General features: G+C 42.1%; 2 protein-coding genes across 2 annotated transcripts; one reads left to right on the top strand and one right to left on the bottom strand.

Moving 5' to 3' along the window:
* Nucleotides 1-17306: 17306 nt before the first annotated feature.
* Nucleotides 17307-25618, bottom strand: LOC129821448 (zinc finger protein ZFP2-like). The gene is made up of 2 exons (XM_055879123.1): nucleotides 24987-25618; nucleotides 17307-20637 (listed from the first exon to the last, which is right to left on the bottom strand). The coding sequence occupies exons 1-2, from the start codon at nucleotides 25321-25323 to the stop codon at nucleotides 19256-19258; spliced, it is 1719 nt and encodes a 572-aa protein (XP_055735098.1). The 5' UTR covers nucleotides 25324-25618; the 3' UTR covers nucleotides 17307-19255.
* A 6938-nt stretch (nucleotides 25619-32556) lies between these two features.
* Nucleotides 32557-46570, top strand: LOC129821450 (zinc finger protein 501-like). Its single transcript, XM_055879127.1, has 2 exons — nucleotides 32557-33217; nucleotides 43442-46570. Exons 1-2 carry the CDS (start codon nucleotides 32788-32790, stop codon nucleotides 44557-44559), a joined length of 1548 nt encoding a protein of 515 aa, XP_055735102.1. The 5' UTR covers nucleotides 32557-32787; the 3' UTR covers nucleotides 44560-46570.
* Nucleotides 46571-72089: the final 25519 nt, after the last annotated feature.

The raw sequence follows: 72089 nt of genomic DNA, 5'->3' as shown, positions 1-72089 counted from the left end.
TACTAAACGATATCATAACCGCCATCGATAAAAGACAGTACTGTGCAGCCGTCTTCATCAACCTGGCCAAGGCTGTCGACTCTGTCAATTCATACCAAGGTGGCTTAGCAGTTCAGACGTATTTTTCCGTGTTGTCGTGTCGTGTCCTGTATATATATATATTTACACCTTTTCTTCACATATCTTTTATTTATTTTATTATCCAAGAACTCAACTACAAAAGCTTTCCTGCAAAAGCTTTCCTGCAACCCGCTTCACCAATTACAATAAGTACTATTTACCTCAATCTGAAAATCCATCGTGGAAGATAGCCAGGGGCTAATTCAGAAGCTAGCCTGAAAGCTAACCAGAAGCTACTCCGATAGCTAGCCAGAAGCTAATCTGTAGCTGCCCCGAAATTAGCCGGTTTGCTGGCTAGCGTTGGTGTTTCAGCTGCCCACGTTTTGCGGTCATCAGCTATTCCTCTAGCTCGATAATCTACCGGCACTTTTGTGCAACGCGACTCGGACCGGAGCATTCCGGGACTTTTTTTCTCTCAGTTTCCCCGGATTCCAACCGCAGCCTCTGGACACTTGCACCTTGATTTCGCAGCTAGCTAGCTGCATACCGTGTGACTATTGGCTTACGTCGACCCCGGAGCTAACTCAAATCATGCTGGAGCTAGCCAGCTGAGGAGTTCCATCACCATCCGGACCCGTTTCTTTGTTGCTGCTGCAGATACGGAACCCCACCGGGCCTTCACGACTGACTGCCGACGTTATCTGCCCGAGGGATTTATCCAACCGGCACCTCCGTCCCGGCGTTACCTGAACGCTCATCTGAGGCCCGCTAATCGTTAGCTGTCTTATCGGCTGCTATCTGAACAAAACCCCACTACACGGAACCTACCGACGGAAACGCACGAGGTATCTACAAACAGACCTCCATCCTATGCTGCTACCGATAGCTGGCCGGGTATATGGCTGTCTGGATCGCCACGACCCCAACCAACCTCTACTCACTGGACCCTTATTTATCACTCGATTAAGCTTGCCTCTCCTTAATGTAAATATGCCTTGTCCATTGCTGTTCTGGTTAGTGTTTATTGGCTTATTTCACTGTAGAGATTCTAGCCCTGCTCTCTATACCATATCCAACCCTGCAGTTCCACCACCCACATATGCGATGACATCACCTGGTTTCAATGATGTTTCTAGAGACAAGATCTCTCTCATCATCACTCAATACCTAGGTTTACCTCCACTGTATTCACATCCTACCATACCTTTGTCTGTACATTATTCCTTTAAACTATTTTATCGCCCCCAGAAACTTCCTTTTACTCTCTGCTCTGGTAGCTCTAGGCGACCAATTCTCATAGCTTTTAGCCGTACCATTATCCTACTTCTCCTCTGTTCCTCTGGTGATGTAGAGGTGAATCCAGGCCCTGCAGTACCTGGCTCCACTCCTATTCCCCAGGCGCTCTCTTTTGATGACTTCTGTAACCGTAATAGCCTTGGCTTCATGCATGTTAACATTAGGAGCCTCCTCCCTAAGTTTGTTTTCTACCAACCCTACCCTACTCTACCAACCCGGATGTTTTAGCCGTGTCTGAATCCTGGCTTAGAAAGACCACCAAAAATTCAGACATTTTTATCCCCAATTACAATATTTTCAGACAAGATAGAACGGCCAAAGGGGGCGGTGTTGCAATCTACTGCAAAGACTGCCTGCAGAGTTCTGTTATACTATCCAGGTCTGTTCCCAAACAATTTGAACTTCTACTTTTAAAAATCCACCTCTCTAAAAACAAGTCTCTCACTGTTGCCGCCTGCTATAGACCACCCTCTGCCCCCAGCTGTGCTCTGGACACTATATGTGAACTGATTGCCCCCCATCTATCTTCAGAGCTCGTGCTGCTAGGCGACCTAAATTTGAACATGCTCAACACCCCAGCAACCCTACAATCTAAGCTTGATGCCCTCAATCTCACACAAATTATTAATGAACCTACCAGGTACCACCCCAATTCCGTAAACACGGGTACCCTCATAGATATCATCCTAACAAACTTGCCCTCCAAATACACCTCTGCTGTTTTTAACCAAGATCTCAGCGATCACTGCCTCATTGCCTGCATCCGTAATGGGTCAGCGGTCAAACGACCTCCACTCATCACTGTCAAACGCTCCCTGAAACACTTCAGCGAGCAGGCCTTCCTAATTGACCTGGCCGGGGTATCCTGGAAGGATATTGATCTCATCCCGTCAGTAGAGGATGCCTGGTCATTTTTTTTAAATGCCTTCCTCACCATCTTGAATAAGCATGCCCCATTCAAGAAATTTAGAACCAAGAACAGATATAGCCCTTGGTTCTCTCCTGACCTGACTGCCCTTAACCAACAGAAAAACATCCTATGGCGTTCTGCATTAGCATCGAACAGCCCCCGTGATATGCAACTTTTCAGGGAAGCCAGAAACCAATATACACAGGCAGTTAGAACAGCCAAGGCTAGCTTTTTCAAGCAGAAATTTGCTTCCTGCAACACAAATTCAAAAAAGTTCTGGGACACCGTAAAGTCCATGGAGAATAAGAACACCTCCTCCCAGCTTCCAACCGCTCTGAAGATAGGAAACACTGTCACCACCGACAAATCCACTATAATTGAGAATTTCAATAAGCATTTTTCTACGGCTGGCCATGCTTTCCATCTGGCTGCCCCTACCCCGGACAACAGCACTGCCCTCCCCTCTGCTACTCGCCCAAGCCTTCCCCATTTCTCTTTCTCCCAAATACAGTCAGCTGATGTTCTTAATGAGCTGCAAAATCTGGACCCTTACAAATCAGCCGGGCTAGATAATCTGGACCCTTTCTTTCTAAAACTATCTGCTGAAATTGTTGCCACCCCTATTACTAGCCTCTTCAACCTCTCTTTCGTGTCGTCTGAGATCCCCAAAGATTGGAAAGCAGCTACGGTTATCCCCCTCTTCAAAGGGGGGGACACCCTTGACCCTAACTGCTACAGACCTATATCTATCCTACCCTGCCTTTCTAAGGTCTTCGAAAGCCAAGTCAACAAACAGATTACCGACCATTTCGAATCACACCACACCTTCTCCGCTATGCAATCTGGTTTCAGAGCTGGTCATGGGTGCACCTCAGCCACGCTCAAGGTCATAAACGATATCGTAACCGCCATCGATAGGAAACAATACTGTGCAGCCGTATTCATTGACCTGGCCAAGGCTTTTGACTCTGTCAATCACCACATCCTCATCGGCAGACTCGACAGCCTTGGTTTCTCTAATGATTGCCTCGCCTGGTTCACCAACTACTTCTCTGATAGAGTTCAGTGTGTCAAATCGGAGGGTCTGTTGTCCGGGCCTCTGGCAGTCTCTATGGGGGTGCCACAGGGTTCAATTCTTGGACCGACTCTCTTCTCTGTTTACATCAATGATGTCGCTCTTGCTGCTGGTGATTCTCTGATCCACCTCTACGCAGACGACACTATTCTGTATACTTCTGGCCCTTCTTTTGACACTGTGTTAACAACCCTCCAGGCGAGCTTCAATGCCATACAACTCTCCTTCCGTGGCCTCCAACTGCTCTTAAATACAAGTAAAACCAAATGCATGCTCTTCAACCGATCGCTGCCTGCTCCTGCCCGCCTGTCCAACATCACTACTTTGGACGGCTCTGACTTAGAATATGTGGACAACTACAAATACCTAGGTGTCTGGTTAGACTGTAAACTCTCCTTCCAGACCCACATCAAACATCTCCAATCCAAAGTCAAATCTAGAATTGGCTTCCTATTCCGCAACAAAGCATCCTTTACTCATGCTGCCAAACATACCCTTGTAAAACTGACCATCCTACCAATCCTCGACTTCGGTGATGTCATTTACAAAATAGCCTCCAAAACCCTACTCAATAAATTGGATGCAGTCTATCACAGTGCCATCCGTTTTGTCACCAAAGCCCCATATACTACCCACCACTGCGACCTGTACACTCTCGTTGGCTGGCCCTCGCTTCATACTCGTCGCCAAACCCATTGGTTCCAGGTCATCTACAAGACCCTGCTAGGTAAAGTCCCCCCTTATCTCAGCTCGCTGGTCACCATAGCAGCACCTACTCGTAGCACGCGCTCCAGCAGGTATATCTCTCTAGTCACCCCCAAAACCAATTCTTCCTTTGGACGCCTCTCCTTCCAGTTCTCTGCTGCCAATGACTGGAACGAACTACAAAAATCTCTGAAACTGGAAACACCTATCTCCCTCACTAGCTTTAAGCACCAGCTGTCAGAGCAGCTCATAGATTACTGCACCTGTACATAACCCATCTACAATTTAGCCCAAACAACTACCTCTTTACCTACTGTATTTATTTATTAATTTATTTTGCTCCTTTGCACCCCATTATTTCTGTCTCTACTTTGCACTTTCTTCCAATGCAAACCAACCATTCCAGTGTTTTTTTTTAGTTTTTATTTTACTTGCTGTGTTGTACTCACTTCGCCTCCATGGCCTTTTTATATTTTTATTTATTTATACATATATCTGTTTGCCTTCACCTCCCTTATCTCACCTCACTTGCTCACATTGTATATAGACTTATTTTTTTATTTTTTCACTGTATTATTGACTATATGTTTGTTTTTACTCCATGTGTAACTATGTGTTGTTGTATGTGTCGAACTGCTTTGCTTTATCTTGGCCAGGTCGCAATTGTAAATGAGAACGTGTTCTCAATTTGCCTACCTGGTTAAATAAAGGTTAAATAAATAAATAAATTAAATAAAATCACCGTATTCTTATCGGCAGACTCAACAGGCTTCATTTCTCAAATGACTGACTCGCCTGGTTCACCAACTACTTCTCAGACAGATTTCAGTGTGTCAAATCGGAGTGCCTGTTGTCCGGACCTCTGGCAATCTATGGAGGTGCCACAGGGTTCAATTCTCGGACAGACTCTTTTCTCTGTATAATGATGTTGCTTTTGCTGTGTGTGATTCCTTGATCCAACTCTACGCAGACAACACCATTCTGTATACATCTGGCCCTTCTTTGGACACTGTTAACAAACCTCCAAACGAGCTTCAATGCCATACAACACTCCATCCGTGGCCTCCAATTGTTCTTAAACGCTAGTAAAACTAAATGTATGCTCTTCAACCAATCGCTACCCGCCCGTCCAGCATCACTACTCTGGACGGTTCTGACTTAGATTATGTGGACACCTATAAATACCTAGGTGTCTGGCTAGACTGTAAACTCTCCTTCCAGGCTAATATTAAGCATTTCCAATCCAAAATGTAATCTAGAATCGGCTTCCTATTTCGCAACAAAGCCTCCTTCACTTACGCTGCCAAACATACCCTCGTAAAATTGACTATCCTACCGATCCTTGACTTCGGCGATGTCATTTTCAAAATAGCCTCCAACACTCTACTCAGCAAACTGGATGCAGTCTATCACAGTGCCATCCGTTTTGTCACCAAAGCCCCATATACCACCCACCACTGGGACCTGTATGCTCTCGTCGGCTGGCCCTCGCTACATATTCGTCGCCAAACACACTGGCTCCAGGTCATCTATAAGTCTTTGCTAGGCCACCTTCACTCAGCTCACTGGTCACCACAGCAACACCCACCCATAGCACGCGCTCCAGGAGGTATATCTCACTGGTCATCCCCAACGCCAACACCTACTTTGGCCGCATTTCCTTCCAGTTCTCTGCTGCCAGTGACTGGAACGAATTGCAAAAATCGCTGAAGTTGGAGACATACATCTCCCTCACTAACTTTAAGCATCAGCTATCTGAGCAGCTTACCGATCGCTGCAGCTGTACACGGCCCATATGTAAATAGCCCATCCAACTACCTACCTCATCCCCATGTTTTTATTAACGTTTTTTTTGCTCTTTTGCACACCAGTATTTCTACTTGCACATCATCTGCACATCTAGCACTCCAGTGTTAATTTGTTAAATTGTAATTACTTCGCTACTATGGCATATTTATTGCCTTACCTCCGTTCTCCATTTGCACACACTGTATATAGATTTTTCTATTGTGTTATTGACTGTACGTTTGTTTATCCCACGTGTAACTCTGTTTTTGTTGCACTGCTTTGCTTTATCTTGGTCAGATCGCAGTTGTAAATGAGAACTTGTTCTCAACTAGCCTACCTGGTTAAATAAAGGTTAAATAAAAAAAATCCTACCTTTATTAACAACACCCAAATGGATACTGTCATTAACGCGGTTCTTCAATAATTACACACAATTCTTAATACTGTAGCTGTTTTGTTAGCCACATGTTCAACTATCATCAGCTGATGCAGGAAATCATTTTCTGAATGCCAGTCAAATGACAAACATCACGACATGCAACAACAACCAAAGTGCTTCTTCATTCATTACATAGGTCTATGTTATTGTTAGGTGAAGTTATGGGCCAATTTGGCAAACAGTGTACAAACCCTCATTGTCAGGCTGATGGAAAAGCTAGCCAAAGAGCATTTTACTGGTTGAAGTGTTTAAGTACAAAGCGGTTGATTTGCAATGACACAAACATTATATTAAGCAGGACATTCAAACGAGCCTTACAATTATAATCAAAAGTAGTGTGAAATGCACTCATAAGCAACCTGGAAATGGAGGTTACTCCCCTGAGTTTTCCCCTTTTCACATTCAGAATACATTGTGAAAAACTTAAATCTTTGCTCACCATTTCAGATATACTACATCCATAACTAGCAGTTTCCTCATTAGCGGGGAGGAGTTTCTACAACCAAATTGTTTGTGCATCGCCCTCGTGCCGCAATTTCAGCAAACACAGAAAGGGGCCTATATTGGACACCAAAAGTCGTCTGGCACACTGCTTAGAGTTTCAACAACATAACTTATTTCTAGCCTACAATCATCGATGTTACTACTAATGTGAAAACAAGACAAAATATGACAATGCTCATTTTAAGACAATTGTCAAATATTTTTGTCATTCATTACAGACGTCAATTGTTGTACAACATCATGGCTACGCTGTTGGCATCACCTTTTACAGTGGATTACCGCTGTTGTGGGCCTTTAATCATCTGTCTGACTGTTGTTCACACAGGAGAGATATGGGACTATCGTGGATCCTCTGGGGAGCCTCAACAACCTCATGATGCTGAAGAGGCAAAGAAGAGTCTCTCCAGATCAGAACACGTCAATAAACACCTGCAGAGATCCACAGGGAAGAGAACTCACTGCTGCTCTGACTGTGGGAAGAGATTCACCTCATCAGTCATCAAGATTCATCAGAGAACACACACAGGAGAGAAATCTTATAGCTGTGATCAATGTCGGAAGAGTTTTGGTCGATCTGGAGAGCTGACAGTGCACCAGAGAACATACACAGGAGAGAAAGCTATTAGTACAGCTGTGATCAGTGTGACGAGATACTTTGATAAAAGATCTCTGATCAAACATCAGAAAATACATGTGTTATTTTGTCATATCAATGAAATATGTCACAATGTAGAATGTTTTTAACATTGTAGTAGGAGTATTTTAAGGAATTTCACAATGTAGAACCCTAAACGTTTGCCCCATTCAATTGATTTCAGCATGATATGGATATTAGCCTCGGGAAAAATCCAGGCTCTGAATTGAAAGAGTTCTATTTATGTGATTTAACAAAAAGTGACTAATACAAAAAGAGCTGTGTTACACTTACCATGTTGGTGACCCACTTGAATCAAAATGCAACACTTCAAAATGTAGCTAGCTGTTTTCTACAAATTATCCTCTAACCAGTGATGTACACATTATTCCCAGATTCCGTGTGGTTTTTGAGCTGTTAGTTTTAACAGGACGTGCAACCTCATCTCCCTCCTCTCGGCACAATTGATTTCAACATGATATCGATGAGTGATGGCAAATAAGTGTTGCGTTTCTTTGTTTAGCAACCCCTAAATTTAAATGCATCACTCCAAAATGTAGCTGACTGTCTTCTGCAGGTTATCCTCTAACCAGTGAGGTAAAATATATCTCCCATTTCCATGTGTTGTTTTAGTTGTGTTAGTTTCAACAGCACGAATAACCTGATTTCCCCCTAATTGATATCAGTGATTTATTGCTGCTTGTGCAGTTTAAAAGGTGCTTGTTTAAGTAAAATGATTATTATGGCAGATGTTTGTGTATATAGCACATTTTACGTTTAGGTTTTCAATCTATCACAAACTGTTTCTGCATTTGGACTATTGATTTGGACACGTTTAAACTGTGACATTGGGGATATCCCACCAAATGTCGTTAAAAATAAGACTATGCCCGACGTACAATATAAGTTTGGTTTTAGTTGAAAAGAAAACGATTTAATTTTTAACGTACTCGCAGCTTATACACATGGACGCAGTGTAATGAATCGGTCTATAATCAATTTTATTAACAACCCTAATAAATTGAGTCATCTTTGGTTTTTCCATTTATGTTTTGAGGTTGGACTTTAGCACGTATAGCTCGTTAGCACGTAGGACGCAGTGATTGATGTCACCTCGTTAGTATGTGTTACACCTGTGCTGGCTTGTCCATCTCGTTAGTGGGAAGGTGTTTCACCTGAGCTGGTCCATGTTCTATTTAAGAGTGTCTGGCCCAGTGCTCCAGTTGTCTAGATAGATGTGGAGAGTCAACACTTTTAGTTACTCCACTTCCTGTCTTTTGGTGTGGGTTTTTCTTTTGTTGTCATTTCCTTAGGGTGCCCATTAGTCTTTCAGTTGTTAGTCTTCTGTTTGTTGTGTACTAAATATTTCTGTTTATTTTCATTTTTTATTAGTTTTTTCCTGTGAAGCCATTGTGTTGCATCCATGTCTGAAATGTGCTGTATAAATAAAGCTTGATTTGAGTTCAACAAATGAAGCCAATGACTGACCAATCAACAGACTCTTGGTCCCTTTTAGTATGAAAACAGTATCAATCCCACTTTTCAAGCCTGCTGGAGGGGTAAACGCCACCCCCGGCTCTACCAGGGGCTTGAGGTGGTCTCCCACAGCTCTGCTTATGTCACGTTCTGTGGCCTTGCCGTTCCATTTCTTGACTGCCCCTGTAACACAGAAAGAAACACATTTAGTCATATTATATAAAACACTCAAAGTAATGGATATAGGGCATCTATTGCCTCAGTTACACCTGGCACCTAAATGTGACTTCTGTCATCTGATCACTCGAAGCTGCATTAGGTTCAGATCTACCAGGATTGGCCTTTGACATAGTCTGGACGCAGTCAGGCCACTGAATATAAAGAGATGGGGTGAATAAGTGGGGAAAAGTACATTTTACACAAATGACCTTCATAAATCAAATCAAATGTTATTTGTCACATACATATGTTATTGCAGGTGTAGTGAAATGCTTGTGTTCCTAGCTCCAACAGTACAGTAACATCTAACAATTTCACAACAAATACCTAATACACACAAATCTATGTAAAGGAATAAGAATATGTAAATATATGGACTAGCAATGTCAGAGTGACATAGACAGATACAGTAGAATAGGATAGAATACAGTATATACATAGACTAAGATACAGTAGAATATGATAGAATACAGTATATACATATGAAATGAGTAATACATAGACAGATACAGTAGAATATAATAGAATACAGTATATACATATGAGATAAGTAATGCCAGATATGTAAACATTATTAAACATTATTTAACAGTCTGATGGCCTTGAGATTGAAAAACAGATTATGTCTCTCGGTCCCAGCTTTAATGCACCTGTACTGACCTCGCCTTCTGAATGATAGTGGGGTGAACAGGCAGTGGCTCAGGTAATAACAAAGAACAAATGTGTGTGCCTGAGGGGAAATACACTTTCATACAGCCAGAAGGGGTGAGAAATTAAATAAATATCAGTGGACAATTTGCACTAATGTAAATAAACATAGATGGAACATATTCCCTTTTGCTTATGTGATGAACCGCTAAGGGAACATAAATATTTACCATCTAAACCATGTGTGACCTCTCACCTCTCTGGCTGTAGAAGTGTTCTTCCTAACCAGTCCCTCAACAGCTCCCTGACTGAGCTCCACCCTCACTGGGTCTTCAGAGGAGAGGAAGGCTGAGGAGGGATGGAAGGATAACTGGATCAGTCAGTCAATAAAGTGTAAAGCTGCTGTCTGACAAAATCACAATTTTAGTAGTTCATTAAAGTAAATAAGGCTTTATGACTGCTGAATACCAACTATCAATCACTTAGATCATGTATTTTCAGGTAGAGATACATCCTTGGGACGTCCCTAGCCCGTTGAAGTTGACATGTAAAATGGTTAAGGTTTGGGGTTAAGGTTAGGGTTTAGGGTAGGGATGTCCCAAGGATCCCGGATAGCATTGACCATTGTGCATTATTCTGTCTCTTTTGCATAGCAGGTGATGGGTTCTGACTTCTGAACTTGAAAATATGAAATATCCTTGTTATGTGAAATTGAATGAAACAATAATGTATGTTGATGCTAATATGATGTACAATATTCCATGATGTTTCTATATGATAACAATAGCCTAATATATTTAATATGACATATACTATTTTTTAACAGTTTCACAAATTCATTTTGATTAACTTAATCATTATGATTCAACGTCAGTTCACAGTCTCACCTCATACTGTATTGGAGCAGCAGCAGCTGACTGCCCATTTCAACGTCAGTTCACCGTCTCACCTCATACTGTATTGGAACAGCAGCTGACTGCCCAGTTTAACGTCAGATCACCTCTCACCTCATACTGTATTGGAGCAGCAGCAGCTGACCTGATCGTTGATGCTAATCAGCATGTTTGAATCTGAAAGTAAATAGAGCCGACTACACTCTAAAAATGAAGGGTTCAACTGGAGTTGTTCTCAGATCCCCTAAGAACCGTAGGGTTCTTGGTCAATGAAAAACAGTCCCAAAAGGTTCTTCAAAGAACTTGTTAGAAGGTGGGTTCATCGAGGAACCTCCGTTGATAATGGACTTCTTCCGGGAACTTCGCAATTACAACTGAAAACGATGGTGACAAGTTTGGATGCGCCAACAGTTAAAAAGGTTAAGTTGTGTTGATGTTTGGCTCTGAATGTGTATCGAAATAATTTATATAATAATATAACGTACTAATAATGAATAACGAAGACAATTCTGGTTTTCTGTGAATAGCTTCCATAACGTTACTATAGCTAATTGACGTAAATAATAGAAAGCCGGGTTTGACCGTCGGCGTTGTATGAGCTACAGTGCAGTACCGTTAGCTAGCTAGCTAACGTTATGTCCTAACTAGTGTTAGCTGTTAGCATATTGGTTGCTGATGAATATTGTTTTGTTACACACACACACAAACAATACAGAGGGGTGTGTGTGTGTAGGTGTAAGGACTGACCAACACAGGCCATAAAAGCTGTGGACAGTCTGGAGAGGGGAGAGGTGCATCTCTCTAGACCAACCAGGAGTTTAGAATACTGGACAATACCGGACTACCGACGGAATTGCACGGCGTGGCTAAAAACAGACCTCCATCTTCTGCTAGCTTGCTACCCATGACTAGCTGTCTGAATCACGAAGCTAGCACCAGTTAGCAAACACAATTCTACAACTCACAACCTCTCTTTCGCCACCGCCATCCGGCTTGGATTCTCTGTCGACACGACCACGTCTTGTCTGCAGACAAATACCCCATCCGCTGTGCCCTCAACCGGCCTCCGTCTGAGCAGACCCCCTCCGTCTGAGCAGACTACCCCCCCGGGCTACTAACTTTAAACGCCGCGGGCTAGCTTAGTGGGCTAGCTTAGTGGAGGCCTCACTACTCCATCTACGGCTTCCCCCTGGACACTATGATCACTTGGCTACATAGCTGATGCCTGCTTGACTGTCCATTAATTCACGGTACTCCATTCTGTTTATTTGTGTTTTATCTGTCGGCTCTGTGCCTTAACTCAGGATCTGTGTGTAGTTAATCCGACCCACTCTGCCCAGTCGTCGCCATTTTTACCTTCTTTTGCTGTGTTAGCTGACTAGCTGCTGTTATCTCACCTGCTGTTTTAGCTAGCTCTCCCAATCATGACCTGCAATCACTTTATGCCTTATTGTATGTCTCTCTCAAATATCAATATGCCTTGCATACTGTTGTTCAGGCTAGTTATCATTGTTTTGGTTTGCAATGGACCCCGTAGTTCCACTCTCCGTACCTCTGATACCTCCTTTGTCCCACCCCCCACACATGCGGTGACCTCACCCATTGAGACCAGCATGTCCAGAGATACAACCTCTCTTATCATCACCCAGTGCCTGGGCTTGCCTCCGCTGTACCCGTGCCCCACCATACCCTGGTCTGCACATTATGCCCAGAATCTATTCTACCACGCCCATAAATCTGCTCCTTTTATTCCTTGTCCCCAACGCTCTAGGCGACCAGTTTTGATAGCCTTTAGCCGCACCCTCATCCTACTACTCCTCTGTTCCTCGGGTGATGTGGAGGTAAACCCAGGCCCTGCATGTCCCCAGTCACCCTCATTTGTTGACTTCTGTGATCGAAAAAGCCTTGGCCTCATGCATGTCAACATCAGAAGCCTCCTCCCTAAGTTTGCCTTACTCACCGCTTTAGCACACTCTGCCAACCCTGATGTCCTTGCCGTGTCTGAATCCTGGCTTAGGAAGGCCACCAAAAACTCTGAGATTTCCATACCCAACTATAACACTTTCCGTCAAGATAGAACTGCCAAAGGGGGAGGAGTTGCAATCTACTGCAGAGATAGCCTGCAAAGTTCTGTCATACTTTCCAAGTCTATGCCCAAACAGTTCGAACTTCTAATTAAAAAAATTAATCTCTCCAGAAATAAGTCTCTCACTGTTGCCGCCTGCTACCGACCCCCCTCAGCTCCCAGCTGTGCCCTGGACACCATCTGTGAATTGATCGCTCCCCATCTAGCTTCAGAGTTTGTTCTGTTAGGTGACCTAAACTGGGATATGCTTAACACCCCGGCAGTCCTACAATCTAATCTTGATGCCCTCAATCTCACACAAATCATCAAGGAACCCACCAGGTACAACCCTAAATCCGTAAACATGGGCACCCTAATAGACATTATCCTGACCAACTTGCCCTCCAAATACACCTCTGCTGTCTTCAATCAAAATCTCAGCGATCACTGCCTCATTGCCTGTATCCGCCACGGGTCCACGGTCAAAAGACCACCCCTCATCACTGTCAAACGCTCCCTGAAACACTTCTGCGAGCAGGCCTTTCTAATCGACCTGGCCCGGGTACCCTGGAAGGATATTGACCTCCTCCCGTCAGTTGAGGATGCCTGGTCATTCTTTAAAAGTTACTTCCTCACCATATTAGACAAGCATGCTCCGTTCAAAAAATGCAGAACCAAGAACAGATATAGCCCTTGGTTCACTCCAGACCTGACTGCCCTCGACCAGCACAAAAACATCCTGTGGCGAACTGCAATAGCATCGAAGACCCCCCGTGATATGCAACTGTTCAGGGAAGTCAGGAACCAATACACGCAGTCAGTCAGGAAAGCAAAGGCCAGCTTTTTCAAGCAGAAATTTGCATCCTGTAGCTCTAACTCCAAAAAGTTCTGGGATACTGTAAAGTCCATGGAAAACAAGAGCACCTCCTCCCAGCTGCCCACTGCACTGAGGCTAGATAACACGGTCACCACTGATAAGTCCGTGATAATCGAAAACTTCAACAAACATTTCTCAATGGCTGGCCATGCCTTCCACCTGGCGACTCCAACCTTGGCCAACAGCCCCGCCCCCCCCGCTGCTACTCGCCCAAGCCTCCCCAGCTTCTCCTTTACCCATATCCAGATAGCTGATGTTCTGAAAGAGCTGGAAAACCTGGACCCATACAAATCAGCTGGGCTTGACAATCTGGACCCCCTATTTCTGAAACTGTCCGCCGCCATTGTCGCACCCCCTATTACCAGCCTGTTTAACCTCTCCTTCGTATCATCTGAGATCCCCAAGGATTGGAAAGCTGCCGCTGTCATCCCCCTCTTCAAAGGGGGAGACACCCTGGACCCAAACTGTTACAGACCTATATCCATCCTGCCCTGCCTAGCTAAGGTCTTCGAAAGCCAAGTCAACAAACAGATCACTGACCATCTCGAATCCCACCGTACCTTCTCCGCTGTGCAATCCGGTTTCCGAGCCGGTCACGGGTGCACCTCAGCCACGCTCAAGGTACTAAACGATATCATAACCGCCATCGATAAAAGACATTACTGTGCAGCCGTCTTCATCGACCTGGCCAAGGCTTTCGACTCTGTCAATCACCATATTCTTATCGGCAGACTCAATAGGCTCGGTTTTTCTAATGACTGCCTTGCCTGGTTCACCAACTACTTTGCAGACAGAGTTCAGTGTGTCAAATCGGAGGGCATGTTGTCCAGTCCTCTGGCAGTCTCTATGGGGGTACCACAGGGTTCAATTCTCGGGCCGACTCTTTTCTCTGTATACATCAATGATGTTGCTCTTGCTGCGGGCGATTCCCTGATCCACCTCTATGCAGACGACACCATTCTGTACACTTCCGGCCCTTCCTTGGACACTGTGCTATCTAACCTCCAAACGAGCTTCAATGCCATACAACACTCCTTCCGTGGCCTCCAACTGCTCTTAAATGCTAGTAAAACCAAATGCATGCTTTTCAACCGTTCGCTGCCTGCACCCGCACGCCCGACTAGCATCACCACCCTGGACGGTTCCGACCTAGAATATGTGGACATCTATAAGTACCTAGGTGTCTGGCTAGACTGCAAACTCTCCTTCCAGACTCATATCAAACATCTCCAATCCAAAATCAAATCTAGAGTCGGCTTTCTATTCCGGAACAAAGCCTCCTTCACTCACGCCGCCAAACTTACCCTAGTAAAACTGACTATCCTACCGATCCTCGACTTTGGCGATGTCATCTACAAAATAGCTTCCAATACTCTACTCAGCAAACTGGATGCAGTTTATCACAGTGCCATCCGTTTTGTTACTAAAGCACCTTATACGACCCACCACTGCGACCTGTATGCCCTAGTCGGCTGGCCCTCGCTACATGTTCGTCGTCAGACCCACTGGCTCCAGGTCATCTACAAGGCTATGGTAGGTAAAGTGCCGCCTTTTCTCAGTTCACTGGTCACGATGGCTACACCCACCCGTAGCACGCGCTCCAGCAGGTGTATCTCACTGATCATCCCTAAAGCCAAAACCTCATTTGGACGCCTTTCCTTCCAGTTCTCTGCTGCCTGCGACTGGAACGAATTGCAAAAATCTCTGAAGTTGGAGACTTTTATCTCCCTCAACAACTTTAAAAATCTGCTATCCGAGCAGCTAACCGATCGCTGCAGCTGTACATAGTCCATCTGTAAACTACCCACCCAATTTACCTACCTCACCCCCATACTGCTTTTATTTATTTACTTTTCTGCTCTTTTGCACACCAGTATCTCTTCTTGCACATGATCATCTGATGATTTATCACTCCAGTGTTAATCTGCTAAATTGTAATTATTCGATTTATTGCCTACCTCATGCCTTTTGCACACATTGTATATAGATTCTCTTTTTCCTACCATGTTATTGACTTGTTTATTGTTTACTCCATGTGTAACTCTGTGTTGTTGTCTGTTCACACTGCTATGCTTTATCTTGGCCAGGTCGCAGTTGCAAATGAGAACTTGTTCTCAACTTGCCTACCTGTTAAAAAAGGTGAAATAAAATATTTAAATAAATAAATAAAATGACAGCTTCGCACTCTTGGCATTCTCTCAACCAGCTTCACGAGGAACAGTTTTCCAACAGTCTTGAAGGAGTTCCCACATACGCTGAGTACTTGTTGGCTGCTTTTCCTTCACTCTGCGGTTCAACTCATCCCAAACCATCTCAGTTGGGTTGAGGTCGGATGATTGTGGAGGCCAGGTCATCTGATGCAGCACCATCACTCCCCTTCTTGGTTAAATAGCCTTTACACAGCCTGGAGGTGCGTTGGGTCATTGTCCTGCTGAAAAACAAATGATAGTCCCACTAAGCGCAAACCAGATGGGATGGTGTATCGCTGCAGAATTCTGTGGTAGCTATGCTTGGTTAAGTGTGCCTTGAATTCTAAATAAATCACAGACATTATCACCAGCAAAGCACCCCCACACCTTCTCCTCCATCCAAATGATGAGAGATCATCCGTTCACCTACTCTGCGTTTCACAAAGACAGTGGTTGGAACCAAAAATCTCAAATTTGGACTCATCAGACCAAAGGACAGAGTTCCACCGGTCTAATGTCCATTGCTTGTGTTTTTTGGCCCAAGCAAGTCTCTTCTTATTATTGGTGTCCTTTAGTAGTGGTTCCTTTGCAGCAATTCGACCATGAAGGCCTGATTCACACAGTCTCCTCTGAACAGTTGATGTTGAGATGTGTCTGAACTACTTTTACTTCAATACATTCCAAATTAAAATATTGTACTTTTCACTCCATACATTTTCCTTGACAACCCAAAGTACTCGTTACATTTTGAATGCTTTAGCAGGACAGGAAAATGGTCCAATTCATGCACTTATCAAGAGAACATCCCTGATCATACCTACTGCCTCTGATCTGGCGGACTCACTAAACATAAATGCATTGTTTGTAAATGATGTCGGAGTGTACACCTGGCTATCCGTACATTTTAAAAACAAGAAAATGGTGCCGTCGGGTTTGCTTAATATAAGGAATGTGAAATGATTTGAAGTATATTTTAGAAATTACATTTACTTTTGATACTTAAGTATATTTTAAACCAAATACTTTTACTCAAGTAGTATTTTACTGGCTGACTTTTACTTGAGTAACATTCTATTCAGGTATCTTTACTTTTACTCAAGTATGACAATTGGGTACTTTTTCCACCACTTTTATAACGATCACTTGCGTCATGCCATTCCTCAAGGTAACCCCGCTGTCTGAAACGCTCATCCAGACAATCGGCTTGTTTGTCATAGTCACTCTGTGTACTACAAATCCTGCGTTTGCGACTGCATTGGCTGATGGGGAGACTCTTTTTTAGGGGTGAAGGGTGGAAGCTGTCTCTGTGTAACAGGGAATTCCTGTCCATTCATAATTAGATGCTATATTTTTTATACTAACCTTACATTCCATGCACTACTTTGACATAGTGGAAGATGTATTGAATTTATTCTATTTTTCATACTGAGATGGACAAAGATAAGTTGCTTTTGCACTTATTTGTTGTTTGGTTTTGCAAGATTCTTATGATTGGTCGGTCATTGGGTTCATTTGTTTTGCAGTATGTTCAAATCAAGCTTTATTTATACAGCACATTTCAGACATGCATCATCGTCACAGGAAAAAACAAGTTAAAAAACATTGAAAATAAACAGAAATATTTAGTACACGAACATAAGAGGATAAAAATTAGAAGACTAACAACTGAAAGACTAATGAACATTCTAAGGAAATTACATTGATTAAAATATTAATTGGACGCAATATACAACACAAAATATACGTTTGTTTTTTAAGAGGGGTTCTGAAAGACACTATGGGGTGCCCACTGAAAATTGACTAATAACATCTGGGACCTAAAAGACACCAACCATGAGACCCACTAAATCTGCCCAAGAGGCAAACAAAAGAAAAAACAACACCAAACTTAAAGACAGGAAGTAAACCAAAAAGGTGGAGCAACTAAATGTGTTGACTCTCCACATCTACCAAGACAACTGAAGCACTGGGCCAGACACTCTTAAATAAAACCTGGACCAGCTCAGGTGAAACACCTTCCCACTAACGAGATGGACAAGATAGCACAGGTGTAACACATACTGACTAACGAGGTGACACCAATCAGTGCGTCCTACGTGCTAAACGAGCTATACGTGCTAAACGAGCTATACGTGCTAAACGAGCTATACGAGCTAAACGAGCTATACGTGCTAAACGTGCTAAACGAGCTATACGTGCTAAACGAGCTATACGTGCTAACGAGCTATACGTGCTAACGAGCTATACGTGCTAACGAGCTATACGTGCTAACGAGCTATACGTTCTAACGAGCTATACGTGCTAACGAGCTATACGTGCTAAAGTCCAACCTCAAAACATAAATGGAAATACCAAAGCCTGTAACACCTTCCCCCTTAATTAAGACAACAAATATATCCTATATTTCTGTTGGACAAATTAACTCACGACCAACCGAAAACAACTTAATTTCCCAATATAATCAACTAAATTGATTCCCTTCTACAATATAAACATGGTGTCTACTGGCTGTCAACAATTAAAAACGAGATAAAACACGTATTTCTAAATAATAATATACAACAGTATTATTTTTCTCCATTTTCTTTCTATAGAATCCTAAAACTCACTAGCTTCTAGAACTCTCGTCCCCTTGGAACGAGCCCAAACAAAACTCATCTCCAATACGAAAAACATGCAGTCAAAATAAATTGTGATCCATGGCAACTCACTGGCTAAACGCAAATCACAAATCTTTTTGGCTGCCCACCCTTGAGACAATCAGCAACCAAGTTGTGTCTGATTTCAAGAGGAAACTCCTGCAATATCTGTAGTAACTTTCCACCTCATTGCGGAACTTCTCTCTCTTTTCAGGGTTCACTCAATAGGCATGTTGTTGGATCGGGACCCAGTCCCCAATGTCATGCTCTAGTACATTTGGTTTGGCACATCTGAGAATGAACCCCGATATTCTAAAAGCAGTCCAACAGTGATGCATTTACATTTAGGGGTCGCTTAACAAAGGAACGCAACACTTATTTGTCATCACTCAACGATATCATGTTGAATTTAATTGTGCGAGAGGAGGGAGATGAGGTTGCACGTCCTGTTAAAACTAACAGCTCAAAAACCGGAATCTGGGAATAATGTGTACATCCCTGGTTAGAGGACAATTTGTAGAAAACAGCTAGCTACATTTTGAAGTGTTGCATTTTGATTGAAGTGGGTCACCAACTTGGTAAGTGTAACATAACTCCTTTTTTTGTTAGTCACTTTTTGTTAAATCTCATAAATAGTACTCTTTCAATTCAGAGCAAACGTTTAGGGTTCTACATTCTGACATTCCTTAAAATACTGCTACTACAATGTTAAAACATTCTACACTGTGACATTATTTAATTGATATCATGAAACAACTCCTTCATGTATTTTCTGATGTTTGATCAGAGATCGTTTACCAGTGACTCTCTTCCCACATTGATTACAGCAATGATTCTCTCATGTGTGTGTTCTGTGGTGTGACACCAGGCTGTTAAGCAAAGTAAAACTCTTCCCACATTGAGTACAGCTATAAGGATTCTGTCCTGTGTGTCTTCTCTGGTGCAAAGTCAGCTGGCTAGATGTCGTAAAACCCTTCCCACATTGACTACAGCTATAAGATTTCTCTCCTGTGTGTGTCCGCTTGTGTATATTCAGGCTGTCTGGCCGAGAAAAACTCTTCCCACATTGATCACAGCTATATGGTTTCTCTCCAGTGTGTGTTCTCTGGTGTAAAGTCAGCTGGCTAGATGTAGTAAAACTCTTCCCACATTGACTACAGTTATAAGGCTTCTCTCCTGTGTGTGTTCTCTGGTGTGTCGTCAGACATCCAGATGTACCAAAACTCTTCCCACATTGATGACAGCTATGAGGTTTCTCTCCTGTGTGTGTTCTCTGGTGTGTCCTCAGACAGCCAGATGTACCAAAACTCTTCCCACATTGATCACATTTAAAAGCTTTCTCTCCTGTGTGTGTCCGCTGGTGTACTATCAGGCTATTTAGCTGAGTGAAACTCTTCCCACATTGATCACAGCTATATGGTTTCTCTCCTGTGTGTGTTCTCTGGTGTATCCTTTGATAACTAGATGTAGAAAAACTCTTCCCACATTGATCACAGCTATAAGGTTTCTCTCCTGTGTGTGTCCGCTGGTGTACTATCAGGCTGTTAAGGTGAGTAAAACTCTTCATACATGTATCACAGCCATAAGATTTCTCTCCTGTGTGTATTCTCTGATGTGATTTCAGGGTTTGTAGCCGAATAAAACTCTTCCCACATTGATTACAGCTATATGGTTTCTCTCCTGTGTGTGTTCTCTGGTGTATAGTTAGATAGCTAGATGTAGAAAAACTCTTCCCACATTGATTACAGCTATAAGGTTTCTCTCCTGTATGCCCTCGCTGGTGTACCATCAGGCTGTTAAGCTGAGTAAAACTCTTCCCACATTGATCACAGCCATAAGGTTTCTCTCCAGTGTGTATTCTCTGGTGTGTTTTCAGGGTTTGTAGCCGAATAAAACTCTTCCCACAGTGATCACAGCCAAAAGGTTTCTCTCCACTGTGAATTATTTTATGTATTTTAAGGTCTACTGAAGAATTGAATCTTTTCCCACAGTCAGAGCAGCAGTGAGATTTCACTCCAGTATGAATTCTCAGGTGTACTTTTAGTGAATTTGATCTTTTGAAACATTTCCCACAGTCAGAGCAGCAGTTTGATTTTTTCCCTGTGGATCTCTGCTGGTGTTTCTTGAGAAGTTCTGATCTGGAGAGACTCTTCTCTGCCTCTTCAGCATCATGATGTTGTTGAGGCTCCCCAGAGGATCCACAATAGTCACGTCTCTCTCCTGTGTGAATCACAAAGTCAGACAGATGGTTAAATGCCAACAACAGCAGAAATCCACTGTTTGAGGTAAAAGGTGATGCCCAGTTAGCAACAATACTCATATTCCGTCTTGTTTTCACATTAGTAGTAACTAGAAATAAGTTATTAAAGTTGTTGAAATCCTAACAGGCTGACTACACCCATCGCATCGCGTGCGTTGCAAAATAAATTTAGAAGTCTATATTATTCAATTATTTCACCCACACTACTTGCACGTGCCAACGAGCGTCTGTGTTGCTAAGGGCTAACATAGAAGTCAGTTCTATTTGTGATGCAGATCGCGCTGCAAGTCCTGCCTCTCCCATCTCCTTATTGGTTTATAGAAGCAGGTACCCACGTGCCATCTCCTCATTAGTTATACCCATATGGGTGACTGAAAGACAAACGAGGTCAGTGGCGGTAATGAACCTAATTTATGAAAGTTGCCAATCGCAATATAAAGTCAAGAGAAGAAAAAGCCTGGAAGGAAGAGAGATGACTAGAAACGATTCGGTTGACCGTTTATGTGTGGATTAATTGGTGGAGTAGAGGACCTTGTGCATTTCAGGTAAAATAACAACTCAATGTTTATATCCCAGGACAAATTAGCTAGCAACAGCAAGCTAGCTAAATAGGACAAATTAGCTAGCAAGTGCAAGCCAGCTAGCTAAATTGCCATAAATGTTTAATGCTTTTCGATGTGTCCCCAAATTAATATAATTGGTTCAGTTTGTTTTGATATTTTAACCTGTGTGTTGCGATCGGGTTTGGTGTGGGGGGACAAAATACATTTATGCACGATGGCGCACACGCGCAGCCGGTTTGGGTTCCGTATAAGCAGTGCGCCAGAAAACTTTTGGTTTCCAATATAGGCCCCTTTCTGTGTTGGCTAAAATTGGCGCACGATGGCGATGCACATGCAATTTGGTTGTAGAAACTCCTCCCTGCTAAACCGCTAGTTATGGATGTAGTATACAGTGGGGCAAAAAAGTATTTAGTCAGCCACCAATTGTGCAAGTTCTCCCACTTAAAAAGATGAGAGAGGCCTGTACTTTTCATCATAGGTACACTTCAATTATGACAGACAAAATGAGAAAACAAAATCCAGAAAATCACATTGTAGGATTTTTAATGAATTTATTTGCAAATTATGGTGGAAAATAGGTATTTGGTCACCTACAAACAAGCAAGATTTCTGGCTCTCACAGACCTGTAACTTCTTCTTTAAGAGGCTCCTCTGTCCTCCACTCGTTACCTGTATTAATGGCACCTGTTTGAACTTGTTATCAGTATAAAAGACACCTGTCCACAACCTCAAACAGTCACACTCCAAACTCCACTATGGCCAAGACCAAAGAGCTGTCAAAGGACACCAGAAACAAAATTGTAGACCTGCACCAGGCTGGGAAGACTGAATCTGCAATAGGTAAGCAGCTTGGTTTGAAGAAATCAACTGTGGGAGCAATTATTAGGAAATGGAAGACATACAAGACCACTGATAATCTCCCTCGATCTGGGGCTCCACGCAAGATCTCACCCCGTGGGGTCAAAATGATCACAAGAACGGTGAGAAAAAATCCCAGAACCACACGGGGGGACCTTGTGAATGACCTGCAGAGAGCCGGGACCAAAGTAACAAAACCTACCATCAGTAACACACTACGCCGCCAGGGACTCAAATCCTGCAGTGCCAGACGTGTCCCCCTGCTTAAGCCAGTGCATGTCCAGGCCCGTCTGAAGTTTGCTAGAGAGGTTTGCTAGAGAGATATGGTCAGATGAAACCAAAATATAACTTTTTGGTAAAAACTCAACTCGCAGTGTTTGGAGGACAAAGAATGCTGAGTTGCAGCCAAAGAAAACCATACCTACTGTGAAGCATGGGGGTGGAAACATCATGCTTTGGGGCTGTTTTTCTGCAAAGGGACCAGGAAGACTGATCCGTGTAAAGGAAAGAATGAATGGGGCCATGTATCGTGAGATTTTGAGTGAAAACCTCCTTCCATCAGCAAGGGCATTGAAGATGAAACGTGTCTGGGTCTTTCAGCATGACAATGATCCCAAACACACCGCCCGGGCAACGAAGGAGTGGCTTCGTAAGAAGCATTTTAAAGTCCTGGAATGGCCTAGCCAGTCTCCAGATCTCAACCCCATAGAAAATCTTTGAAGGGAGTTGAAAGTCCGTGTTGCCCAGCAACAGCCCCAAAACATCACTGCTCTAGAGGAGATCTGCATGGAGGAATGGGCCAAAATACCAGCAACAGTGTGTGAAAACCTTGTGAAGACTTACAGAAAACTTTCGACCTCTGTCATTGCCAACAAAGGGTATATAACAAAGTATTGAGAAACTTTTGTTATTGACCAAATACTTATTTTCCACCATAATTTGCAAATAAATTCATTAAAAATCCTACAATGTGATTTTCTAGATTTTTTCCCCTCATTTTGTCTGTCATAGTTGAAGTGTACCTATGATGAAAATTACAGGCCTCTCTCATCTTTTTAAGTGGGAGAACTTGCACATTTGGTGGCTGACTAAATACTTTTTTGCCCCACTGTATCTGCCTGGAGCAAAAATGGTGAACGAAGATTTTAGTTTTCACAATCTATTCTGAATATTTCAGCGCAAGATCAGGAGTGCTACTCAACGAAACTCAAATTAGGCTCCGTGACGCTATTTACTAATTCACCACCGTGAGAGAAACCTCAGGGGAGTTCTCATAGGCTGACAGCAAAAATAGCCTCCATTTTCAGGTGGCTTATGAGTGCATTTCACATTACTTTTGGATTATAATTGTAAGGCTCGCTTGAATCTCCTGCTTAATATGTTTGTGTTGTCACAAAATCAACTGTTTTACACTTAAACACTTCAACCAGTAAAATGCTCTTTGGCTAGCTTTGCCATCTCCCTGACAATGAGTGGTTGTACACTAAGTGTTTAACAAATTAACCCATAACTTCACCTAACAATAACATAGACCTAGAACTTTAAATCATTTAATATTTCAGGTGAAACATGGAATCTAAAATGTATTTGTCATGACATTTCATAACCTGATCACCAGATAATTTTGTGAATAATCCCACTATGCTACTCTGTAATGTGTTGTCATTCTAAATGTCCTGAATGAAGGAAAATAGCTCTGTGTGTTGTACAATAGCCTATCCAGCAAGGAACAGTTCTCTACAAATTATGAGCTAAGTATCTCTGTGTGCAAACAGACTAACGAGACCCTACTGTAAATCAAGCAGACAATAACACATTATAAACATCAATTTGTTTGGGATGTTGGATCCAATGTGGAGCACGGCATAACTGTCTTTACCAGAGTAATGAATGAAGAAGCACTTTGGTTGTTGTTGCATGTCGTGATGTTTGTCATTTGACTAGAATTCAGAAAATTATTTCCTGGATCAGCTGATGATCGTTGAACATGTGACTGTAACTAAATAGCTACAGTATTAAGAATGACGTATAATTATTGAAGAAGCGCGTTAATGACAGTATCCATTTGGGTGTTGTCAATAACGTTAATGTGACTCTCGGTTAGAACCATTGGATTTTGCAAACTCAAATGATTTAGGATTTCTGTGCCAATAAACTGTTTTCCCAGCGTAATATAAATAGACACTAAATGTTACGTAGGTAGAGTGCATTTCAGAGATCTGAATACAAAAAACTGTACTAACAGGACAATAACTTAAACCACAAGGCCAAATCTACACTGGAGGAGCTTACCAAGATGACATTGAATGTTCCTGAGTGGCCTAGTTACAGTTTGGACTTAAATTGTCTTGAAAGTCTATGGCAAGACTTGAAAATGGATTTCTAGATCAACAACCAACTTGACAGAACATGAAGGATTTTAAAAATAATAATGAATATTCAGATGAAGATCTGTCGCCTATTGGATGACATCACGACTTCCCATCAAGCCAACTCCTTGAAGGCCTTACTATGACATCACTCACTCCTAGTTTGCAGTTGTTAAAAAAAAACTATTTTGCTCAAAACATTTATTTGTTTCCCTTTAGTGTGCTTATACTTTGCTGTATTTACATATCACTTTTCAACAGATAAAGTTATTTTAAATATTACTGGAGGACGTCATGAACAATTCATACAGTACAAAAACATATTCAAGTGTAGAATGCCCTTTTAAAAATCACACATTAGTTCAACAACTGCAGAGTTTGTGCCCCTGTTTCATAAGATAGTACTCACTGTATTTACTGGTGTTAATCAGATCAATGTCCCTGTTTTATAAGATAATACTCACTGTATTTACTGGTGTTAATCAGATCAATGTCCCTGTTTTATAAGATAGTACTCACTGTATTTACTGGTGTTAATCAGTTCTCCAGTCTGCTCTTCTTCGTCCTCCTCTAATGTGACAGTGATCTCCCCCTCTTCATCCTTCATTCCAAAAACGTCTTCATCTTCTACTCCAAAAACTGCATCTTCCTCCTTTTCTTTCACAGTAACATCCTCCTCCTCTTTCACCCTGAAGGCGCCTGTCACTGAAACGTCGTTCTCTTCTTCTTTCACGGTAACCGCCTCACTCTCTACTTGTTTTTGTATTGTAACATCCTCCTCTTTCACCAGAGCTTCTTTCTCCGTCCAGCAGATGCCCTCTTCTTTAGCAGGAGGAGAGTAGCTTAGTGAACTCATGGTCGGGGATAATAGCTTGTTAGCATTAGCGACAAGACTAGAGTTAACTTAACCAGCCAGCTAGTTGACTTACAACGTAAATATTAAATTAAATGGGGTAGTTAGTTGTTTACACATAAGTATGTTTAAATCATAGTGGCAAATAAACCAGGAAATTGTCTAAAGAACCTGAATGTCCCGACTTTGTTGGCTAGCGAGCTACCGAGATGGCTGCAGGTGTTGAAGAAGCGTTCTGTCCACTAGAATATTCGTCACACTAGAAACATCGCCTGAAAAACGCATATCGCCATCTGCTGTCTGGAGGGAGTAAACGCAGTTGAGGAGGGAAAACTTTTTTTTCCTTCATTGAATGATAATATTTTAAAGCAGTTTAGGGAAACGTTTTTTTCCTCACCATTAAATATGCATATTATATCAACACGTACAAACAGCAACAAGTGTTGTTTGATTAGTTCAGATTTTTTTAATTAGAATTTATAACAAACTCTACATCTACTCCAAATCTGTTTTTCTGATTCAGTCAAATAACTAGATATCAAAATAAGCACCTAGTTATTGATACCCTTGATAAAGATTAGCAAAATTGACTGTATAAAATAAATAAATAAACTTTACCCACTACCAGGATATTTTAGCCCAAAACCTGGTTACCTCTGCTAGGAGGCTGAAACTTGGCCATAAGTGGATCTTCCAGCAAGACACATCAACATCCACGAAGAAACAGTTAATTGGGCACAAAATCAACATTTTTCAATGGCCATCTCAGTCTTCGGACTTGAACTCCATTGAAAACCTGTGGTTTGAATTGAACAGGGCAGTCGCAAGCGCAGACAAAATAAATCAAGGACCTGGAGAGATTCTGTTTGGAGGAATGGTCAAGATCCCACCCAATGTGTTCTCTAATCTCATAAAACATTTCAGAGTCGTTATCCTCCCAGGGGGAGGGTGCTGGAGTATTGAAAACATGGGTGGCAATAATTCAGACCCCTACCTTTTGAGAATTACATGTTAAACTAAATCTCTTTCTCTGAGCAATTGTATTAGTATAAAATAATATAATTTCCCTTTTTTTTGGTGTAACAATACATCATGTAGATGTATATAGTGAACAGACTAGGTCTGTACTGCTCCTACATGGTGTAACAATACATCATGTAGATGTATATAGTGAACGGACTAGGTCTGTACTGCTCCTACATGGTGTAACAATACATCATGTAGATGTATATAATGAACAGACTAGGTCTATACTGCTCCTACATGGTGTAACAATACATCATGTAGATGTATATAGTGAACAGACTAGGTCTGTACTGCTCCTACATGGTGTAACAATACATCATGTAGATGTATATAGTGAACAGACTAGGTCTGTACTGCTCCTACATGGTGTAACAATACATCATGTAGATGTATATAATGAACAGACTAGGCCTATACTGCTCCTGCATGGTGTAACAATACATCATGTAGATGTATATAACAAACAGACTAGGTCTATACATCATGTAGATGTATATAACGAACAGACTAGGTCTATACTGCTCCTACATGGTGTAACAATACATCAACGAACAGACTAGCTCTATACTTGTCACGTTCTGACCTTAGTTCCTTTATTATGTCTTTATTTTGGTTTGGTCAGGGCATGAGTTGGGGTGTTTTTCTATGTTTGTGTTCTGTGTCTGTGTTTGTCAATACAGAAATGTTTCAGTCTCGGTCATTCTCTTTTTGTGTTGTCATTCAGTGTTCAGTTGTTTTCATTAAAATGGACACTTACCACGCTGCACATTGGTCCGATCTTTCATACTCGTCATCAGACGAGGACGAGTACCGTTACAATACTGCTCCTACATGGTTTAACAATACATCATTTAGATGTATATAATGAACAGACTAGGTCTATACTGCTCCTACATGGTGTAACAATACATCATGTAGATGTATATAGTGAACAGACTAGGTCTGTACTGCTCCTACATGGTGTAACAATACATCATGTAGATGTATATAGTGAACAGACTAGGTCTGTACTGCTCCTACATGGTGTAACAATACATCATGTAGATGTATACAACAAACAGACTAGGTCTATACATCATGTAGATGTATATAACGAACAGACTAGGTCTATACTGCTCCTACATGGTGTAACAATACATCATGTAGATGTATATAATGAACAGACTAGGTCTATACTGCTCCTACATGGTGTAACAATACATCATGTAGATGTATATACAAACAGACTAGGTCTATACATCAGGTAGATGTATATAACGAACAGACTAGGTCTATACTGCTCCTACATGGTGTAACAATACATCATGTAGATGTATATAACAAACAGACTAGGTCTATACATCATGTAGATGTATATAACGAACAGACTAGGTCTATACTGCTCCTACATGGTGTAACAATACATCATGTAGATGTATATAACAAACAGACTAGGTCTATACATCATGTAGATGTATATAACGAACAGACTAGGTCTATACTGCTCCTACATGGTGTAACAATACATCATGTAGATGTACATAACTGACAGACTAGGTCTATACTGCTCCTACATGGTGTAACAATATATCATGTAAATGTATATAATGAACAGACTAGGTCTATATTGCTCCTACATGGTGTAACAATACATCATGTAGATGTATATAATGAACAGACTAGGTCTATTTTGCTACTACATGGTGTAACAATACATCATGTAGCTGTATATAATGAACAGACTAGGTCTATGCTGCTCCTACATGGTGTAACAATACATCATGTAGATGTATACTACCGTACAAAAGTTTGGGGTCACTTAGAAAATGTCCTTGTTTTTGAAAATCACATTTTTTGTCCATTAAAATAACATCAAATTGTTCAGAAATACAGTGTAGACATTGTTAATGATGTAAATGACAATTGTAGCTGGAAACGGCAGATTTTTTCATGGAATATATTCATAGGCGTACAGAAGCCCATTATCAGCAACAATCACTGCTGTGTTCCAATGGCACGTTGTGTTAGCTCATCCAAGTTTATCATTTAAAAGGCTAATTGATCATTAGAAAACCCTTTTGCAATTATGTTAGCACAGCTGAAAACTGTTGCGCTGATTTAACAGAGCTTTTGTAAACAGTGTTGTTGCATAACAATCAGGCAGTAGAACAACAATAATCATCACCCTCTTGACCAATCTTCCCTCCCCTTAACATTGGGTTTGATTCAGACCCTGAGTGTGCCAGGTGGTCATTGGGTTTGACTCAGACCCTGCCAGTGTGTCAGGTGGACATTTGGTTTGATTCAGACCCTGCCAGTGTGTCAGGTGGACATTAGGTTTGATTCAGACCCTGCCAGTGAACCAGGTGGACATTGGGTTTGATTCAGACCCTGAGTGTGCCAGGTGGACATTGGGTTTGATTCAGACCCTGCCAGTGTACCAGGTGGACATTGGGTTTGATTCAGACCCTGTCAGTGTGCCAGGTGGGCATTAGGTTTGATTCAGACCCTGCCAGTGTGTCAGGTGGACATTAGGTTTGATTCAGACCCTGCCAGTGTACCAGGTGGACATTGGGTTTGATTCAGACCCTGCCAGTGTACCAGGTGGACATTGGGTTTGATTCAGACCCTGCCAGTGTGTCAGGTGGACATTGGGTTTGATTCAGACCCTGCCAGTGTGTCAGGTGGACATTGGGTTTGATTCAGACCCTGCCAGTGTGTCAGGTGGACATTAGGTTTGATTCAGACCCTGCCAGCATGGCCAGAAATGTATTCCAAGGTCAGTAACTTATAACCACAGAACCACCCCAGACCTTTCATGCATGACTAAAAACACCTAAGTATTATATTTACTGCCATGGTCTAGTTTGTCACTGCATCAGACACCATTCACAATGCTGGCTGGGGTACGAGTAAAACATGACATATTATTTCCTAACCATTCACAATGCTGGCTGAGGTACGAGTAAAACATGACATATTATTTCCTAACCATTCACAATGCTGGCTGAGGTACGAGTAAAACATGACATATTATTTCCTAACCATTCACAATGCTGGCTGAGGTACGAGTAAAACATGACATATTATTTCCTAACCATTCACAATGCTGGCTGAGGTACGAGTAAAACATGACATATTATTTCCTAACCATTCACAATGCTGGCTGAGGTACGAGTAAAACATGAAATATTATTTCTTAATTGTCAAAAATGGCAAGGCTTTACCTCGGTGGGCTTTTCCATTGTTGAGGAAAGCAGGAAGTGTTGTGAGTAACAGAACTGCCTGAGATGTGGGGGAAGGGAAGCTGCTCACTGATTGGCTGTAGTGACAAGGGTCCCTCTAAAAATCTATCACCATTCCAACTGACATGTCACATTCTCCCCCAAATCTACCACTAATAGGCCAAGCCTCCACAGACCCTGTCTTGTATTGACAAACAGAACAAATCATTTGACATTCAAATATGTCATTTTAAGTAGCTCAATTCAATCCAGCTGGGCCTTTTTAATACAGACTGTTGTTCCTGCTTTAGATGTTATGCCTTTGTACAGATCTAAGATAATTTCTCCTCCACAATGCATATTCATTACCGGTCAATTGTTTGGACACACTGTTGGACACAAATTCAATGTTTTTTCTTTATTGTAGAATATTGTACATTGTAGAATAATAGTGAAGACAACACAACCATGAAATAACTCATATGGAATCATGTAGTAACCAAAAAAAGTGTTAAACAAATCAAAATCTATTCTATATTTTATATTCTCCAAGTTTATCATTTTAAAAGGCTAATTGATCATTAGAAAATCCTTTTGCAATTATGTTAGCACAGCGGGAAACTGTTGTTCTGATTAAAGAAGCAATAAAACCGGCCTTCTTTAAACTATTTGAGTATCTGGAGCATCAGCATTTGTGGGTTCGATTACAGGCTCAAAATGGCCAGAAACAAATAATTTTCTTCTGAAAATCGTTAGTCTATTCTATTTCTGAGAAACTAAGGCTATTCCATGCGAGAAATTGCAAAGAAACTGAAGATCTCGTACAATGCTGTGTCCTACTCCCTCACAGAACAGCGCAAACTGGCCTAACCAGAATAGGAGGCCCCAGTGCACAACTGAGCAAGAGGACAAGTATATTAGTGTCTAATTTGAGAAACAGACGCCTCACAAGTCCTCAACTGGCAGCTTCATTAAATAGTACCCGCAAAACACAAGTCTCAACGTCAACAGTGAAAAGGCGACTCCGGGATGTTGGCCTTCTAGGCAGAGTTGCAAAGACAAAATCCATATCTCAGACCGTTTAAAAAGAAAGAAAAGATTAAGATGGGCAAAATAACACAGACATGGGCAGAGGAAGATTGGAAAAAAGTGTTATGGACAGACGAATCTAAGTTTGAGGGGTTCGGATCACAAACAAGAACATTCGTGAGATCCAGAAAAATGAAAAGATGCTGGAGGAGTGCTTGACGCCTTCTGTCAAGCATGGTGGCTGGCAATGTGATGGTCTGGGGGTGCTTTGGTTGTGGTAAAGTGGGAGATTAATACAGGGTAAAAGGGATCTTGAAGAAGGAAGGCTATCACTCCATTTTGCAACGCCATGCCATACCCTGTGGACGGCTCTTAATTGGAGCCAATTTCCTCCTACAACAGGACAATGACCCAAAGCACAGCTCAAAACTATGCAAGAACTATTTAGGGAAGAAGCCGTCAGCTGGTATTCTGTCTATAACGGAGTGGTCAGCACAGTCACCGGATCTCAACCCTATTGAGCTGTTGTGGGAGCAGCTTGAACGTATGATACGTAAGAAGTGCCCATCCAGCCAATCCAACTTGTGGGAGATGCTTCAGGAAGCATGGGGTGAAATCTCTTCAGATTACCTCAACAAATTGACAACTAGATTACCAAAGGTCTGCAAGGCTGTAATTGCTTTAAATGGAGGATTCTTTGATGAAAGCAAGGTTTGAAGGACACAATTATTATTCCAATTATAAATCATTATTTATAACCTTGTCAACGTCTTGACTATATTTCCTATTCATTATGCAACTCATTTCATGTCTGTTTTCATGGAAAACAAGGACATTTCTAATTGACCCCAAACTTTTGAGCGTCGTAGCGTAGCCTTTATGTTATCTACTAGAGCATCAAATCCATGCTGAATTGTGAGTAAATGGTGACTGGCTGAATGATTTATAAATAATAATGAGTAGTTATTTATGATGTAAGGTGATTTGTAGATCAGTCAGTTGGCAGTCGCCTGTGTAACAGTGTAGCTTCCGTCCCTCTCCTCGCCCCTACCTGGGCTCGAACCACGGACCCTCTGCACACATCAACAACTGACACCCACGAAGCATCGTTACCCCTCGCTCCACAAAAGCTGCAGCCCTTGCAGAGCAAGGGGAACAACTACTTCAAGGTCTCAGAGCGAGTGACGTCACCGATTGAAACGCTATTAGCGGGCACCACCGCTAACTAGCTAGCCATTTCACATCGGTTACCCTTGCAGTGTCGAACAAGCCCAATACCAAACCAATCAGGTGGTTGTTCGATGAAAGGAAGCTTCAGAAGTCGTTAATCACGTGCTGCTGATAAAGTGAAACAGGCATCAGCACACTGCTTTGAAGTTTACAGTTTAGCGATTTCGACGCATGCCTCGTAGCTCCGGTATCAAACGTAACATCCCTACCGAAAAGTTGACAAAACAAAAAGGAGCAAGCAGGTTGATTTTCTCTTTCGTTTTGTGCCCATGGCAAGAAGGCACCAGAGCCTACAGTGCTAACGGCTTCCCTCTAGATAACACAACCACACAGTACATGGAAAGCATGAGGTGTGGCTAACATTTGCAAGCTTGAGCTAGCTACCGAGCTAGCATACAAAATCCGTAGCACAGAGTAGATCCTCCATATGACGTTGAGAAATAGTGCATTGTGGGTAGTTTCGAAGATATCTGGAAATAAGTGAATAAATATGTAGTAACGCAAAAACATAACTGTTTGTATTTATAGGTAACCATATCTTCAATACAACTAAGTTACTAAGTATTTAACCACACTGTGTTGTTACACTGGTGAGTAAAAACTCATGCTTCCTGCCGTTTAACTTTTTGTCTGAAAATGTAAATATACATTTTACTCAATTGCGTTACCCACTCCAGTCAGAAGATGGAGGTATGAGACTTTAAGGCAATATTGCTGGTGTGACGTATAATCTAGTGGACGGAACGCTTCTTTCGACCGCAGCAACAGTTAGTCAGCCACCTCCGTAGCTTGCTAGACAAAATAGCAGAACCAATAAAGCTCTTTAGACGCTTTAGTGTATATTAGCCACTGTGCTTTAAACCCACTTCTGTCGTCTAGTTTGTTATCCGATTTAATTTCATATTTACGATGCTGTTGTTTTTAGTCATCTAGCGGGCTGGTTAAGTTAGCATTAGCCTAGCTAGCTAACATCCCGACCATGAGTTCACTAAGCTACTCTCCTCCTGCTGAAGAAGATGAGGTCTGCTGGACGGAGAAGGAGGCTCTCGTGAAAGAGGAGGAGGAAGAGAAGGATATTACAATACGAAAACAAGTAGAGGGTGAGTCTGTTACAATTAAAGAAGAAGAGAAATACATTTCAGTTAAAGAAGAGGAAGACGCGTTCAGAGTGAAAGAGGAAGTTACAGTAAAGGAAGAGGCGTTCAGAGTGACAGTTAAAGAAGAGCAAGACGTGTTCAGAGTGAAGGAGGAGGAGGATGCAGTTTTTGGAGTGAAAGAGGAAGAGGGAGAGATGACTGTCACATTGAAGAAGGAAGAAGAGGAGGAAACTGGATATCTGGGCCCGGTTTCCCAAACGCATCTTAAGGCATCCAATGGTTCTAATGATGAACTTGCACTGATTAACACTCGTAAGTACTGTCTTAAAAACAGAGGCACAAGCTCTACAATTGTTAACCTGATGTGTGAAAGGGGAAATATACAATTGCCACATCCACATTTTGACTTTAAATTATTTATTTCTAGCCATTGATTCTAGAATAATATAACACATGCCTCATGTGCTTAGTTCAACTGTTGTACCCCATCAGAACCCCAAATAAGCTTTTTTTACTCCAATGTTTAGAAACAATCTAAATGTAAACTAACACTGTATAGCCTCAACATGGTTAAAACTATCATGTTGATATCATGGATGGTCAGTCCTTGCATACATAGGTCTGTCTATGAGTTTGAAACTAGTTACATTTCTCCAGTCTCATCCATCATCTTATTACCAATACAGTAGTGGAATTACAGCTTTGTTATTGTTTGAACTGCAGATTGTTTGATTGATGTGTGGCTTTTTTAAAGGGACATCCTTTAAAACAGAAACGAAATGGCTGCCCAGAGACCTGAGCTGTGTTTGAATACTCATACTAACCATACTATTTGTGAAGTAAATTGAGTATATATGTAACAGTTTAACTTTATGGCGTGCCCCGACCCGGGCGCGAACCAGGGACCCTCTGCACACATCAACAACAGGCACCCACCGCTCCACAAAGGCTGCGGCCCTTGCAGAGCAAGGGGAACCACTACTTCAAGGTCTCAAAGCAAGTGATGTAACCGATTGAAACGCTATTAGCGCGCACCACCGCTAACTAGCTAGCCATTTCACATCCGTTACATATAGTATGCTTATTTGTCATAGTATGATATAGTTAGTATGCCAAAAGTTCCTGGATGTCGTACTACCTTTGCCAAAATACAAAGTATACATGCAGAGGACACTATTTCTGTGCTTTTGGGCCCATAATGCAATTCTTCAGGAAATGGGCGTGGCTTTAACGTTTTCAGATTTGAAGAAAATTGCGGAAAATATGCAGCCAAAGTCCAACGAGAGAGCGGATACAAATGAACTTCTTTAACTAATTATGACAAATGTTGAGCAATGTAATAAAGTAAAGACTTTTCAAATAAGTTATGTTACATGTTATTTTAGCTACATTATCCTTACAAACCGCATAGCATATCTTTACAGCCAAATGTACCAGTATGTCAGCTAGCTACCTAACGTTAGTTGGCTACAAACTTGCCAGTATATTACCTATATTCTAACTAACTACCCAACGTTTATTGACCTGATTATTCACGTCGTTCTTAGTCGTTGTGCTTTTTCATTGGACATTTAATTTGGGTGCATTCATAAATTCGCTCTGGCTATCTACTCCGATTTCAGAGCACTCTCGTCTGAGTACCAGAGAGCAGAATAATGAATTTACTAGTGCTCAACACCCGTTGAATATGTCCAGGTGTCAGTAAACGTCTGCAAAAAAGCTCAAATTACATTGTTGCCAGCAGCACAGTTAGTCACCAACGCTCTGGATAACATGAAAACAGCCTAACCAGCTCTGCTAGTGCAAGTAAAATGGTGAGAGTGAGGTTTTATCTCATTTGTGTCTAGCAAGCTATTCAGCGTTAGCCAGTTAACTTGGGTGCTTTACTGTCGTTGTGAGGTCAGAACGCTTGGATTGACCCTACTCCTCAGCCATACAGTGCTTGTTTACAAACAGTGGCGTTATATGAACTCATGTTTTGGTTTCTGGTGGGTTAATACAGTTGAAACATTTGAGGCATTTATAAGTTATATTTTTCAAGAATCAATGGATATATAGTAGATGGGTCTTTCTATAACTGCCAGTGAAGATTTCCTGTGGGGGTCAAATTGTTAGTGCTGTTGATAAGTCATTGTATAATATTCTGGCAATTGTTTTCTTAGCAAGGTGTTGCTAAAATAATGTTAGCGGGCTAGCTAGCTTGCTAAATGTATTAAGAGTCAGCACAAACGTAATTAGCTAAAACTGCCTGGTACCAGTGCTGGTGTAGGCCTAGATAAACATGATTGTGCAGCGGTATCTTATCAGAGAAGTATGAATATGTTGGCTAGCTAGCCGGCTACATGAAGTAAGAAAACATGTAATGTAACATCTAATTAGGGTCACCTGGAAACACTGCCCAACACTTTGGTTCCTACCATGTCTTCTTCTCCTGGGATCCATCTCCTGCATTGCTTCACTGCAGACTGTGGGACATCCACTACCTTCTCCTCTCTCTTCACTCCTTCAGCTATTTTCACTGCCTCCACATAGGACACCTGCTGGATAGACCAGATCCTAGCTACTGTGACATCCTTCATCCGTACATGGCACTCCGGGAACTTGGGAACGTGATTCCCATCACAATTACAACATGCTTCATCTGACATATTTATTCCTTCAGCAAACACTTGCAACGTGTCCGAACTTTTTACGATTGTAACATTGCAATGGCTTCTGTATATCTCACTTACCCAGGTTTCATAAGTTGGGAGAATCACTTACCAAACTACAGTAAAACCTTCCATCTATTATTTGTTTTAATCAACGTGTGTCTACCTGAAATGTTATCCCTAAACCACAATAAGCTTTCTCCTTTTGTGCTGTTGACACACAATCAGCATCATACCGCTCTTGGTCACTCGAACCGATTCCACTTTACCCAATTCATCCTTCATCATCTTTGAGACTGCAAACAGGTCACCCAAAAAACATCCTTGCTGATAATTCCCACTCCAACCATAAACTGCTGTTCATTACCAACGTTAGCCTATTTCACTCCACTGTTCTTCACCATCGTCCACTCAGTCTCAACAACTGTACAGAGCCACTGTTCTTCACCATCGTCCACTCAGTCTCAACAACTGTACAGAGCCACTGTTCTTCACCATCGTCCACTCAGTCTCAACAACTGTACAGAGCCATTGTTCTTCACCATCGTCCACTCAGTCTCAACAACTGTGCGGGGACACCGGTTAGTTGAGGTAATATGTACATGTAGGTAGAGTTAAAGTGACTATGCATAGATGATAACATCAGAGAGTAGCAGCAGTGTAAAAAGGTGTGGGGGGGAGGGGGGGCAGCAATGCAAATAGTCTGGGTAGCCATTTGATTAGATGTTCAGGAGTCTTATGGCTTGGGGGTAGAAGCTGTTTAGAAGCGGTAGCAGGGAGAACAGACTATGACTAGGGTGGCTGAAGTCTTTGACAATTTTTAGTGCCTTCCTCTGACACAGCCTGGTATAGAGGTCCTGGATGGCAGGAAGCTTGGCCCCAGTGATGTACTGGGCCATTCGCACTACCCTCTGTAGTGCCTCGCGGTCAGAGGCCGAGCAGTTGCCATACCAGGCAGTGATGCAACCAGTCAGGATGCTATTGATGGTGCAGCTGTAGAACCTTTTGAAGATCTGAGGACCCATGCCAAATCTTTTCAGTCTCCTGAGGGGAAATAAGTTTTGTTGTGCCTTTTTCACAACTCTCTTGGTGTGCTTAAACCATGTGAGTTTGTTGGTGATGTGGTGACCTGCTCCACTACAGCCTCGTCGATGAGAATGGGGGCGTGCTCGGTCCTCTTTTTCCTGTAGTCCACAATCATCTCCTTAGTCTTGATCACGTTGAGGGAGAGGTTGTTGTACTTGCACCACACGGCCAGGTCTCTGACCTCCCTATAGGCTGTCTTGTCGTTGATCAGGCCTACCACTGTTGTGTCATCGGCAAATTTAATGATGGTGTTGGAGTCGTGCCTGGCTGTGCAGTCATGAGTGAACAGGGAGTACAAGAGGGGACTGAGCACACATCCCTTAGGAGCCCCTGTGTTGAGGATCAGCGTGGCGGCCCGTCAGGAAGTCCAGGATCCAGTTGCAGTGGGAGGTGTTTAGTCCCAGGTTCCATAGTTTATTGATTAGCTTTGAGGGCATGATGGTGTTGAACGCTGAGCTGTAGTCAATGAATAGCATTTTGACATGGGTGTTCCTTTTGTCCAGGCGGGAAAGGGCAGTGTGGAGTGCAATAGAGATTGCATCATCTGTGGATCTGTTAGGGTGGTATGCAAATTGAAGTGGGTCTTGGGTTTCTGGGATAATGGTGTTGTGAGCCGTGACCAGCCTTTCAAAGCACTTCGTGGCTACAGACGTCAGTGCTACGGTTCGGTAGTCATTTAGGCAGGTTACCTTAGTGTTCTTGGGCACAGGGACTATGGTGGTCTTCTTAAAACATGTTGGTATTACAGACTCGGACAGGAAGAGGTTGAAAATATCAGTGAAGACACTTGCCGGTTGGTCAGCGCATGCTCGCAGTACACATCCTGGTAATCTGTCTGGCCCTACGTCCTTGTGAATGTTGATCTTTTTAAAAGTCTTACTCACATCGGTTGCGTAGGGCGTGATCACACAGTCTTCCGGAACAGCTGGTGCTCTCATGCATGTTTCAGTGTTATTTTACATAGTTTAGCTCTTTTGTCACTGGGCATCTATCGGCTGTGCTTCCATTTGTAGTCTGTAATGGTTTGCAAGCCCTGCCACATCCAACGAGCGTCAGAGCCAGCGTAGTACGATTGGATCTTAGTCCTGTATTGACACTTTGCCTGTTTGATGGTTCGTCGGAGGGCATAGTGGGATTTCTTATAAGCTTCTGTGTTAGAGTCCCACTCCTTGAAAGCAGCAGCTCTAGCCTTTAGCTCAGTGGGGATGTTGCCTGTAATTCATGGCTTCTGATTGGGTTATGTACGTACGGTCACTGTGGGGAAGACGTCATCGATGCACTTATTGATGAAGCCAATGACTGTTGTGGTGTACGTCTGAATGCCATCGGAGGAATCCAGGAACATATTCCAGTCTGTGCTGCAAAACAGTCCTGTAGCTTAGCATCTGCTTCATCTGACCACTTTCTTATTGATGGAGTCACTGGTGCTTCCTGCTTTAATTTTTGCTTGTAAGCAGGAATCAGGAGGATAAAATTATGGTCAGATTTGCCAAATGAGGGGGGGAAGCTTTGTATGCATCTCTGTGTGTGGAGTAAAGGTGGTCCAGAGTTGTTTTCCCTCTGGTTGCACATTTAACATGCTGATAGAAATTTGGTAAGACGGATTTAAGTTTCCCTGCATAAAAGTCCCTGGCTACTAGGAACACTGCCTCTGGGTGAGCGTTTTCCTGTTTGTTTATTGCGGAATACAGCTCTTTCAATATGGTCTTAGTGCCAGCCTCAGTCTGTGGTGGTATGTAAACAGCTACGAAAAATACAGATAAACTCTCTAGATTGTGTGATCTACACCTCAGGCGAGCAATAGCTCAAGGCTTCCTTAGATATCGTGCACCATCTGTTATTTACAAAATACATAGTCTGCCATCCCTTGTCTTACCAAACGCCGCTGTTCTATCCTGCCGGTGCAGCGTATAACCATCCAGCTGTATGTTGATAATGTTGTCGTTTAGCCACGGCTCCGTGAATCATAAAATATTACAGTTTTGAATGTTCCGTTGGTAGTTTAGTCTTTGAAGTCATCAATGTTATTTTCCAAAGATTGCACGTTTGCTAGCAGAATTGAAGGAAGTGGGGGTTTATTCGATCACCTACGAATTCGCAGAAGGCAGCCTGCCCTTTGGCCCCTATTTCTCCGCCTTCTCTTCACGCAATTAACGGGGATCTGGGCCCGTTCTCGGGAAAGCAGTATATCATTCACCTCGGGCTCGTCGGACTCGTTAAAGGATAAAAAGGATTCTGCAAATCTGAGGTGAGTAATCACAGTTCTGATGTCCAGAAGTTATTTTCGGTCATAAGAGACGGTAGCTACAACATTATGTACAAAATAAGTAAAAAAATAAGTTGCAAAGAAACAATTTAAAAAAAAAAACACACAATTGGTTGGGTATACGTAAAACGTCAGCCTTGCTCTCTTGCTCCATCTTAAAGACAGTTATGCCGTGCTCCCCGTTGGATCCAACCTCCCTAAACAAATTGATGTTTATAATGTGTTATTGTCTACTTGATTTCCAGTAGGGTCTCGTTAGTCTGTTTGGACACAGAGATACTTAGCGCATAAAGTGTAGAGAATTTTTCCTTGATGGAAGGCTATTGTACAACATACAGAGCTATTTTCCTTTTTTCAGGACATTTAGAATGACAACACATTACAGAGTAGCCTAGTGGGATTATTCACAAAATTATCTGGTTATGAAATGTCATGACTAAGACATTTTTTGTTTCCGTTTTTCACCTGAAATATTCAATGATTTATAGTCCTAGGTCTATGTTGTTGTTAAGTTATGCATCCTACAGTAGGTGTATGTTGTTGAAGTTGTGGGTCCTACAGTAGGTCTATGTTGTTGTTAGGTGAAGTTATGGGTCAATTTGACATACACAAAGTGTACAAACACTCATTGTAAGGCTGATGGAAAAGCTAGCCAAAGAGCATTTTACTTGTTGAAGTATTATGCAGTTGACTTGCGGCAATAACACAAACATTATATTAAGCAGAAGATTCAAACGAGCCTTACAATTATAATCCAAAATTGTAATATTCAGAACACTGTGAAAAACCAGAACCTTCATCCAAAACTAGCGGTTCCGCATTAGCATTGTCGGGGTAGGTGCCTCTTTGGCTTATTGGTGAAATCAGCTGTCAGACAATATCTTCTTTAAGTAAATCAATCAAACCTTTATTTAATGTAATTGCAGACAGAAGTTGACAACAGGAACATAACGCATGTTTCCGAGTAAGGGCACAGCTGATTTTATACATGTGATCACTCCCTAGTGGTCTGATCACCTACATCAATGTATGCGTGTATCAATAAGCTGAGGTTACCTTATAAGGCAACCTAGTACAGTAGCTTCTCTGAATTTCTTAGAATTGTCCACTGTCACACAAGAACAAAATGTCAAAACCAGACAGTGGTTACTTCTCTTTATCTAGTTTCGGTCTGACTCAGACCTAGCCTGCAAGCACTCTCTCACAACAGCCAGGGCTTAACCACAAATACTAATATAGATGCTTGTGCAACGTATAGTGGCAGAGTTTTTAGACACATAGCAACAGTATTGTATTATAAGGCCTGCAGCAAAACATATGGATCTTAAAGTCCCCTTAATCAATAATGGGGAGGGTCTTTGGGACTCACCCCCTACATTCCCCCGCTGAGACTAATAAGTCTCACAGGTTCAATCATAATATTCTCCTCTGAAATCAAACAGAGTTGGCAAAACCCCAGGATCCATTTGATCCCAGCCTGCTAAAGGGAGAAACAACTCCTGAGGTTCCTGGAATGCTGCTGGGGTGAGTCTGACTATATTCCCATTCCTCCTGAGTCCTGGGAAGAACCTCATGAGTTGGATGGACAATGGGATTAAGAGAAACCAGAAATGTACCTGTCTCACCTTCAGCATGATTTGTATCAGCTTCCACCAACACCATCACTGTTCAAGAGCAGTTACAGTCATTCTCTTACAAATACAAACAGTAGCCAAAATCACCAATCCTCCTACAAGTACAGGAATAAACAATGTGAAACAAAGTTAACATAACTTTCCCCATTACGGTTCCAAATTTAGCATTAAACCAGTCACCAGTTTTGTCAAAGACAGATTTTTCTGATTTTGAGAGTTTTACTAAGATCAGCAATCATATCAATTATCGCAGTCATATTCTCAGAGGAGTCAGGGAGGAGCATAACACAATTTTCAGGATCAATAATACCTAGTACGTTACAGTGTCCTCCTTCCTTTGCCAAAAGATAATCTAAAGCCAACTCATGGCGGCTGACGACTGCTTTCAGATTTTCGACATCTAATGAGAGTTGGCTAAATCCTGGGATTGTTAAACTCATATGGGCCTGTAAAGAATAGGTTCAATTATTCACCCACTTTCCCAGGGCAGCCACACCCCATGACTGACATACCAAGAATCTCACCCGGGCGTAGGACATGACCATAGGCTTCCTAATTGTTTGGGATGAGTCGTTTGGCACGCTTCAGTTCCCCAGAGTTGGTTTTACCTGTCTCATTGAAAAGATGGGTGACTGGAATTCTTAACATATACATTTCTGTTCTCCCCAAATAATAACACCCCCCCCCCCCCCCCCCCCCCCCCCCCCATCCAGGAGGTAAAGTGAGGTATCCCTGTCATACCCACATCCATCCAAAAGGTGCTGCCATGCCTTCCTTCATCCTGGAAAAGTTTACACCTGTCACCTGTTGCATTACCCATATGCCAGATGTGTTCCCCTTCCCCTGTAATCCTATGTACGTCACTGCTTTCACCCATTTATTATTCTCCACATCCCTGTCCACAAAGGGAACGAGTAGGATTTGGAGAACAATAAATACCCTGCATGTGTATTTCCATGGTTGCGATTTTCTTGTTTCACAACCATAGTGTGTGTATGATGGTGTCCTCGACATCTGATGACTCTTTGGGTTCTGTGGCTGAACCCTCTGTTGGTTCTTCTGGCCTTTGGTCTCGGCCCTCTGGCTATGGTCTTCCACGTTTCTCCTCTGGATCCTCCTCTTCGGTGGATCTCAGCCTCTTGTTGCCATGGTCACCTGGAAGGGTCCCATCCATCTTGGCTGGTTCCATTTTCTCTTATGGACTTGCAGTTTGACCCAGTCTCCAACGTTTATGGGAATCTCGTCAGGGTCTTCACCTGGGGGAACCTCGTTTGCTTTACTAGTGTGAGAGTGGAGAAAACTTACAACAGAGGTTAGTTCCTTCATGTACTCAAGATGGTCACACTGTCTCAGTTATTTCTATCTGTCGGTCAGTCATAGGTCTCACCCCTGGAATATTCATTGGTCATCTTGTTAACATCTCATAAGGTGTACCTTTGTTAAGGCTGCTGCGCATTTTCATGAGGACAAGGGGCAAGCATTCCACCCAGCTCATTTTTGTGGAATGGCAGGCTTTTGCAAGCCCCCTTTGATCATCTAATTAACCCTCTCTGTAATCCCGTTACTCCACGGGTGATAGATGGACTCAAACTTCTGGTCAACAACACCCATCATTTTGGCCACTTGGGCAACCACATCTCCTATGAGATGGGTCCCATTGTGTGCAGACAAAACCTCAGGCACTCCCAACCTGAGTATAATTTCCCTGACTAGCAATTCTGCAACTGTTCACGCGTCGCAGTTGGTGATGGGAAATGCTTCCACCCACCTGGTGAACCTGTCAATTATCACCAGGCAGTATCTCTTTCTTTCTTTTCGCTCTATCATGTCTATGAAATCTATAGCAAGGTGGACAAAAGGTAATTTTGGAGTGGGGAACTTCCCTGGTTGCAGTGGAGTTCCCATGTCTATGTTATATAATAAACACGTCGTGCAACAATAAATTAACTTTCTAAATATATATCTTTTTTCACGTGCTGATTCAAATTTTTGGCAAAACCATTGGGCCGAAATCTTCTCCACCATATCCCCCTTTGACGAATGGCTCACACCATGAGCCAATCGGCAAACAGTAGAGATCATGATTGATGGTTAACAGGGCATGCCAGACAAAAGATGTAGCCATAAGCCAGACCTATTAGTAAACCCTCTTGCTCTTCAAACCCCACTAGCATATGCTGAGTCTGAGTAGACAGTAAGGGCCTTCCCCCAATTCACAAGCTGAAAAGCGCATACCCTACAGGCACCAGGTTCACGGGTGTGACTGATGTGACTGTGGGGGAGCTGCAGGCTGTGGTTGTGGTGAGCCTGTAGAAACAACTTTGAGCAGCCATCATATTGTGAGTAAAACCACCACTTCCTGTCTCGATCTGTGCAAGCTGGGCCTTCTTCAGTGCAGTGTCCTCCTTTTCTTGCTCTCTGAATAGGTCACACATTGTACTTTTCTTTTGCTTCTGTAGTAAATTGTGTTTTTTACAGGCGGCCATATGTCTAGGATCTTCCAGTCTGTTCCTTTTTGTGGAGTGAATTGACGTGGCGAGGGAAAACTCGCTCCAGGAACTGTGCATTCTTTTTTCTTCCAATTGTATTGTTCTCATGACGCTTTTTGCTGCGGTTGTGTCTTCCACCACCTTCATCTGAGTCCCCTTGAGGATAATTGTGGTTGCATCTCCATTTTCTTCTGTCCGTGGTATGAGAGGGTAGATTTGTGTATAGTCACCCGGGGGTCCTCTGGGTTGATTTTCATAAGGCGGCAAATAATTGTCAAATAATTTAACAGACGTCATTTGTTGTACAACTTCATGGCCCTGCTCTGGGCATCACCTTTTAACTCAAATAAACAGTGGATTTCTGCTGTTGTGGGCTTTTAACCATCTGTCTGACTTTGTTGTTCACACAGGAGAGAGATGTGACTATCGTGGATCCTCTGTGGAGCCTCAACAACATAATGATGCTGACGAGGCAGAGAAGAGTCTCTCCACAACAGAACACCTAAAGAAAAACCAGCGGAGACCCACAGGAAAGAAACCTCATTGCTGCTCTGATTGTGGGAAACATTGCAAATATTCATCAGACCTTAAAATACACCAGCGTGTACACACAGGAGAGAAATCTCACCACTGTTCAGATTGTTCAACATCACAGATTTTGAAGCTGCAGCAGAGAACACACACAGGAGAGAAATCTCATAGTTGTAATCAATGTGGGAAGAGTTATTTAAGGTTAAAATCACTAAAAGTACACATGAGAATTCACACTGGAGAGAAACCTTATAGCTGTGATCAATGTGGAAAGAGTTTTGTTCAATCTAGCGATCTGACAGTACACCAGAGAACACACACTGGAGAGAAACCTTTTAGCTGTGATCAATGTGGGAAGAGTTTTATTGCATCTAGCAATCTGACTATACACCAGCGGACACACACAGGAGAGAAGCCTTATAGCTGTAATCAATGTGGGAAGAGTTTTATTACATCTAGCCAGCTGACTTCACACCAGCGAGTACACACAGGAGAGAAATTTTACCACTGTTCAAATTGTTGGAAAAGCTTTTCAACGTCACAGACGTTGAAGCTGCACCAGAAAACACACACAGGTGAGAAACCGTACAGCTGTGATCAGTGTGGGAAGAGTTTTATTACATCTGGCAATCTGACTATACACCAGCGGACACACACAGGAGAGAAACCTTATAGCTGTAATGAATGTGGGAAGAATTTTAATACATCTAGTCATCTGACTACACACCAGAGAGTACACACAGGAGACAAACCGTATAGCTGTGATGAATGTGAGAGGAGTTATACTGCATCTAGCCATCTGACCAGACACCAGCGAGTACACACAGGAGAGAAACCTTATAGCTGTGATCAATGTGGGAAGAGTTTTACTACATCTAGTGATCTGAAGGTACACAAGAGAACACACACAGGAGAGAAACCTTATAGCTGTGATCAGTGTGAAAAGAGATACACTCGTAAAAGATTTCTGATCAAACATCAGAAAATACATACATGAAGGAGTTATTTGGTGAGATCAATGAAATAACAATTTAGAATGTTTTTAACATTGTGTTTGGAGTTTAAGTCATTTCACAATGTAGAACCCTAAACGTTTGCCCCATTCAATATATTTCAGCATGATAGGGATATTAGCCTAGGGAAAAATCCAGGCTCTGAAATGGAAGAGTACTATTTATGTGATTTAACAAAAAGTGAGTTACACTTATCACGTTGGTGACCCACTTGAATCAAAATGGAACACTTCAAAATGTAGCTAGCTGTTTACCACGTTGGTGACCCACTTGAATCAAAATGCAACTCTTCAAAATGTAGTTAGCTGTTTACCACGTTGGTGACCCACTTGAATCAAAATGCAACACTTCAAACTGTAGCTAGCTGTTATCTTCAAATTGTCCTCTAACCAGTGATGTACACATTATTCCCAGATTCCGTGTCGTTTTTGAGCTGTTAGTTTTAACAGGGTGTGCAACCTCATCTCCCTCCTCTCGCACAATTGATTTGAACATGATATCGATGAGTGATGACAAATAAGTGTTGCGTTCCATTGTTTAGCGACCCCTACATTTAAATGCATCACTCCAAAATGTAGCTGACTGTCATGTTTTATAATTCCATGCATCACCATTAAGTGAATTGTTGCCAACTCAAAATTAACAAAGGGGTGTACATTTGGTTTTGATATTTCATATTTACAATTCATGTAACATTTAGTAATCATCATTATTTATGCAACCAACTGATAATTTTCGGGTATAATTATATTGACATTGTTGCCCTGCTTTTATAATTTCAGGGTTAATTCTCACACGTGCCAACCCAAATGTACTAGAGCAGGGGTGTCAAACTAATTCCACGGAGGGCCTAGTGTCTGCAGGTTTTTGGTTCTTCCTTTCAATTAAGACCTAGACAACCAGGTGAGGGGAGTTCCTTGCTAATTAGTGACCTTAATTCATCAATCAAGTCCAAGGTGGAGCAAAAACTCGCAAACACTCTGCCCTCCGTGGAATGACTTCGACACGTGTGTACTAGAGCATGATATTGTGGACTAGGCCCTGATCCAACAACATGCCTACCGAGTGAACCCTGAAAAGAGAGAACTCCGCAGTGAGGTGGAAAGTTACTACGGATATTGCAGGAGTTTCCTCTTGAAATCAGACATATCCGTGGTAAGGACAACTTGGTTGCTGATTGTCTCAAGGGTGGGCATTCAAAAAGATTTGTGTTTTGCGTTTAGCCAGTGCGTTACCATGGATGCCAATTGATTTTGACTGCACTTTTTCTGTATTGGAGATTAGTTTTGTTTGGGCTCGTTTCAAGGGGACGAGAGCTCTAGAAGCAAGCCATTACATTGTAGAAAAATATATTTAGAAATACATGTTTTTTAAAAATATATATATTTTTATTGTTGTCAGCCAGGTGTTACAGGCTTTGGTTTTTGCATTTATGTTTTAAAGTTGGACTTTAGCACGTATAGCTCGTTAGCACGTAGGGGGCACTGATTGGTGTCACCTCGTTAGTCAGTATGTGTTAAACCTGTGCTGTCTTGTCCATCTCGTTAGTGGGAAGGTGTTTCACCTGAGCTCCTCCAGGTGTATTTAAGAGTGTCTGGCCCAGTGCTCCAGTCGTCTTGATAGATGTGGACAGTCAACCCTTTTAGTTGCGCTACCCTTTTGGTTTGCTTCCTGTCTTTAAGTTTGGTGTGGGTTTTTATTTTGTTTGCCTCTTGAGCAGATTTAGTGGGTCTCATGGTGGGTGTCTTTTAGGTCTAGTCAACTTCCAGTGGACACCTCCATATTGTCTTTCAGACCCCCTCCTAAAAAACAAGCCTATATTTTGGATTGGATATTGCATCCAATTAATATTTTAATCAATGCTCATTAGTCTTTCAGTTTAGTCTTATGTTTGTATACTAAATATTTGTTTATTTTCAGTTTTTTCCTATGAAGCCTTTGTGTTGCATGCATGTCTGAAATGTACTCTATAAATAAAGCTTGATTTGATTTGAACATTTTGTAAGACAAATGAACCCAATGACCGACCAATCAAGACTCATGTCAAACCAATGAACAAATATGTGTAAAAGCAACAAGTATCTTGGTCCATCTTAGTATGAAAAACAGTACCAATCCCACTTTCCAGCCTGCTGAAGGCGTGATGGAGTGGTAAACACCACCTCCGGCTCTACCAGGGGCTTGCGGTGGTCTCCCACAGCTCTGATTTTGTCATGTTCTATGGCCTTGCTGTTCCAATTCTTGACTGCCCCTGCAACACAACACATTTAGTCATATTATATACAACTCTCAAAGCAATGGATATGGAGCATCTATGGCCTCAGTTACACATGGAACCTAAATGTGACTTCTGTCATCCAATCACTCCAAGCTGCATTAGATTCAGATCTACCAGGATGGGGTTTTGACATAGTCTGGATGCAGTCAGGCCACTGACTATGCATAAGCAATGTAAAGAGATGTGAGGAAAAGTACTTTCTTCACAAATGACCTTCATAATATCAAAGAACAAATGTGTGTGCCTGAGGGGAAATTAACTTTCATACAGCCACAAGGGGTGAGAAATTACACCAATATCAGTGGACAGTCAATCATGCCAGCCTCTTTTTGAAAGGCCTTTACTTATGACTTAAACAGATTCATTTTCTACCCAGCTTATTAATTAATGCCGTTCATTAAGGGGTGAGATATTGCATTAATCCCCCTTTAATTCTAAATCTTTAGTACATACAGTTTAAAACATGTTATAATTAATTAAAACATTTTACTATTCCTTTCTTACAGATAAAGGGCCTGGTTCTAGGTTTTGACATCCTGCCGTTTCCAATTCCACCCCGTCGTCAAGACAACCTCTCTTGCTCACAGGATATCCCACACCCAAGGCTCCGTAAGTTTTCCAGGCACATTGTAGTTCACATCCAGGCAGGCTTTGGAAAATACATACGAACTAATAGATTTTTGTATCATCTCTACTATATCTGTCATGTTACTGTTGTCTTTTTTTAAGTCAATAAACATGTGTGTAGAGTGTACACTTTTTTTCTCACAGTAGATTTGTTTAAGCCCACCAAGAAACACCTGATTTACCCCACAGCATTAATTAATATGCTGGGTAGAAAATGAATCTGTTTAAGTCATAAGTAAAGGCCTTTCAAAAAGAGGCTGGCTTGATTGACTGTGACAGCCCCCCACCCTGGAGAGCAGCTCTCCTTTGATCCCCAATCTAGGAAAATCACCTGTTGTTTGAGTATCGTTATGTATATATGCCCTCCTATTGTTGAATTGTTTAGATAAAAAAACATATTTTCAAACAACCCTGCAGACACACACACACACACACACACACACACACACACACACACACACACACACACACACACACAGGACAGATCAAATGCCTACACATGCTTTAACATATACAGATGCACTATCTTGTTAAATAAACACCAACTAAAGCGTGACCGGTTCAAAGGAATAGATGCACTATATGCATAAATTAACACTCTAAGGCGCGAGAACAGGAACAGGATGTGTAACGTTATGACTATAACTACTGTTCCTTGAAGGAGGGAAACTAGGTACAACATACTATCAAATCTACGCCTCGCTGGAAGCCCCGCATTCCACAGGTGATGAGAGTTAGGCTTGGATTCATTCCTTAATATTAATACCGCTCTTCACCGACCCAGGAAAGGGCGGGGACAAACAGGTGTTGTAATTATAATCAAAGTTACACTCCCTTTCAGTCAGTAAACTTCGGTACAACATACTATGGGGAAATAAAATCATTCCTCAACCAACCCAAACGGATACTAAATGAAACAGCCCCTGGCAGACCACCCAGACCTGACCCTACAAGATGTGTCAGTTTTGTCAATTTATTCATTGTTTTTGTTTGAAACACTCCTGTCAATGTTGAGTAAGGACGCACACCTGATTACCCATTTAGAAGTTGGATTAATCTATCTGGCCTGCACACAAATGTAGGCCTATAAATGTGCCCATTTGGGGATGTCTGATAGTATTTCTCATTGTCTTAACGCTGCACCACTAATGAGTTGTGGAGCTTCTCAAAGTAACTTTTCTTCACCTCCAAACAGCAAGTAAACAAAGTCTAATCAAAATCAATTGCGAATGACAATAGTTCCTCAAAGTATTTTAGTAAAAGATTTCCAGCTCTCGCCCTTTCGATAACCACTCAGCACAAAAAGGGGAAAATGTAATGCGCTGATCCTGTGGAAATGTCATAAAATACCTGATTACTTCTTATCCTTTGCACAAATAGCTCAAAGCTGTGTCTGTCCAGAACTCACTGGAGCAGGAAACTGAGGGCCTAGAATATTTTATACAATGTTGCAAGCTTGCTATACGAGTTTCCTGACCCAGTTGATAATTAATACAGTGTTTCAAGTTTGTTGTAGACAGGCCATGTGCAGCCAATGTGATTTCTAGGATATTTATTTTTATCAGGATATTTTCTGCCTGCAGAATGCAATGTTTTTATTTGTTGGCTTTATGTAGGCAATTTTTTTTACGTAGTTGGCAATACAAGTTACTTGTAGATTTGTATAATTTTAATTTAGATAGAATGTAGATTAATTCCAGACAATAATTGAGATACTATTATAAATTAAATGTGCATCTGAAAATCATAACTGGCACACAGATTGGTAGAAATGGTCAGATAAATTGGCACTCCAACTGGAAAATGTTGCTGACTGCTGGTGTAGTCAATTACTAGTCTATTAGTCTATCTATCTGTAGTCTATTAGTCTATTACTGAAAACTTCAAGAGCAGAACGGCAGAATTTACGAAGTCCAGCAGCGGAGGGGGGAGGGGGGCTCCCTCTGGTCAGGTTATGTTGACGACCGGCTCCCTCTGGTCAAATCAAATCAAATCCAAATCAAATCAAATTTTGTTTGTCACATACACATGGTTAGCAGATGTTAATGCGAGTGTAGCGAAATGCTTGTGCTTCTAGTTCCGACAATGCAGTAATAACCAACAAGTAATCTAACCTAACAATTCCACAACTACTACCTTATACACACAAGTGTAAAGGGATAAAGAATATGTACATAAAGATATATGATGAGTGATGGTACAGAACGGCATCGGCAAGATGCAGTAGATGGTATAGAGTACAGTATATACATATGAGATGAGTAATGTAGGGTATGTAAACATAAAGTGGCATAGTTTAAAGTGGCTAGTGATACATGTATTACATAAAGATGGAAAGATGCAGTAGATGATATAGAGTACAGTATATACATATACATATGAGATGAGTAATGTAGGGTATGTAAACATTATATTAAGTGGCATTGTTTAAAGTGGCTAGTGGTACATTTTTACATAATTTCCATCAATTCCCATTATTAAAGTGGCTGGAGTTGAGTCAGTATGTTGGCAGCGGCCACTAAATGTTAGTGGTGGCTGTTTAACAGTCTGATGGCCTTGAGATAGAAGCTGTTTTTCAGTCTCTCGGTCCCTGCTTTGATGCACCTGTACTGACCTCGCCTTCTGGATGATAGTGGGGTGAACAGGCAGTGGCTTGGGTGGTTGTTGTCCTTGAGGATCTTTATGGCCTTCCTGTGACATCGGGTGGTGTAGGTGTCCTGGAGGGCAGGTAGTTTGCCCCCGGTGATGCGTTGTGCAGACCTCACTACCCTCTGGAGAGCCTTACGGTTGTGGGCGGAGCAATTGCCGTACCAGGCGCTGATACATGCCCTACAGGATGCTCTCGATTTTGCATCTGTAGAAGTTTGTGAGTGCTTTTGGTGACGAGCCGAATTTCTTCAGCCTCCTGAGGTTGAAGAGGCGCTGCTGCGCCTTCTTCACAACGCTGTCTGTGTGGGTGGACCAATTCAGTTTGTCCGTGATGTGTACACCGAGGAACTTAAAACTTTCCACCTTCTCCACTACTGTCCCGTCGATGTGGATAGGGGGGTGCTCCCTCTGCTGTTTCCTGAAGTCCACAATCATCTCCTTTGTTTTGTTGACGTTGAGTGTGAGGTTATTTTCCTGACACCACACTCCGAGGGCCCTCACCTCCTCCCTGTAGGCCGTCAAGTCGTTGTTGGTAATCAAGCCTACCACTGTAGTGTCATCCGCAAACTTGATGATTGAGTTGGAGGCGTGCATGGCCACGCAGTAGTGGGTGAACAGGGAGTACAGGAGAGGGCTCAGAACGCACCCTTGTGGGGCCCCAGTGTTGAGGATCAGCGGGGTGGAGATGTTGTTACCTACCCTCACCACCTGGGGGCGGCCCGTCAGGAAGTCCAGGACCCAGTTGCACAGGGCGGGGTCGAGACCCAGGGTCTCGAGCTTGATGACGAGTTTGGAGGGTACTATGGTGTTAAATGCTGAGCTGTAGTCGATGAACAGCATTCTCACATAGGTATTCCTCTTGTCCAGATGGGTTAGGGCAGTGTGCAGTGTGGTTGCGATTGCGTCGTCTGTGGACCTATTGGGTCGGTAAGCAAATTGGAGTGGGTCTAGGGTGTCCGGTAGGGTGGAGGTGATATGGTCCTTGACTAGTCTCTCAAAGCACTTCATAATGACGGAAGTGAGTGCTACGGGGCGGTAGTCGTTTAGCTCAGTTACCTTAGCTTGGTCAGGTGATGTTGACGACTGGCTCCCTCTAGTTATGACTTCGAGTCATTTGTGTGTCTTAATTATTTAATCAAACAGAATGCTTAAACCCTTCTCAAAGTTGGTGCCTTGACGGATTTGTAAAAAATTGTTTGTCATGAAACACTTATTTATTCATTTAAATGTAACCTTTATTTAACTAGGCAAGTCAGTTAAGAACAAATTCTTATTTACAATGACTGCCTACCCCGGACGACGCTGGGCCAATTGTGTGCCGCCCTATGGGACTCCCAATCACGGCCGGTTGTGATACAGCCTGGATTTGATCCAGGGTGTCTGTAGTGGCGCCTCAAGCACTGAGATTATGTTCTAGTGCTGTCCCCAACTAAAATACATCTTGGTCAACCAAGAGTCATCTGTTCTTTCTACCAATCGCCCCATGTGTTTTTATAAAATCAAATATACGTACTGAACTTGTCTGATGCTTTAACCTGTCTGGCACCAGTGGGACGATAGCGTCCCACCTCGACAACAGCAAGTGAAATTGCACGGCGCAAAATTCAAAACAACAGAAATCCCATAATTAAAATTCCTCAAACATTCAAGTATTATACACCATTTTAAAGATAAACTTCTTGTAAATCCAATCACAAGGTCCGATTTCAAAAAAGCTTACCATGAAAGCACACAATCTGATTATGTTAGGTCAGCGCCTAGTCACAGAAAACCATACAGCCATTTTCCAGCCAAGGAGAGAGCTCACAAAAGTCAGAAATAGCGATTAAATGAATCACTAACCTTTGATGATCTTCATCAGATGGCACTCACAGGACTTCATGTTACAAAATAAATGTGTGTTTTGTTCAATAAAGTTAATCTTTATGTCCAAAAACCTCAGTTGAAATTGGCGCGTTATGTACATTGTCCCAAACAAACATCCGGTGAAATTTCAGAGAGCCACATCAAATTACAGAAATACTCATCATAAACATTGATGAAAAATACAAGTTTTATACATAAGATTAAAGATAAACGTCTTGTTAATCCAGCCGCTGTGTCAGATTTCAAAAAGGCTTTACGACGAAAGCACACCATGCGATTATGTTACATGCTGACCAGACCGGACACGTCGCGTGCGCGAGCGTCGCAAAATAAATTTAGCAATCCATGTTATTCAATACTTGCGCAAACGAGCGTCTGCGACGCCAAGGGCTAAAATAGATCTCATTCCTATTTCTGACGCAGATCGCGCTGCAAGTCCTGCCTCTCCCATATCCTCATTGGTTTATAGAAGCAGGTACCCAGGTATCCTCATTGGTTATAGCCACGTGGGTGATTGAAAGACAAACTGTTTTGCCAGTAGTCGTGGTAATACAATGAAAGTTTAGATGCGATCACCATATAAGTTAAACGATGAAAAGGCCTGGAAGGAGGAGAGATGACTAGAAACGATTCGGTTGGCCGTTTTATGTGTGGATTAATTGTCGGAGTAGAGGTCCTTGTGCATTTCAGGTAAAATAACAACTCAATGTTTATTGCCCAGGACAAATTAGCTAGCAACAGCAAGCTAGCTAAATAGGACAAATTAACTTTAGCTAGCAATAGCAAGCTAACTAGCTAAATTACCATACATGTTTAATGCTTTTCGACCTGTCCACAAATTAATGTCATTGGTTCAGAGTTTGTTTTGATATTTTAACCTGCGTGTCGTGATCGCGTTTGGTGTGGGGGGGAAAAATAAAAATATGCACGATAGCGCACGATGGCGCACATGCACAGCCGGTCTGGGTTCCGTGTTAGGTCAGCGCCTAGCCACAGAAAACCATACAGCCATTTTCCAACCAAGGAGAGGTGTCACAAAAGTCAGAAATAGCGTTAAAATTAATCACTTACCTTTGGTGATTTTCATCTGGTGGCACTCCCAGGTCTCCATGTTAGACAATAAATGTTAGTTTTGTTCGATAATGTCCCTCTTTATGTCCAAAAACCTCAGTTTTGTTGGTGCGCTCTCAACTTCAGACAAAAAGTCAAAAAAGGTACAATAAAAGTTTGTAGAAACATGTCAAGCGATGTTTAAAATCAATCCTCAGGTTGTTTTTATCATAAATAATAAATCATATTTAAACCGGACAAAAGCTTTGTTAATAGAAAAGGTAAACAAGAAATGCGCGCTCCCGATCACTCGCTGGGCTCATGGCTGGAAATTTCCGCTGTCCACTCATTGAAAATGCTGTATCTCCCTCATTTTTCAGAGTAAAAGCCTGAAACAATGTCTTAAAACTGGCCACATGTAGAAGAAGCCATAGAGATTGTGAACTGGGTCCGAAGTATTTGTATGGTGGATAGGCTTTCAATGGAAAAACAGCCTTTCAAAATAATAGTACTTCCTGGATGGATTTTCCTCAGGTTTTTGCCTGCCATATCAGTTCTGTTATACTCGCAGACATTATTTTAACAGTTTCGGAAACTTTAGAGTGTTTCTATCCAAATCTACTGATTATATGCATATCCTAGCTTCTCGGCTTGAGTAGCAGGCAGTTTAATTTGGGCACACTTTTCATCCAAAATTCCGAATGCTGCCCCCTACCCTAGTGAAGTTAAAACAAAACTTTCAAACCAATTAATGAATGTAATTGAATCTAGGTATGTCTTGCCTTTAATGTAAGGGCATGAAAAGAAATTGGCTGAATATTACAGAATGACTTATCAACAGCTCTAATAATTTGCCTCCACAGGAAATTTTCACTGGCAATTCTAGAATATACTATATAGCCTAGAAACATGGTTAAACTATCATTATGACATCACGGATTAATTCTAGAATATACTATATATCCTAGAAACCTGGTTAAACTATCATTATGACCTCATGGATGGTCAGTCCTTGTATTCATAGTGGAGTGAATTCAGGGGGTAGCCCTGAGCTGAACTCAAACATGGGTCCAGCGACTGTCAAGCCAACACCTTATAACTGTTACGCCAAGATGTCTGAACTTCTTGACGAGGTCGCTAGGTGTTGGGTTACGGTTTCTACGATAGCGTTCTCTATGAATTTGAGAGTGGTTACACTTCTCCTTCCCCCATCCCTCAGCTGTTTACCAAACCAGGTCTCTGGGCAGCCATTTTGTTGCTGTTTTTAAAAAACACACAACCCAGCAATCTGCAGTTCAAACAATAACAAATCTGTCATTCCAGAAATGTAAGGAAATGTAACTACAGACAGACAGACCTATGGATGCAAGGACTGACCATCCATGATATCAACATTATAGTTTTAACAATGTTGAGGCTATACAGTATTGATTTACATTGTTTCTAAACATTAGAGTAAAAAAAGCTTATTTGGGGATCTGATGGGGTACAACAGTTGAACTAAGCTCATGAGGCATGTGTTATATTCTTCAAGAATCAATGGCTATAAATAAATAATTCAAAAGTCACAATATGGATGTAGCAATTGCAGATTTCCGCTTTAACACCAAACATCAGTTCAACTGCAGAGTTTGTGCCTTTGTTTTTAAGACAGCACTTACTAGTGTTAATCAGGGAACGGTTTCTCAAAACCATCTTACGGCTAAGTTCACCGTTAGAACCATTGGATGCCTTAGATGCGTTTGGGAAACCGGGCCCAGATATCCAGTTTCCTCCTCTTCTTCCTCCTCCTTTTTCGATATAACAGTCATCTCCCCCTCCTCCTCTTTCACTCCATTAACTGCATCCTTCACTCCTTTTACTGTAACCTCCTCCTCTTTCACTCTGAACGCGCCTTCCTCTTCTTTCACACTAACGCCCTCACCCTCTACTTCTTGTTTTACTGTGACATCCTCCTGTTCTTTAGCAGGAGGAGAGTAGCTTAGTGACCGCATGGTTGGGGATGTTAGTTAGGCTAATGCTAACTTAACCAGACCGCTAGCTGACTAATAACAACAACACCGTAAATATGAAATAAAATCGGATAACTAACTAGACGACAGAACTGGGTTTAAAACACAGTGGCTAATAAACACGAAAACGTCTAAAGAGCTTTATTGGTTCAGCTATTTTGTCTAGCAAGCTACCGAGGTGGCTGACTAACTGTTGCTGCTGTTGAAAGAAGGGTTATGTCCACTAGATTATACGTCACACCAAAAGCATTGCCTTGAAGTCTCATACCGCCATCTGCTGACTTGAGTGGGTAACGCAGTTGAGTAAAATGTATACTTTCTTTTCAGACAAAAAGTTAAAGGGTAGGAATCAGGGACGTCACTAGGCCTAAAATATTCATTAGCCCCCCCCCCTAAATAAATCAATATCAGTCAATATATTTTTACTGTGATTTATTTTTTCGTCAACCGTTCCATCACATCTTAAACTTCTTACCGGGCCGGCACTAAGACCGGGGTGGGCTGCTACTGCACTAGTGACTGTTAGACTTTCTTCAGCAAAGATGGCGGACAGAAATATTTGGAGAGAGGGGTACCCCTACACAGAACTGAACTGGATCAAAGATGGCGGACAGAAATACTAGGAGAGAGGGGCACCCATACACAGAACTGAACTGGATCAATGATGGCGGACAGAAATACTTGGATGGAAGCAAATGTAAGGGATTATAACGTCATAACGAATCATGCAGAAACATGTACAGTTGACAGGAATGTTAGTTAATGTACAGACAAACGATTATACATTTTTTTTTATCGTTAAGTTAATTCATGAAAATCGTGATTTAGCAAGCTAGCTGACTAGCTAACATTATCCAGCTAGCTGGCCAGCTTTATGGGTGTAGGGATTCCTGAAACAACCAGCAAACCAGGCTGTCGTTTTGTGAAACAGTGGATGTATAGAATCTAGCTAGCTGAAGAATTTACTGCAAATTGAATGTACAATTTTGTAAGCTTGCCTTGCTGATATTTGCCATGCAGATAGATGAAATAACGTTCTTGCTTATTGTGCAGGGGATTATTAAAAAACCTGTATCCCTATGGATGTGTAGCTAGCTATCTAGCCGATCTGTGTATGGCCCCAAACGTTTGGTATACATATTAGTTCATAACCTAGCTATGAACCTCAGCTATCATAGCCAGTTGTATCAACTTCAAAACAGCCTGAATGACATTAAAGAAGCCTATGGATTGAGTAGAATATAATATGTTCTGCCAAGGATGCAAGTTGTATATACATGTAGTTATTACCATGCATGAGATCCCCACATTGTAGCCTGTACATTTAATATATTCACTGATCATGTACTCTACCATGGCAAATGAAGGTGCAGTTTAGGTATGAATGTCTTTGAGATTATTTTTGTCATATCCAATACCAGGAGTATCAAATTCCAGTCTTTGAATGATTCTGTATCTGCATTAATGTATTGCAATTATAAACTTCAACAGTGTTTACCAATCTTGGTAATGAGACATCAATGGTTAACTGATAACACTGCTACTCCTACTGCTCTCTCCTCATCTGCCCACGTGTTCTCGCACACCCCGAGAGCTTCTGGTCAGCGGGGTGGTGGCACTGGGATCCTCATCTCTCCCAAGTGGACATTCTCTCTTTCTCCCCTGACCCATCTGTCTATCGCCTCCTTTGAATTCCATGCTGTCACAGTTACCAGCCCTTTCAAGCTTAACATCCTTATCATTTATCGCCCTCCAGGTTCCCTTGGAGAGTTCATCAATGAGCTTGACGCCCTGATAAGTTCCTTTCCTGAGGATGGCTCACCTCTCACAGTTCTGGGTGACTTGAACCTCCCCACGTCTACCTTTGACTCATTCCTCTCTGCCTCCTTCTTTCCACTCCTCTCCTCTTTTGACCTCACCCTCTCACCTTCCCCCCCTACTCACAAGGCAGGCAATACGCTTGACCTCATCTTTACTAGATGCTGTTCTTCCACTAATCTCATTGCAACTCCCCTCCAAGTCTCCGACCACTACCTTGTATCCTTTTCCCTCTCGCTCTCATCCAACACTTCCCACACTGCCCCTACTCGGATGGTATCGCGCCGTCCCAACCTTCGCTCTCTCTCCCCCGCTACTCTCTCCTCTTCCATCCTATCATCTCTTCCCTCTGCTCAAACCTTCTCCAACCTATCTCCTGATTCTGCCTCCTCAACCCTCCTCTCCTCCCTTTCTGCATCCTTTGACTCTCTATGTCCTCTATCCTCCAGGCCGGCTCGGTCCTCCCCTCCTGCTCCGTGGCTCGACGACTCATTGCGAGCTCACAGAACAGGGCTCCGGGCAGCCGAGCGGAAATGGAGGAAAACTCGCCTCCCTGCGGACCTGGCATCCTTTCACTCCCTCCTCTCTACATTCTCCTCTTCTGTCTCTGCTGCTAAAGCCAATTTCTACCACTCTAAATTCCAAGCATCTGCCTCTAACCCTAGGAAGCTCTTTGCCACCTTCTCCTCCCTCCTGAATCCTCCTCCCCCTCCTCCCCCCTCCTCCCTCTCTGCTGATGACTTCGTCAACCATTTTGAAAAGAAGGTCGACGACATCCGATCCTCGTTTGCTAAGTCAAACGACACCGCTGGTTCTGCTCACACTGCCCTACCCTGTGCTTTGACCTCTTTCTCCCCTCTCTCTCCAGATGAAATCTCGCGTCTTGTGACGGCCGGCCGCCCAACAACCTGCCCGCTTGACCCTATTCCCTCCTCTCTTCTCCAGACCATTTCCGGAGACCTTCTCCCTTACCTCACCTCGCTCATCAACTCATCCTTGACCGCTGGCTACGTCCCTTCTGCCTTCAAGAGAGCGAGAGTTGCACCCCTTCTGAAAAAACCTTCACTCGATCCCTCCGATGTCAACAACTACAGACCAGTATCCCTTCTTTCTTTTCTCTCCAAAACTCTTGAACGTGCCGTCCTTGGCCAGCTCTCCTGCTATCTCTCTCAGAATGACCTTCTTGATCCAAATCAGTCAGGTTTCAAGACTAGTCATTCAACTGAGACTGCTCTTCTCTGTGTCACGGAGGCGCTCCGCACTGCTAAAGCTAACTCTCTCTCCTCTGCTCTCATCCTTCTAGACCTATCGGCTGCCTTTGATACTGTGAACCATCAGATCCTCCTCTCCACCCTCTCCGAGCTGGGCATCTCCGGCGCGGCCCACGCTTGGATTGCGTCCTACCTGACAGGTCGCTCCTACCAGGTGGCGTGGCGAGAATCTGTCTCCGCACCACGTGCTCTCACCACTGGTGTCCCCCAGGGCTCTGTTCTAGGCCCTCTCCTATTCTCGCTATACACCAAGTCACTTGGCTCTGTCATATCCTCACATGGTCTCTCCTATCATTGCTATGCAGACGACACACAATTAATCTTCTCCTTTCCCCCCTCTGATAACCAGGTGGTGAATCGCATCTCTGCATGTCTGGCAGACATATCAGTGTGGATGACGGATCACCACCTCAAGCTGAACCTCGGCAAGACGGAGCTGCTCTTCCTTCCGGGGAAGGACTGCCCGTTCCATGATCTCGCCATCATGGTTGACAACTCCATTGTGTCCTCCTCCCAGAGTGCTAAGAACCTTGGCGTGATCCTGGACAACACCCTGTCGTTCTCAACTAACATCAAGGCGGTGACCCGTTCCTGTAGGTTCATGCTCTACAACATTCGCAGAGTATGACCCTGCCTCACGCAGGAAGCGGCGCAGGTCCTAATCCAGGCACTTGTCATCTCCCGTCTGGATTACTGCAACTCGCTGTTGGCTGGGCTCCCTGCCTGTGCCATTAAACCCCTACAACTCATCCAGAACGCCGCAGCCCGTCTGGTGTTCAACTTTCCCAAGTTCTCTCACGTCACCCCGCTCCTCCGCTCTCTCCACTGGCTTCCAGTTGAAGCTCGCATCCGCTACAAGACCATGGTGCTTGCCTACGGAGCTGTGAGGGGAACGGCACCTCCGTACCTTCAGGCTCTGATCAGGCCCTACACCCAAACAAGGGCACTGCGTTCATCCACCTCTGGCCTGCTCGCCTCCCTACCTCTGAGGAAGTACAGTTCCCGCTCAGCCCAGTCAAAACTGTTCGCTGCTCTGGCACCCCAATGGTGGAACAAACTCCCTCACGACGCCAGGTCAGCGAAGTCAATCACCACCTTCCGGAGACACCTGAAACCCCACCTCTTTAAGGAATACCTAGGATAGGATAAAGTAATCCTTCTAACCCCCCCCCCCCCCCTTAAAAGAGTTAGATGCACTATTGTAAAGTGGTTGTTCCACTGGATATCATAAGGTGAATGCACCAATTTGTAAGTCGCTCTGGATAAGAGCGTCTGCTAAATGACTTAAATGTAAATGTAAATGTAATGGTTACACATTGTAACTAATAGACTAGAAACAGGATTTAACTAGTTAATTCATATATACAGAAATATGATGTTAAAAAACAGAACACCACTTCCTATGCACCATGTAAATACTCTAAAACCGGTTAATCTCAACATCTAATGCCCTTCATCCCCATGGATCTGGTAAACACAGGATAGGTGTAGTATTTCATCATATTACACTTCATTTCAACCAGTAGAGAATGTGAAATGCTTTATTGAAAAGCTCAATATCCAAGTGTTATAAATACAAGTTCAATCTGTTCTTCAATGCACATCTGTTGTGCATTATAAAAACAGAGGAAGAAAGAGGAGGTGGCGGGAGAGGTGTAAAAGACAGAAAGGGAAAGAGGTAAGCACATAGAAGCAGGGAAGGCAGCACATGATTAATGAATCACAGTGCTACCTGAATATTCTCTCAGTTCATCACAATTACATAATAATGTCTCACGTCGGACCAAAGGTTATCTTAAAAGCAGGTGAGGTGGCGATGATGGGATTTGGGGTTGGCATCCTCTCACATCAAAACATATCTGCAGACGAGCGACAGATGGAAAGAGAGCATGTTTAAGCCGTGTGTTTTCATTTTTTATTATGACATTGTTAGTCACCTATCAGGAGGTGAAATGCAAAACTGATCTGGGATCATTAACTCTGGGACTACTGCATCTATCTGTATTTCAATGTAAAGCATATACTTAATAATTCTTCCTGTTGACATGACCAAGTGGCCTCTCACCTCTGATCATGATGTGCCCTCTATGAAGCCAGTTCAGATGCGGGAGGGGTTCACCGACACAGCTGATATAACCTAGAGGATTTAGGGAGAAGGGGAGAGAGGGATGAAGTGAAGGAGAGAGACTGTTATTGGGAAAATAAGGTAGTTAAAGCGACAGTGTTCAACAGGAATCTGTGTGTGGACTCACCTGGTGTCCACACCACACTAATTGGCTGCAGAGTACTTTATGCTGAAAAACATGAATGGACGAACAATATAGCGTAGTTATAGAAATAATGAAATGTCTTACTATTCTCCATGGTTGGCCCTCTTGTCTATACTTTGAAGGTGGAAGGAGCCACAGTTATACGCCTGAGCCTGTTTACTGCACAACACAATCCATCAATCAGATTGATATATGAGTGTGTAGGTGTGGGTTATAGGGTGTCTAATTGTTCTACATTTTTTCCAATATGGGTGATTTAAAATGTTTTGGTTTTGCCTGTTTTGTTTTTAAACAGACATCAGACCCTTACCTAAACAGCACCCTCACCTGAGAAGTAGAAATCAAAGGGAGAGAAACTGTGAATTGAATAACTGCAGTGACATATAGCTAAGTAAATGCTAATAAATGAATAAATGCTAGTAAATGAATACTCTTATTGCATTGTGAATGGCTCTTAAAAGAGCCTTTGGTTGTGCATAGTGTAGTCTATGGTGTTGCCAGGGAACAGCACCCTCTTTGAAGAAGTAGGAGGTGAAGATCTCATGCACACGGATTGCCTCGTTGCTGCGTTGTTGGACCCCATCCTTGAAACATCCCGCAGAGCAGCAGACTTCTCCTCTGGGACACGGCGGTGAGCTGCAGATCCCCTCCTGGTCCTCCTGTCCATCCTCATGAAGTTACGCAGGACACAGGTAGGCTTCACACATCCTGAATTCCTCCAGGAGGCAGTCCCAGATGACCCTGGTCACCCAACCTTGCAGTGCCCTACACGTTAATTGTTGGCAATAGTTTTGAAGGAATCTCCAGTTACAAGGTATCTATAAGAATATGGAAGACAATGTAATTATTAGACTGTTACATCACCAGGTCATTGTGGATTACTAAAGTATAATATCCCTGATAACAAATCATGATAACATTGGATTGATAGATGCATGTGACAATAACATATCAAGGATAGCATCACAAATTAATACATTAATACCACTCGAAGCTTGATAATGAGTTGATAATTTGAATCAGCTGTGCAGTGCTAAGGCAAAAACAACAATGTGCACCTCTTTGAGTCTCCAGGACTGAAAACCACTGCTCTTCATTGGGACCTCTTCATATGTAGACTGGCTTTCATAGCGCTCTTTATCTGAGGACAGACAACCTCACAAGAAACAGACTTCATTGTAGTCAAATTACACCACACTGAATATTATGTTACTATTATCTCCGTCCTCACTTCTAGGGACAGGAACAACACAAAAGTACCTGCCCTATCCAGAATAGCCTACTCTCTCATTGACAGTTGGTGCTGCTATCCTTCCACCCTCCTCCGTGGCTGTTAGCTAGCTACCTACAAATGCATTTGAATTTTGTTTTTTACAGTGATAAATACATCAAGATAGCGAGCTAATATGAAGTTAGGTAGATGGTGATATTTAATTCACTTAGCTATCTATCTATACGTGAAGTTGGTTAGATAGCTAGCTAAAACAACTAGCTAGCTCATTTAGCAGCTCATTTGAGTTAGCCTGCACTGTAGCTAGTTAGTTAATAATAGATCGGTGTTTTTTACATTTTCTAAATCTATTTACTTACTTACTTACTTGAATAGGTTCTCCCAGGCATGTGAACAATTAGACACAGGGCAGCAAAGTTTGTCACCAGAGCGTTTTAGAGGATATTACTATTGAACTATGAACCCATTTAATAACCAGACCTTCATACAAACTTGCTCTGCTGAATTCTTGACAGTCACAACGGGCGGCCTAAGCGGCATCTAGCCCATCTGCTGACTGGACGCAGTTGAGTAAAATGTAGATTTTATTTTCAGACAAAAAGTTAAAGGGTAGGAAGCATGAGTTTTTACTCACCAGTGTAACAATATAGTGTGGTTAAAGACTTAGTAACTGAGTTGTAGTCACGATCTGGTTACCTATAAGTACAAACAGTTATGTTTTTGTTTTACATTGACAAAATTAAAATGACATTTTAAATGTTTTCTTTACTCAAGTATGACAATTGGGTACTTTTTCCACCACTGTATTTTCATAGCGATCACTTGTGTCATGCAGCCGTTCCTCTGGGTAACCCCGCTGTCTGAAACGCTCATCCAGACAGTCGGCTTGTTTGTCATAGTCACTCTGTGTACTACAAATCCTGTGTATGCGACTGTATTGGCTGACGGGGAGGATCTTTTTTAGGGGTGTAGGATGGAAGCTGTCTCCGCGAAACAGGGAATTCCTGTCCGTCTGCTTCCTGTATAGGTCTGTGCTAAAACCACACCCCTCCCTCTTAATCAAAATGTCCAGATAACTTGTTTCATGTGCATCAAAGGTGAGGGTGAATTTCAGATGTTCACTGCTTGTATTGATGAAGGAGTGAAATTTATGAAGTTCCTCTGCTGTGCCCTGGAATAGAAGGAACACGTTATCATAATTAGATAATATTTTTTAAACTACAATGACCATAATGACCTGAGCATCTACTTGTCTTGTCTGTGTTTCTTTTACACCTGTTATGTAAAAGAGACAGAATAATGCACGATGGTCAATGCTATCTGGGATCCTTGGGGCATCTCTACCCTAAACCCAAACCTTAACCCCTACCTTAACCATTTTAAATGTCAACTTCAATGGGCTAGGGACGTCCCAAAGATGTATCTCTACCTGAAAATACATGATCTAAGTGATTGATTGTTGGTACTCAGCAATCATAAAGCCTTATTTACTTTAATGAACTACTAAAATAGTGATTTTGTCACAACATAGACAGCAGCTCTACACTTTGACTGACTGATCCATTCATCCTTCCATCCCTCCTCAGCCTTCCTCTCCTCTGAAGACCCAGTGAGGGTGGAGCTCGGTCAGAGAGCTGTTGATGGACTGGTTAGGAAGAACACTTCTACAGCCAGAGAGGTGAGAGGGCACACATGGTTTAGATGGTAAACATTTATGTCCCCTTAGCGGTTCATCACATAAGCAAAAGGGAATATGTTCCATCATCTATGTTTATTTACATTAGTGCAAACTGTTCACTGGTATTGGTGTAATTTCTCACCCCTTTTGGCTGTATGAAAGTGAATTTCCCCTCAGGCACACACATTTGCTCTTTGTTATTACCCGGGCCACTGCCTGTTCACCCCGCTATCATCCAGAAGGCGAGGTCAGTACAGGTGCATCAAAGCTGGGACCGAGACAGAAGCTGTTTTTCAATCTCAAGGCCATCAGACTTAAATAGCCATCACTAACACAGAGAGGCTGCTGCCTACATACAGACTTGAAATCATTGGCCACTTTAAGGAATGGAACACTAGTCACTTTAATAATGTTTACATATCTGGCATTACTCACCTCATATGTATATACTGTATTCTATACTATTCTACTGTATCTGTCTATGTATTACTCATCTCATATGTATATACTGTATTCGATCCTATTCTACTGTATCTGTCTATGCTGCTCTGAAATCGCTAGTCCATATATGTATATATTCTAATTCCATTACTTAGATTTGTGTGTATTAGGTATTTGTTGTGAAAATGTTAGATATTACTACACTGTTGGAGCTAGGAACACAAGCATTTCGCTACACCCGCAACAACATATGTATGTGACAAATAACATTTGATTTATTATGAAGGTCACTCATCTCTTTACATTGCTTATGCATATTCGGTGGCCTGACTGCATCCAGACTATGTCAAAGGCCAATCCTGGTAGATCTGAACCTAATGCAGCTTGGAGTGATCAGATGACAGAAATCACATTTAGGTGCCATGTGTAACTGAGGCCATAGATGCTCCATATCCATTACTTTGAGTGTTGTATATAATATGACAAAATGTGTTTCTTTCTGTGTTGCAGGGGCAGTCAAGAAATGGAATGGCAAGGCCACAGAACATGACATAAGCAGAGCTGTGGGAGACCACCTCAAGCCCCTGGTAGAGTCGGGGGTGGTGTTTACCACTCCTTCAGCAGGTTTGAAATGTGGGATTGATACCGTTTTTCATACTAAGATGGACCAAGAGTCTGTTGATTGGTCAGTCAATAGGTTCATTTGTTGAAATCAAATCAAGCTTCATTTATACAGCACATTTCAGACATGGATGGCTTCACAGGAAAAAAACAAATAAAAAAAAGTAATATTTAGTATACAACAGAAGACTAACAACTGAAAGACTAATGAGCACCCTAAGGAAATGCCATTGATTAAAATATTAATTGAATGCAATATCCAGCCCAAAATACAAGCTTGTTTTTTAGGAGGGATTCTGATAGACACTATGGGAGTGTCCACTGAAAATGGACTAGTAACAACAACTGGGACCTAAACAACGAGACCCACTACATCTGCCCAAGAAGAGGCAAACAAAAGAAAAACCCACACCAAACTTAAAGACAGGAAGCAAACCAAAAATTTGGAGCAACTAAAGGTGTTGACTCTTCACATCTATCAAGACAACTGAAGCACTGGGCCAGACACTCTTAAATAGAACCTGGACCAGCTCAGGTGAAACACCTTCCCACTAACGAGATGGACAAGGCAGCACAGGTGTAACACATACTGACTAACGAGGAGACACCAATCAGTGCGTCCTACGTGCTAACGAGCTATACGTGCTAAAGTCCAACCTCAAAACATAAATGCAAAAACCAAAGACTGTAACACCTTCCCCCCTAAAGACAAATAATATATCCTATATTTTTGTTGGACACGTTTGCTTACCACCGACAGAAAACATCTTCCATTTCACATTATAACCAACTACAGTGCGTCACCAATATAAACATGGTGTCTACTTGCTGTCAACAATTAAAAATAAGAAAAAACATGCATTTCCAAATATATATTTTTCTACAATCTTACATTTTGAAAAACTCACTAAAATGTGCAGTCAAAATAGATCGTGATCCATGGCAATGCAATGGCTAAACGCAAAACACAAATATTTTTGACTGCCCACCCTTGAGACAATCAGCAACCAAGTTGTCCTTACCACGGACATGTCTGATTTCAAGAGGAAACTCCTGCAATATCCATAGAAACTTTCCACCTCACAGAGGAGCTTCTCTCCCTTTTCAGGATTCACTCGATAGACATGTTGTTGGATCGGGGCCCAGTCCCCAATGTCATGCTCTAGTACATTTGGGTTGGCACATCTGAGAATGAACCCTATTCTAAAAGCAGGGCAAAAATGTCAATATAATTGTACCCCAGAATTGTCAGTTGGTTACATAAATAATTATGGTTACTAAATGTTACATGAATTGTAAATATGAAATATAAAAACCAAATGTACATCCCTTTGTTAATATGTATTGGCAATAATTAACTTAATGGTCAAGCATGGAATAATAAAACATGTATCTTTTGTCAGGCTGGATGTTTGAAATATGAGATGATTTGAGACATGCTTCTTCAGTAGTGGAATAAAGACGATTAGCACTTGGATGTTGTAAAGAAATACTGGAGTGATGTAGGATTGTAAATGAAAATGATTAAAGACAAATTGATTATTGGTCGTCGGGCAGTCTTCTTTCAAAGATACATTTAAATTTAGGGGTTAGCTAAACAAAGGAACACAACACTTATTTGTCATAACTCATCGATATCATGTTGAAATCAATTGTGCCGAGAAGAGGGAGATGAGGTTGCACGTCCTGTTAAAACTAACAGCTCAAAAACCACACGGAACCTGGGAGTAATGTGTACATCACTGGTTAGAGGACAATTTGTAGAAAACAGCTAGCTACATTTTGAAGTGTTGCATTTTGATTCAAGTGGGTCACCAACGTCGTAAGTGTAACAAGAATTCAAGAGTGACTCTTTTTTTGTTAGTCACTTTTTGTTAAATCACATAAATAGTACTCTTTCAATTCAGAGTCTGGATTTTCCCCCTGAGGCTAATATCCATATCATGCTGAAATCAATAGAACAAGGGGTAAACGTTTAGGGTTCTACATTGTGACATCATTAAATTACTCCTACTACAATGTTAAAACATTCTACATTGTGACATTATTAAAACAAATCCTTTATGTATGTATTTTCTGATGTTTGATCAGAGATATTTTATCAAAGTATCTCTTGACACATTGATCACAGCTATAAGGGTTCTCTCCTGTGTGTATTCTCTGGTGCGATTTTAAATCCCTTAAGCTAACAAAACTTTTTCACAGTCAGAGCAGCAGTAAGGTTTATTCAATGTGGATCTCTGGTGGTGTTTCTTGAGGTGTTCTGATCTGGAGAGACTCTTCTCTGCCTCTTCAGCATCATGATGTTGTTGAGACTCCCCAGAGGACCCGGGATAGTCACATCTCTCTCCTGTGTGAACGACAAAGTCAGACAGATGGTTAAAGTCCCACAACAGCAGAAATCCACTGTTAATTTGGGGTAAAAGGTGATGCCCAGAGCATACCCATGAAGTTGTACAACAATTGACGTCTGTTAAATTATTTGACAATTGTCTTAATACAGTCAAGTGAGCAACAATAGTCATATTTTGTCTTGTTTTCACATTAGTAGTAACATCGATAACTACAGGAAACTCCTAACAGTAACACACACCTACTGTAGGACCCACAACTTCACCTAACAACAACATAGACCTACTGTAGGACCCATAACTTCACCTAACAACAACATAGACCTACTGTAGGACCCATAGCTTCACCTAACAACAGCATAGATCTACTGTAGGACCCATAACTTCACCTAACAACAACATAGACCTACTGTAGTACCCATAACTTCACCTAACAACAACATAGACCTACTGTAGGACCATAACTTCACCTAACAATAATGTAACGACCCTGGGTTTATAAGCGCGGAAATCGACTCTGCCGCTTGAGCATGCTTTTGCGGCACAGTCGATAGCGCGCCGGACCTCGGGCTAGGAGGTCGAGGGTTCGAGACCTGCTCCCTGCCTGTTTCATTACAATAACATAGACCTACTGTAGGACCCATAACTTCACCTAACAACAACATAGACCTAATAACAGACTCTAAAGGAGAGTCTCACTCTTGAATCAAAATAATTTGCAAAAAACAATTTGACAGAGGGGGTACAAAAATCAAGAAATTATCTCTTTCAAGGACAGTCTCACAAAAACCAAGCATTCTTGCATTCTTACTAAACTCTGATTTACCACCCCAAAATACTCCTTCCTGCACAACGTCTATTTGCACCTCTCCCGGATGGAAACTAGAAATGTAATGGCTGTGCTCAATGCAATGGCACTTACACATGTAGATCCTTCAAACACCCCCAAACAGGGAAACGGGTTCAAATCAAAGGTGTTATCACGTGCACCACTAGGGTAGTTATTTATCTTATAACTTGTACTTGTGGTCAAACGTATATGACGTATCCAGTTGCGACCCACTTTTTGGAAGCGAACACCTTGATTTCGTCCCTACATTATATCGGCATCGAACACGTCACCCTCCCTAGGAGAGGGGGTGATCTCGACAATTTATTGTTATAAAACAAGAGGCTGCCTGGATCTTTAATTTAAATAGCCTTGCTCCCGTCGGTCTCAACGTAGCCATTATTGTAATATTGCTATTCATTGTAAATGTTTGGAGGTCTATGTAGCCAAATTGTATCTATGACTGTATGCTATCCATTTATGGTTTTACACATTCTATTTATATCTGATATCAGGCCACACTCGGATATGATTACAGACACCTGTGTGTCCTTTGACACTATATAAACCAGTTACCCGCAGTGTTTGTCATTATACCCTGATGAAGACAGCTTGTCTGTGGAAACGTTGGTTATTAAATTATTGCATCTGAGCTCCTAGAGTGTGAGGTTCTCATTTTCTCTTTCAGGCCACCGGGGTCTGACAACTTGGATGGAAAATTACTGAGGAAAATAGCGGACGACATTGCCACTCCTATATGCCATATCTTCAATATAAGCCTCCTAGAAAGTGAGAAAACCCTACCTCCTGTTCACACCGAGGTGATGAGCAGAATAATTGAAGGAATGAATCCGAGCCTAATAATCATCACCTGTGGAAGGCGGGGCTTCCAGCCAGGCGCGGATTTCATTGGCATTTTCAGGTGTGATTTTAGATCCTTCAACCGAAGTCACGCTCCCCATAGTATGTTGTACCAAAGTTGACTGACCCTTAAGGGAACTACACTGCCATAAATACAAGGAAAGTCAAGTAGTGTTATATATTTTTTAAATGTATACAAATCCGGCAAGGCACCAACTTTGAGAAGGGTTTAAAACAAAGGTTTCAAACAATTCATAAATGTTATTGAATGTAGGTATGTTTTGCCTTTAATGTAATGGCATTAAAAAAGGAGAATAGCTGTTTTTGAATACCCATACTAACATACTGTAACTACATACTTAATGAGCATATACTATATACTATTAGTTAATTTCAGTATACTGTAACTACATACTTAATGAATATATACTACATACTATTAGTTAATTGTAGTATACTGTAACTACATACTTAACGAGTATATACTACACACTATTAGTTAATTGTAGTATACTGTAACCGAACCGTATCGTTTCATTTGAGCGCTCTTCTCCTGTCTACCGGAAGTTTATGCTGTTGCTATGCAACCTCTTGCTAGCTAGTTAGCATAACACATTACTAGTTAGACATTTTACGACTTCGGGTGTGTTTTTAAATTCAACCTTGAATACCAGAGTGCTTCATAAATTCAGACCGTTGTCAGATTGTCCGTTTGTAAATTCAGACCGTTTCGCCACTGGCCACTCCGGCCGAGGAGTTGGGTTGATTTGACCTGCTAGCTACTTCCAGACACAAATGAGACTCTGACCATTTTACTCGCCCTAGCAGAGCTGGTTAGGCAGTTTTCATGTTATCCAGAGTGACTGTAACTGTGCTGCTGGAAAACATTTAATTACGCTTTTTTTTGCCTACGTTTACTGACACCTGGACATATTCAACGGGTGTTGAGCGCTAGTAATGCATTATTCTGCGCTCTGGTACTCAGACGAGAGTGCTCTGAAATCGAAATCGGAGTAGATAGCCAGATCTAATTTATAAAAGCATCTGAATGTCCATTGAGAAAGCACAACGACTATGCCATTTAGCTAAGAATGACGGGAATAATCAAGTCAATTAACGTTGGGTAGTTAGATAGATTAGAGTTAATATACTGGCACGTTTGATGTATAAGTAGCCAACTAACGGTAGGTAGCTAGTTAACATACCGGTAGATACTGCTGTAATAACATACTAACAAATTGTCAGCCAAAATAACGTGTAAGGTAACTTATTTGAAAAGTCATTACTTTATTACATTGCTCAACATTTTCTTAACATTAGTCATTTGTTAAAGCAATGAATTTGTATCGGCTCTCGTTGGACTTCGGCTGAATATTTTCCGCCATTTTCTTAAAATCTGAAAACAATATGAAGCCACGCCTATTTCTTGAAGAATTGCATTATGGGCCCTAAAGTCCTGCGTGTTTACGTCATATTTTAGTGAATTTAGTACGACATCCGGGATCTTTTGGCATACTAACTACATCATACTATGACCAATAAGCATACTATATACTCAATTAACATCAAATAGTACAGTTAGTATGAGTATTCTAACACAGCTAATGACTTATCAACAGCTCTAACAATTTGATCCCCACAGGAAATCTACGCTGGCAGTTATAGAAAGACCCATTTACTATATAACCATTGATTCTTGAAGAATATAACTTATAAATGCCTCAAATGTTTCAACTGTACCCCACCAGAAACTAAAACAGCTCGTATAACGCCACTGTTTGTAAACAAGCACTGTATAGCCTTGAAATCTTGTTTAAAACTATCATTTTGACCTTATGGATGGCCAGTCCTTGTATTTATAGTGTAGTCAATTCAGGGGGTAGCCCTGTTGGCTTGACAGCCCTGACGGTTAAGCCAACACCTTATAACTGTTATGCCAAGATGTCTGAACTTCTTAACGAGGTTGCTAGGTTTTGGATTACAGTTGATACAATTGCTTTCTCTATGAATTTGAGAGTGGTTACATTTCTTCAGCCCCCATCCCTCAGCTGTTTTCCAAACCAAGTCTCGGGGCAGCCATTTTGTTTCTGTTTAAATCCTAGGCTATCTCTTTAAAAAAGCCACACAACAATCAATCAATTTGCAGTTCAAACAATAACAAAAACAAGTAGAGGGTGAGGCTGTTACAGTGAAAGAAGAGAAAGACGTTAAAGAAGAGGAAGACGCGTTCAGAGTATAAGATATACTGAACAAAAATATAAACGCAACATGCAACAATTTCTAAGATTTGACTGATTTACAGTTAATAGAAGTCAATTGAAATAAATTAGGCCCTAATCTATAGATTTCATAACTGGGCAGGAGCGCTGCCATAGGCCCACCTACTGGAGAGCCAGGCCCAGCCAATCGGAATGAGTTTTTCCCACAAAAGGGCTTTATTACAGACAGAAATACTCCTCAGCACATTACCGCCTTACTTCTTACTTACATTTCTTGTTTTACAAACATTGCCAAGCTGCTTATTCGTTTTCTTGTAGTTGTGATTTTTGGTGTAATTTTTTTGCCGTGACTGATATTTGGGCTGGTAAAAAAAATCGGTGGCGTGTATATTCTTTCATCTGCCTGCTACAGTGGCTGGTATATTCTTTCATCTGCCTGCTACAGTGGCTGGTATATTCTTTCCTCTGCCTGCTACTGTAACAGTATAACTTTAAACCGTCCCCTCGCCCCGACACAGGCGCGAACCAGGGACCCTCTGCGCACATCAACAACTGACACCCACGAAGCGTCGTTACCCATCGCTCCACAAAAGCCGCGGCCCTTGCAGAGCAAGGGGCAACACTACATCTAGGTTTCAGAGCAAGTGATGTAACTGATTGAAACGCTACTAGCGCGTACCCGCTAACTAGCTAGCCATTTCACATCCGTTACACTCACCCCCCTTTCAACCTGCTCCTTTTCCGCAGCAACCAGTGATCCGGGTCAACAGCATCAATGTAACAGTATAACTTTACGTGTGTCTCCTCGCCCCGACACGGGCGCGAACCAGGGACCCTCTGCACACATCAACAACAGTCGCCCACGAAGCGTCGTTACCCATCGCTCCACAAAAGCCACGGCCCTTGCAGAGCAAGGGGCAACACTACATCTAGGTTTCAGAGCAAGTGACGTAACTGATTGAAACGCTACTAGCGCGTACCCGCTAACTAGCTAGCCATTTCACATCCGTTACACTACACTGGCTGGTGGACCAAAATCAAACTAAAACAAGACTTAGAAGACATTTGTCAAAGTTTGTAAAAACATTTAAACATTCACTACATTGACTGTCTGACTTTGATGTTCATACTGGAGAGAGACGGGACTTTCGTGGATCCTCTGGGGAGCCTCAACAACATCATTATGCTGATGAGGCAGCGAAGTCTCTCCAGATCAGAGCACCTCAAGAAACACCAGTGGAGACCCACAGGGAAACCTCATTGATCCTCTGACTGTGGGAAACATTGCAAATTTTCATCAAACTTAAAAAACACCAGCGAGTACACACAGGAGAGAAATCTTATATCTGTAATCAATGTGGGAAGAGTTTTACTCATTCAAGTAATCTGAAAACACACAAGAGAACACACACAGGAGAGCAGTCGTATAGCGTGAGCAATGT

This window comes from Salvelinus fontinalis, chromosome 23 (assembly GCF_029448725.1).
Source record: "Salvelinus fontinalis isolate EN_2023a chromosome 23, ASM2944872v1, whole genome shotgun sequence".
NCBI lineage: Eukaryota > Metazoa > Chordata > Actinopteri > Salmoniformes > Salmonidae > Salvelinus > Salvelinus fontinalis.
This window is presented reverse-complemented; position numbering and strand designations above follow the sequence as displayed.

Coding starts and splice junctions, on each gene's coding strand:
- LOC129821450 (XM_055879127.1), top strand. CDS start 32,788: ATGAGTTCACTAAGCTACTCTCCTCCTGCTGAAGAAGATGAGGTCTGC. Junction 33,218..43,441: donor ACTTGCACTGATTAACACTC/GTAAGTACTGTC, acceptor TTGTTCACACAG/GAGAGAGATGTGACTATCGT.
- LOC129821448 (XM_055879123.1), bottom strand. CDS start 25,323: ATGAGTTCACTAAGCTACTCTCCTCCTGCTAAAGAAGAGGGCATCTGC. Junction 20,638..24,986: donor GATTAACACCAGTAAATACA/GTGAGTACTATC, acceptor TGATTCACACAG/GAGAGAGACGTGACTATTGT.